The sequence below is a fragment of the Spea bombifrons genome, chromosome 6 (assembly GCF_027358695.1).
Source record: "Spea bombifrons isolate aSpeBom1 chromosome 6, aSpeBom1.2.pri, whole genome shotgun sequence".
Taxonomy (NCBI): Eukaryota; Metazoa; Chordata; class Amphibia; order Anura; family Pelobatidae; genus Spea; species Spea bombifrons.
The window spans coordinates 41998388-42070476 of record NC_071092.1 but is presented as its reverse complement, the minus strand read 5'-3'; the positions used below and the strand labels follow the sequence as shown (position 1 = coordinate 42070476).

The following is a 72089-nucleotide window of genomic DNA, read 5'->3' as shown; positions in this document are numbered from 1 at the left end:
ACTGTTTCATATACAAACACATTTTCATACAGCACTGTATTATATTTCCGCCCCATGGTTCTCTTAAAAGCGAATCCTGTGTCCAGCTATGAAAGTTGTAACCTTTGGCTCACGCCCATCCCACGTCTCAGGTTTCCAGCAAACGTGAAACATTCTGTGTACCTTTCTTATTACAGAAATATTGAACAATAGCCTTCATGGGGCAATATTTTGCGTAGCCAACTGCAGCAAGCCAAACTCTGTTGTAGTTTTGACAACCCATTTGGGGCTGTATATAAAGTGCGTGTTGTCCGTATCACAAACCGGCCTGCTGCGACTTGTCCTTTTATAAAATGCCCGCGGTCATCTTGAGAGAGAGAAAAAAGAATTTGGCTAACTGGTCTTAAAGGGCCAATGTAGCCGCTACCGCCGTAAGTGCCTCTATGTGATGTACAAGTCATACGGTACCAGACATTAGGGATAACAGGTATATTTAACCCCTTCATGACAAAGGCCGTACATGTACAGGCTCACAATGCATTGTTTCTAATGGGTGTAAGGACAACCCATTGTCCATAAGAGGTTAAGACATAATACTTGACAGATCCACTACCTTTCTAACTGAAGACATGTTCAAGTGTCAATACGAAACCTTAATGAGATGCACTTAAACACCTTCCACTTGGGGAATAGAAAGTATTTGTATTCTTCCTGCTTGTCCCCAGGTGTGTAATTTGGATCGGCTTCTATTTATTGTATTAAGCAATATAAATAATCATACTGATTGCAATCGTTACAAGTACTCTAGTATACAGGGAGATACAGAGATCTGTGCGGGGGTAGCGGTTATGTTTACTCCATTGTTAATATTAAACTTTGTTGCTTTGTCAATGACGGCATGGATGCGCTTGGATAATTACTCGTTAGAGCATTGTAGGGCATACAATGCCGTGGAGCTAGTTTGTCCCTATGTTTAAAGTATTTTACATTACCTTTCACGGGACAAAGATTTTTAATGTATCCAAGCAAAAGATCAGGTGGACCCAGTTAACCAAACATGTTCTACTACCATTATAATCGGCACAGCTTAAGTTTAAAAGCTCTACTGTTGAGAACCGGCTATGATAGTAACTCATTCTAAGCTTTACATTTCCCTTAATAGACAAGAAGTCAACGCCATAACGTTGCAGATCATAACTCCCAATATTCTAAACACGACCAAGAGGGACGACTTCTTTTAGGGGTTGATGTTAGAGACACGGGCTTCATCAGGCCTTTTTATGTATATCTGTGATCTATTGGTAAACAACTAAGAAAGGAATTTATAAAAGAATCATATTTCATATTCATAATATAACCTGTAAGCCGTTTGCCCACTGTTTATATATACACATTATTTTGACATTTACTGGGTGTGACAAAGAAAAGCTGTCCATCACATCAACATTTTGTCTACCATTGCTGTGTCTACGATCACAGCCTACCAAATCGGCACTGGTCAGTAGCAAGAAGTAATGAAAGCCTGCCTCTGATTCTACATCTTAGCAATAAACACAGGCAGTGGGAATTATGTAAATGCATCGTTAAAAAGTCTTTCACTTAAATGGAAAGAATCCCCTTCACCCCCAGCCAGGTACTGAAATGAACGGTGGATAACTAGCTGTTGACCAGGATCACCACATAGTGACAAAAGTAAATCTGACTTGAATCAGTTTTTTTTCCCATTGTATAAATATACTGAAAAATGACTATTTCATGGAATGCTCTGCAGTGTTGCTGCCCCCTAGTGGTAAGATGTAAGCTCTGCAGTAATTAACTTCATTGCAAGTGAAATTCAGTATGGTTTCTATCTATGCCATTCTAATGCATGATATGCATGGCTGCCCTGCATCAGGCCATTTAAGCCAGTTCTAGCTGATAATACACACACTTTGAAAAGGGAAGGGTACTTTTTTATATTAATCCAAACAGCATAAATTATATGATATATACTGTAATGAACAGACTTTCAATTCCTTTAATTCAAGGTGCATTGCGAGCCATTGCAATATAAAACAAATATATCCAGTGTTTAAAATTAAATAACACCCTAAACTGGCAACAAATCTAAAAATACAGTAGCCTTTATTCTTATGAATTACACAGTAGTATGTATCAAGTAACCCGCTGTATGTTACTATGCCCCGTCAGTGTTATATGTTACAATATGTGGCAGAATGTAAAATGGGAAAAAAAAAAGCAGTATCAATTTGAGCAGAAGCAAAACTGCCATAGGGAAATTACAATGTGGCTTTCCACAGTTATTCCACGTTTTTAATTGTTTAGAAAAAAATAGTGGTATATTAGAAATATCACATTTTAAATTTAAAGTGTAGAAATCACCTCTATTATTCTATAGAGCTAGGTGCTTATGTTCTATAGGTTAATAGTGGTATTTTTGTTTTGCTATTTTTTTAAATATATATATATATATATATATATATATATATATATATATATATATATATATATATATATATACACACACACACACACTCAGTTAGTAAACCTTAAAGAGAAAACATCCCTTGTGAAGCTTCATCCAGAAGAACATTGACTTCAATGGTAAATCTGATCACATATCGAGTTGAGGTCTAAAGGAGAACCTTTCAGTTTTTGCCAAGACTTAGTAGTGCTTCGTATTAATAGGCAAAGCATCACACCAAGTTATTCATGTCAGCAGCTCTCTATATGTTGAGGATGATGCACGATAGTGATGATTCAATGCATGCTGCACGTGGTGATATAGAAAGTGTGAGGGGTTATTTTGGACCTGATAACTATTTCAGATGGAATATCTCAGACAGACAAATTAACTTGAAAGCGCACCTGGTATCAATGGGATAATTCAAAAGCTTAAAGGGAAATATTGACATATACAACATGCGAGCTAAGTAACACACAGTAATAAGGCACTGCATGAGCGTGGCGACTGTCAATAGGTCAGCAGGCCAAACTCAGCGAAGAGACATCACTACAAATACTGGCAGACATGGGTCCTGTTCATTCAGTCCGGAGCAAGGGCTCAGAACTAGACACCCACTTAGCGATTTTCCAATAAGGGCCGGTTCGGCTCGGGCTCACACACTAAAATCTTAAAATGAGAAGAAGGAAGTACGTTTCTCTCTCAATAATAAATACAACGCATCTCCAGAAAAAAAAAAAACAAGTCTTCGCGGCAGTGAACATAGTAGGAAAAAAAAACATCTTTCGCTTTATGTCTGATGAAGACTTGATAGAACTAGCCTTGAACCGAAGCAAGGAATAACATTAGTGCTTGCCCTCTCAAATAGCGTCTTCCAGAATCTTCTGGAACCAACTAGTTTTTTTTTTCTGTAGACAGTTGAGTCTTCACTCAACAAGAAGTCTGAAATGTCAGTGGATCATCCCATCAACAAAATAAAGTTTTGAATGTACAAAAAAAAATGCTACAGGACGGTGCAGTCCCATGTCCAGCACGATCCAAGGGACGTTTTGGCCAGGCCCAACATGGCCCCGCTGGAAGATGCGCCTCTGCTTATTGGACGGCAGTTATTCGACGGTTCACATTCAAGTGTCAGGATTGGTCGACACCAGCAGCTGCTGCTTCCTCTTTGGGAGGAGGTTCCAGGTAAATAGGCGTCACAGACGGTGGTTTCTTAACCCTGTGTACAGATTTAGAAAGATCTGAGAACACAACTTCAAGAGATACGTCAGTTTTAAACTGTGGGACCATATAGCCACGTAATTATGTGTATGCTATCTCCCCCCCCCCCCCCCAAAAGATAGGATCGTTACCTAGAAGTGGTGTATCCTAGGTAACTATTCTATCTTTTGGAACCCAAAAGAATCGCATTCCTGTTCGCCTTATCCATGTAATGGCAATCACAAGTGGCATCTTTCGCTATACATAATACATACTTCCCCGTATTACATTTTAGTGAGTACAGCTTCAGTTTATTTTCTTTCTTCTGTTTCTATTTACCACAACGGATTTACAATTGAGCCCCACTTCTCCCTCTAGAGACAATTATATCGATTTGTATCTCACAATCACATACAACACTCCCACTTTTGAACAGATAAAATGCATTATATACTTACAGCGCAACACACACAGGAATGGATATGATATATTATATGATATATTATAAATGGCATACATATCAATGCAAAGAATAAAGGCTATATCAATCTCAAAGAATAATTATGTAACAAAATCTTATAGCAATTTTATTTGTATGTATCACAACACATAACATTCAATAGTTGCATGTTATGGTTTGTTTTTAATCTACTCTCCCACTTTTCTATCTCCCCACTAACTATAATATTAATGGATCGGACATATTATGGTTGCGTGACTTACGAATATGGCGAGAAAGGAAACCCAACCACCAAGAAATGGTTTTTCTTTCGAAAGAGACGCCAGAGTCCCTTGTGGTTCCCTCTGACATCTAGGTCCCATATATGCAGGCACTGCAACAAAGGAAAACACCGTAGGGTTACATCAGAAAATCAGCTTTTCTCACGGGGAATAAGATAGCAAGAGAATTCCTTAATCCTACAGAACAAACATTACAGACTGAGATTTGGGATGGAAATGTTCCTAGCCCTCGTTTCTTGCATCGGCAAATGCTTCATTCATAAATTCTTACCAAGCTGGCTTACAATATATATTGATCAAAATGATACTGTGCTGAGAGCCGTCACCTTTGGATAACAGATTTTCTCGGCAGAAGATGATTAGAATTACCTTTGCAAGCTGAGTCCATGTAGTAAAGTCGGCTTCTTGTTCCATCCTAATGTATATCACGTACGTCTTTCCCTCGGTGTCAGGAACAAAGGAATCTTCACAGGGGTTTTTGCTGTGATCTAACATCTCAGCCTCACTGAAAGAAGTAGCAATATGTATCAGACCAAGTACACCTTCCAGAGCAATCTAACATTTACAAAGGCAGGTAAATACCTGAGTATTCTGTGGACTTCAATCTCATAGGCATCCTTTTTCAAGCTAAAGAAGCACAAAATAGCAATATTAGCCAATTAACCACAAAACGTTAATCTTGAAAATGGTCTGCTAAAGGAGGACTCTCTCTTCAAACAGGCTTTTCCATTCAATAAACACAACACACAATGTAATAAGATCTATAACGAGACGTACCTGTCCACATTCGTTAGTTGCACATTAGGAACGGTGTTAAACTTGTGCTTTTTAAAATATGCTTCCTGTTCAGAACAAAAGAAGACGACAGATACGTAACTAACATACACAAGATTTTTTTTTCGTCTGTGACCTCGGAAACACGTTAGGTAGAAAAAGCAGCAGTTTGTGGTTACAGCAAATACAGCACAAGAACTGGTCATTTTTGGCTGAAACTACATTAGGACAGTTCACCCATGTGTTAGAGATAAGGCTATATTTATGCATCTAGCTTGTCCCCTTTGAGTATGCTATGAAGGCAGCTGCACCAACTTGTTCCTCACTTTCTTTTATGTTATTGCTGCGCTTTTGTGGATGCTTGTGACCTTCAGCAGTCTTTGTAAGGGTGGGTGAGGAGAAGGGAGAACATTCAAGGTCAAGAAGCAGCAACTTGTTGAGCTAATTTTGTCCCTGATCTCAGTTTCCTCATCCAAGATCTATGAAAGCACAATTAATCTCTCTAAAGGTATTGAACATTCTGTAAGGTGATAGGAAACAGACTTACATGGAAATAGCCATTCATGTTGAGACCTACAATGCCAAAATGATATGACCTTGAAACATCTGGGATAAGGCATTCCCGGCCCTTTCTCTGCTCAGGCATCCTCATCCACATGTCCCAGTCCCACAACTACCAGACACGGGAAGAAAAATGGGAAGTTAAGATACACGAGACATTACGTGCCATTGAGTAACGTAGATAAAAGGATAAGCACTTGCTTTTTCAGGCGTTGGCCACTTTGGTTCCAGTTCGTCCTTGTAAAGGTTTTTTCTTAAAACCCAGCCTAAACCTGGCATGGTTTCCACTCTATACAGAAGGGACGGATCTTCGGCAGTGTGCTCGTATCCCTTAAAACAGAAAAAAAAATTATAACTGATGGCTAGGATGCACAGGTGGGGGGAGTAACACTATTAATCACAGAATGGAGTTAAAGCCAATAACATCAAACAAGCAATGCAAGTTTTTACAGCCGATAATTTATAACGGTTTAGTAGATGCCCACCTGGTCATTCCACGCAGAGATGCAGTACAGACTCTCATCCTCTCCCAGCAAATCAATTGTTTGACTAAGGAAACTGCAATAGAGATGGGAAATGTAATGTTTAATGGACTCAAAGCTCATGGGAACAAAATGTATAGGTTTCTTCAAATTTACAGAATATTCCTTTTGCTTATGATTGATTTCATTGTTTAATTATGTGCATTTCTGTATGTTGGAACATGTTATTCTTGGCCTTTAATTTTAGGGGTATATGAATGGTGGTGCAGAGCTTCACGCAGATGTAATACATAAACAACCATTGAAGAGTGTGGTCTCATGAAAGCCACATGGGTTTACAGAGCTATGTCCAAATTATCTTTGTAGACCTAAATGCAAAATACTCATCAGCCACATCAGAATAAATATTTTATTCCCAGGAGAATTTAGTACTTTTAGCTTGGCTGTTTGCTCTACAAAAGAATGAATGATATTTAGCTAAGACAGATGAAACCACTAATATACAGAAACACATTTAGGCGTCTTACAGAGGAACACGGGTAAGGAGGTTAAACAAGAAAAAAAAAGGGGGTCTGTTATAATATACAGCGGATTACCTGAAAAAATCTACCGAGATATCCAGATCTTCTTCAAGGACAATAACAAACTTGGCGTCCTGCGGAGTGTAGATGGCATTAACTTAGTGGAACATATTAACCACGCAACACACACGTTAAGAAGCAATAGCAGGTGCGTGCAACAAGTAAATCCCCAGCTGTTTATTAGCTCATTTTTATACATTGCCAGACAGAATCCCAAAGGAACTAGTCAAGAACTGCGGGCTTGAAAGCTACCAACGTACTTTACCCATACTTCAGAAATTATCTCTCATTTTCATCTCTTTATTCAATGAGGATAGAAGTGGCTCTTCTCACTACTCAGCCTGAATAGCTGACACTTTACAGGTGACTCCCTGACAACTTACCAGAATCTGTTTCGACAAGCGTATTGTTTGCTTACAATGGCCATTGTTCAGGAATATGCAGTTACTCACCGGGTGAAGGTTAAACGTGGCCGTCAGGCTGGCTTTGTAATGCTGTACGGTGAGAGAGACACCAGAATGAGATCTTTAGACGAGTCGTTACGAGTTGCTATGGAATTGCACACTTACACAAAAGTAACCTATTAATGTGACATTTTCCCCCAATTAGAGTTAGCAGTTGTCCCTCCCAAAAAGTTTAACCATGAAACAACCATAACACGGATTTGCAGTGTCAGGTTTATCGGCTGTGTAGCTTTTGCATTGTTCGCACCAGTATGTTATTAGGTATGCTGTATGGGTTTTCCTTTCACATATTCCATATCTTTACCTGGGACACACGTGCATTTTTAATGCTTATAGGGGTGTGCTGGATGCCTTTCAAACCATATAACTCCACGACGTCCATTGGTTCCTAAAAAAAGGAAGCAGATACGTTACAGAGATGACTAAGTGCTCAGCCTATTGATTAAAAATGGCGATGTATGATATGCTTGCGAAAACGACATCACTTGTGCCTTGAGGTAAGGAATACAAGTTGTGTCATCCTAACAAATTATGAGACCTCAGTGCTGAGCCCCTGAATAAACAGCAATGACTGAATGCATTACGTAGAACAATAACCATCGGACTCAGAACAGCAGCTGTTCAGCTTAAGAGTTTTTGTGAATGTTGGATTACAGCAGCGGAAGTTAATTAAGCACTAAACAGTTACAGGATTTATCCGCCTTGCAAAGATTTGCTTAAAAGAATAGTAATTGTTTTGAGAGAACTTTTCCTCGCCCTTCTCCACAGGATCCATAGAGTGTTGCCCCGCGTGAACGGTACGTTCAACGCCATTTATTAGGTACCGGCTAGACAAAAATGGCATTACTGCTTCGTTAAGTCAAGCTTACCTCGTAATATCCATCTATAAAGACTGTTATCATCTGTGGGTTCACGCCCTGGGCAGAGAGAAGAGAACGCAGCATCCTATATATAAAAAAAATAAAATATTAAAATAAAATCATCACGTCACAAATCTATTGAAACTTTATGAATGTTTGTCCATTATAGTCAAGAAAAACAAATAGACATAGAACAAGGGTTTGTCTGTGCCGTGTATTTTAAGGACTTTTTACCTGTACAGGTAGTTTGGCCTGTTCCCAGCAATAACAGCCACGGGAACATTGGATACTTTGTTTTCTTTTAGCTAAGCGGAAGAAACATTAACAGAGTTAATTACTTAATTACATTTCTAGCTGAACGCCACAGTTACACAAACCACGACTACCGATATCATGGCTTTTATATACATAAATGTATTCTCAATTTCACTTACGTGTATTAATAGTATTGTAATCAGTGATGTTTACACACAAAAAAAGGAATAGATTAATATTAAAATGAACTTCAAGATAATAAAACAAATACCTATGTTTGTTGGCAGTGGGAAGCTGCAAGTTTTTTCCACAATCACAGAATGTGAATATGTGTGTGGGACCTGTGCAAGCAAACGGGGGCCGGTCTCCCTAATCCTCATCGGACCCCGTGGCCCGCTACCTGGGACTGGGTCCTTGAAAGACTAGTGGACCCATTGCAAGCATGAAGTGATTACATTTAAGGGTTATGGGGGCCCTGTATTTAGCTTTGCACTAGATCCCAAGATTTCAGTCCTGGTGGAAATTACCGGCTAACATTAATGAATTTCCAATAAATTATCATTAAAACTTTAGTCTACGACTCATCGATTGTGCGAGTGTGGGGGTAAGAACTGGCGTCCAATTGCTAGTTCACATTAAACAAAGAACCAAGAGGAGGAGCAGGACTCCCTAACTGCAACTGCACCTTCATACAGACATACAAAGCAGTATTTGACATAGTTGATTACCGGCGGTCCCGTGTCTCTGTTTCTGTGTATTGCTTATGTTCCATCCACAACATCTAGGCTCTATTAAGTTTTTTGTTTTTTTTAAGAAAACCATTCTATGCTGTATACATCAGTACTACTATAGACGACTTAGGTTCTCCTAAACCGTATTACAGCTTCATATTTTCAGCCAAGCAGATAAATGTTCTCAGGGAGAACATTTTAAGGGAAATTAAAGCATTTGTTAGGATATTGATACTCACAGGGACTGGGTTGAATTCAATCGGGGTTGGGTCCTTGCAGCTACAGACACTGCCATAGCCCTCCACCTTACTACAGAATCTCTTCCGCCTTCTGTTTAGCTCTGTATCGGGCCAGTGACATTCTGCTTCTGCAATAAACAGACGCTCCAATATTAGTAAGCATTGTTGGATCCACTTATCCATCGAAGAGTTCCCATTAGTTAAAATGCTTTAGACAGGCAAAGTCAACTGCAGTTATTAAATATATTATGATGGTTGTCCAATACCAACAACATCTTGAAGGGGATCATGCGAGTTTAATTCAGTAATCACCAGATGAATATGTAGCTTTTCAGTTCCAAAATAAAATAGTTTTGTAAATTGTCTTGCTCAAAAAAATGTAGTGTAAAAAAAATAAAATGTTAAAAATTGGGTAGTGGGCACTTCTGTAATGAGGTGTAATATAACACGAACATGATTTTGGAAAGACCAGGCGAAGCATTTTGGCTATGGACAAATGTGAACGAAGCGTCCTCTGCATGTGTGTGTATATATATAGGTATACACACATATATAATCTATCCACACAGTATGTATACATACATTTCCAAGCAATATATTTTCTGCCTTTGTGATATACATTTTAGGCTATACCTTCAGGAGGGACAAGCTGGATATCCGTTTTGAGCAGTACTGGATCACCCCAAGTAGATAAGGCAGGGGATTTAGAGTGTTTCTCACCATAAATCTGCCCTAGAATGAGACATCAGATATATAAGCATATACAGGCAGAGGTTTATAAATACCAGGAAAAATTGTATCCTTTAATTGAATTCGTTCTGCAATCATTCTAAACTGAGTATACATCTAAGCATGCTTTTACAACCATTCTGCTAAGCGGAAGCTGTCTTTTGTTGCAGACTATATAATACATACTGACCGAAAAACTTACGATTCCAAGCAAACAAAGTGAAAAAGACGATAGCAAGCCAGGCTTTTTTTTATATTTTATTTAATATATATACACACACACACACACACACACACACAAGAAATGCATTACAATCTTTAGAAAGTATCTCCCTTCCATTAGAGAAAGTTGTTTAGCCCTACAGTACTTTAGCAAATAAATAACTGACTCTCTGCTTTGGAGCTGAAGCGGCACTAATATTAAAATCTAAATGTAAAAAAGGTCAGATGGGACTCATTCTACTTGATGGAGTCCTATAAACATCTCCTTTGCGTTACTATATAAAAGAAATGACTCGGTAGCCATCATGACCCAGTGTACCATGCAAACAGCAGGAACGAGGACGGGAGAAGGGAGAGGGAAATTGCAGGTTTCACATTGTGCCGGCAATGTTATTATTCTGCCGCCGCTAATCTTCCCTCCTTAATGTAAGCATTTCCCGCGAGGGAGCTACAGATTGGGGAGTCATAGGCATTTGTTGTAGTAAGCGCTCTTCTACCGTCCTCCAACAGTCGCTTGCATCCAAAACATTCCACTTACTAAATATTTCATGCAGGCTTCAGCTTTATGCGTTTAGGCATTTTTAGTGGAATTACAACTAATGTTAATGTTAATTTTATTTAGATTTCAGCTTTTAAAAGCCAATGTAGTTTAGCTCTCTCCCATACACTATTTTTTTTATGGAAAAGTGCCAAAACCTAGGGGTTTAAAAGTAGGAAAAAACATTGTTCTTTTACATTTTGCAACAATTAAATCTGGTCTCAAAAAAAAAAACATCTACTGTATATTCACACCCTGAAACAGGGAAACAATACTACTAGACTGCATCTGGATACATCGGGTAACCATATGCTAACAGAGCAGATGTAAACGGTTCCCGTTATAAAAGCAATAATAGATTTAGCAAAAGAAATAATGTGCAATCTTATATCTCCAAGAACTTGGAAAATACCTCCTTTCTTTACCACAAAGGTCCACATGTCCCTCCAACCAAGAGATGGAGCTATTTGGCTACCCAGACTCTTCAGAAGGTTTTTAGCGGTGTCCTTCAGATGGAACGAACCTTCATCCTGGAAACATAGGACACAAACAACAGTATTTGTTAAATGGAGTCTTTTCTGAAGTTGACATTTTTCTATGTGGCCAAATAAACAGAATCAACTACAGACTCATTTTCCTCTTGGGTGAATACTTGGGGGGGAGGGGAAATGTACCTGTGATTGCCGTTTACTAGAGATGCCCCCATATTGATTCTTAAGACGGATACATTGGTTTGGCTTGTCTTGTGTCACACAAATGCATAGAGACGCAAGCTCTCACCCACAATCTTGTTTTATATTCAGCACCCGCTCATCACAACTCAAGAACATTTCTTGACATTGAGAGTCCAATTATAAGCAGCTATTTTTGGTAATGAGAAAATTCTACTCCCGTTTCTCTAGAAACATAAAATTCAGTCCTTTAAACCTTGGTTGCCCTATAACAATGTTTTTCTACGAAAACAACGCCATTATGCACAAAAATATCTATTCATGCGCCAGGCTGAAAATTAAGGAGACAGAATCCTTGAAAATTAAACTAATCTGTTAAATATAACACATCATGGGAGCGTACGGGTAAATATCTTGCTGTTCTAGTGAATGTAAAGAAACATTTTATTTAAATTACCATAATTACTATATAGCAGGCCATGGGGGTCTATGGAAGTAGCAGAGTTATAGCATAGCTTCCTATGAGATTAAACCAATAAAGCATCTCATATGAGGGCAGGTAGGCGGCAGAAACATGTGTGCTGAATACAAAATATTCATGTTTATATTTAAAGGTGCTGTTCCGCTTAGATAAGTGTGCAAAAGTGGTGTTTTCTCATCTGATGGAGAATTACATAAAACCAAACACTCAAACCCTAAAATGTTTTTTTTTTACTTTCCATGACAAAATGTCATAAGTGACCCTAGCAAAAATCATATTCGATTCATATATCATATGCGCTTACCTTCACGGTGAAGATCAAAACGCGTCCACGGGCCACCATGTTCAGAAAAAGCACCATTGCTTCATCTTCATGGGGGGAATAGGTGTCAAAGACTCTCTTTGCCATTACATGGCCCTGTGCAGGAATAAATGTAGCTTTTATTAACAAGCTACTCCAATTTTTATTAGAAACAGGTAAAAATTAAAATGATATGCTCCTGGGTTATGTTAAATGTTAAATTCAGGCTTGCTGTTCATACGCAAGGAGTTTTCCCAAACAGTGTCCATAAAGCAATTACAAAAAAAAAAATCCATGTTTCTTAATGTGAACATCTCTAAATAATTTTCTCAACGTGTTCCAATTCTATTTGTGTCTCTAACAGTACTTCTAAATAACAAACATTTCCGAGCCTCACTTTCAATGCAGCTCCTCTCCCTGTTCACAGTCTCCCAACTCAACTAACAGACATGGCACAGTTAACCCCCCAGAACTGTGTCACAAAATGTGCTGATGGTCTGCCTAGTCTTTTTGGGTAAGTACACAACTATAGAGGAAAAAAACAAGTAATGTACGTAATTACCATTTGCACAGATTTCTCCTGCTGGGGTTTACTGTACATGCACTATATCTAAAGGACGGTGACGAGTCTACCTCGGTATAAATTTATAAAGCGCAATGAATCAAATGAAATACCACTGTAATTATGTATGCTATGATGACATGCTTCACACCTAAAAGCTTGTAAGAGAAGGGCTTGGTTCCCTTTCTGTACCAATGTCTTAGCATGTAAGAATTTTTTTTTTGTGAATTTTAAATGGCCCTTTGTTGTATATTTAAATGTAGCAGCGCTTCAGAATCATAGTAAATGTTGTGCAATACCGTTGCTTGATTCAACACAATCACATGGATTCCTCTTCCTTGCTCTCTTGTTTCATCTTCAAGCACCTGCCATGCACAAAAGCAAAAAACGTCATGAACAAAAATCATTGGTTGCAGCCTGGATGGAAATGGTATATAGCATGAACATACTTTCAAGCTCGTACTATAGCAAAAGTATGTTTTATTACTATAGATTTTTTTTTGGATATGAAAAAGGTAAATTAATTATCGGATGGTTAATTGTTTGCTTGGTAGACACCCTTGGATGCACAGTGTCCTGAACCTGCACTAAAAATTGAAGTAATTTAGCCGATCCATTGGCAGCTGATTAGTTTTTTGTTCCCAGAAGAGTTTTTGTTGCAAACAATGCATTGTGCAGTTGTGCTTTACTGTTAACAGGATGGTCACTTTATTATTTGTTAAACTTTTTTGTAGATATCTTTATTGCCCTCAGTCTGACAGCCCGATATTTAATATCAATAGAAAAGGGGCGAGACTCACCGTTGTCCCATCCACAGCTATATACACCTTTGATCGACTAGAGTAGACTTCAACATCCAGGACTTTTTTACCACCAGCTGGTCGATGAGGGGATTCTACATTCTCCACAACATCTGTGAAAAGTAAGAAGTCTTAGGTAAAACATGTAGTGTTTCTAGGTGTTTACCATTTCTAGAAGCTCCTGAAAACTGAGAAATATAGATAACTAACTGTATGAGATAAATAAAAATTAAAACTTTGATGCTGGTAAACAAGACTCACCAAGTGTGCTCATTCATAGGGAGGCAGCTGTGTTGCATGATCAAAGAAGTTGCCTTTATCCTTGCAACATTTATATGGCACCCCCTAGAACACTATCACAAATGCCCTATAAAAGATTTGCTTTCTACTATAGATATTATTATTTATTGTTTTATATAGTGCCATCAAGTTCCGTTGTATAGTCCCTCTGAAGTGCCCAAAAAATAATTTTGCATTGCGAACAGCACAGATCTGCGTGTGATCAGGTCAGCAGAGATTTTGAAACACGTTGATAACAATGGGATCCGTTTCCACGGTTCCGAACCAAACGTGGATGAGTTATACAGCTCGCCTTATAGACTGATGTCTCTCATACTAATATCCCCACGGGGTATTTTCTTCATACTGAACGCATCCCCACTAAAGTCTGCCATACTACAGCAGATGACAGCAGATATGATTAATTCCAACATACCGTACTCTTGATCCATCTCTTCTTCATTGACTGCCCGCCTTGTGTCCAAGATCAGCTTGATGTTTACAATAACTGTTACGAGCAGAAACAGCACCCCCACGGTCTAAAAGGACAAAGGCGTTATAATCCAAATCTTTTCAAAATATTGTGGAACCATCGTAAAAAAAAAAAAGTAAAATTATACATTGTCAGATTAAACAAATTACACCTAATTGAAACCCTGGTTAATGGTCTGATTAAGTTTTTTTTCTCTTTCTTTAAAATAATTTTTTTTTTTATGAGGCTCAAAGTTATAATGTATTCATATTCACTTTCCTTTTGTGATAAGATTGTAAACTTGAGAGCCGGGATCTCTCCACCTAATTGTCGGTTTGTCTTAATCTGTCAATTCTCGTCCTGTCAGACCCCTTGAATATATGTATTGTATTAAGCGCTGCGTAAATTGTTGGTGCCATATAAATAAAAGATAATAAAAATAATGATAATACTCTTTGACTATGGATATGAGGCATTTGCTTCAACAATTAGTTCTAGAGCCAAAAGAATATAGCTCCACGGGGCCGTGTCTGTCTTATGACACTTCGGTACTTACTACAAATGACTACATTCGTGAGTTTTTTTAACCCCTTTACTGCACGCTGTGGCCCCAAATATCAGCTGTAAATATTAAAACATTTATAACACAAATCTCAAAATAAGCCCCGCAAGAAACCATAGGCTTTAATCGGAACCTGAATCCATCAATTAAAAAAAAAAAAAAAAAGCATTTTAAGAACAAGATATAAAAAAAATGGATTTTCAATATCATTTTCTAGAAATGAAGAGGAATGGATCTACAATTTCATGAATAGTTTATTGGAAAACAGCATTGAGCGTGTGCATCCAATTACAACATAAACCCATTTCGCTGAAAATTACAATTCAATCTCTTCGGATGGCCGCGTTCCCAAACTCCATCTCTTTGCGCAAAACCAAATTATAAAAGGAAATCTGATAACTATTTTTGTAATTGGTTCATTTATAGAACTCTGCTTTAACTACATTCAGCCTTGTGCTAACGAAGTAACCATAGTGCAGTGTTAAACTATGTAACACTAATACTTTTTCGATGGTACAACTGTGGCACAGAGAGAAAATACATACAGCCAAGTGAAAAAGCTAAACTTATATTCAGTAAAAAGATGTAAAAAATACGCATATTAACAATATATATAAAAAAAAACAACCGGCCAAACGTATTCAGCACAGTTCTTCCAATGATCTATCATAGTTACTATGACGACGCAACAATTATGGATGTATTTCCCTAGAATTCTTCAATGTAACATGTAATTATTGTACAAACAGCACACATTCCTGGTGAGAGGTTTCGTACATAATGGTATGACTTTATGATAAGCATAAAAGATGGTAAATTATTACTGTCACTGAAAATTGCATGTATTTGAGAACTTAAAACATAAAATCTATTTAATTTCTTCAGGGGTTTAACATCCCATGAACATACACATGGAAATATGTTATGTTGTAGCTACCTCTTTATAGACCTCTTTATTATTACTTCTCACATTCCTCCTTTTTCCAGGTAAAGCTGTGTTCCAAAGCACCACTCATATAATGCAAACTATATACAAAACTTAGGGATATTGATAAATTGAAAATTGGTTTTAATTGTCACTTATTAAACCAATCACAGCGCAGATGCAGCGCAGATGCAGCGCAGATGCAGCGCAGATGCAGCGCATTCTTCCACCCTGCTTTTAACATATGGCTTTTTGTAATGAAGAGTCATCATCCATTTAAGTAACACTGAAGATAAAGACATCGAACTATGAAAGAGGGCTTTATGACTAGTAGGATGTACTGTAAACATATCTTGCTCATCGTATAACATTCATTACAGACCTGGCACATTCGCCGCACTGCCCGTTGGTTACTGAGTTTGTACTTCCACGCCAGATACCAGCTCCGCTTCTTTTGTGGGAGTGGTGGCTTTGCGAGGCAGTTAGGGTCCCACTTTTCCATGGCCTCCATTCTAGGCTGGGCGCCTTGCTGGTTCGGCTGCATCACTCGGTTTCCTCTTGTCATGGGCATCGGCAGTGCCCTGGGTTCCTAAATGGCAGCATAAATCCTACAGGAAACAACATACGAACATCCGGTTAGTAACACTTCAGCTGGAAGCATCATGGAGATTTATCTGTCAGTGGATGAAACAAACAGTTAATTTTACTCCCATAACACTCATTGCAGACACCACTTATACCCCGGCATCATATTTAGCACTCTGCAAAACAAACGCCTACCAGGCACACTTCCAATCCCACAAAGTGCATTCTTAACCTCTCACTTTATCTCCAGAAATAAGTATCCCACACATGGCGCTGCTATATAAGTAGTTGCAGAATGTTCCATGAGAAGACGTTGGGGGGATCTGTGTAAAAGCTGGGGTAGAAAAACACAGCCCCCCCCCTTGCAGGAGAAACTCATTCTTTGCCTCATAATGGATGGGGGGCATCCATTAAACTCATGACCTGGAGCTACTCCTTGAGCCATGTTACAGAATATTTCCTGGGACAGGTACCTGCATATGATAACCTGTAGGCATAATGTAAAAGAATGCGAAACCCAAGTAAATCAGCTAGTTACTAGACATTCATTCTTACACCCTACATTAAAATGAACTGTATCACTAAACAACAGCTCTGGCTCTCTACTGCATAACACAGTATCTACCATAAATCTCCATCACACACATTATTTATACAGGGGTCGGCACTGCTCATGGTGGACGTTTACCGGGGTCTGTAGTGGACAATCTAATGATGTTTTATGGACCTTCACAAACCTTGCCATGGACACTGGTGTCCTCGTAAAGGCACTTTCCCTATATTATATATAATTATATATTATATATATTATATGGAAATTGACTGTGAAAATTTGCATTGATGATAAATAATGAGAAGCCAACGCACAAGTAGCAGTCACAGTAACTCCACTCAAGGACAATCCATTCATTGTCACCGTAAGAAGAGGAAGCCCACGCAGCCCATCCAGGCTGGAACAGGAGCTCCTGATTTACTTGATAAGCGAAAGGTTAAATAATTACAGCATCTCCTCTTCTACAGACAGCTAGCGGGAGCATAAAGATTCAGTCACTACTTCAGCAATGATAAGAAAATGAACTGTAAAAAGCTGCTTTAAGGCATCTTAGGGAATTTTACAGGGGGTGGTAATATAGCCGTATCTTTTGCGCAAAATGAACACATCTGGGAATAAGAAATACAATTAAGTGTCCCTATAGCACGAAAAAATAAGTTATAATTTCTGTTGAGGAATTTATTACAATACACGTGTAGATGATCATGCTTCATACGGCATCGGCTTCATAAAGTTATTAATTATAGCAGCGTTTAGAAGATCAGGTCCCATGAGGCCATGGCTATGGTGACAGTTCTATAAACAGTTCTGCATAAGCAGAGTATTCCATTGCCCAAATAGTGACCCCCAGGAGTAGATACCAGTCCCCCCTCCCCAGACCGAAGAAAGGCCACCTAGCAGGCTTAGCCACCGAGCTGGTCTTGGGCTTCCAACTCCTATCACCTTTGGCCAGCTTCATTTGCCTTAGAAAGCTAACAGTGGTGATAGCTGCAGACCAACGTTAACTGGCAGGGCCACTGGTTTGCCAGTAGTGTCATTATGGCATTGGGCCCAATTAGTGGGACGAGAGCACAGTGTAGTGCCCCCCTCTACGTGGTCAGGGGGCAAATGTTTATGAGGGACGGGGGCAGAGAGGAAAAGCAGCAGGCAGGTGCTACATGACATTATACCCCTCTATCTCCCCATTTATACGGCTAACCTCCAGCTTCCTCCCCAGCACTGTCTTCCTCCCCTCGATTTTACCCTCCAGTCCCCTGCCGCTCGCTGCCCGGAGGATATCTGGAACCAGTCCCTTCACTCCAGCCGGCGTTACCACTCAACATCGCTCTCAGAGACGGAAAGCGGCGCCGAGAACGCGCACGTAGGCGTAACCCTAACGCGAACCACCCCCATTACCCTTAGTGAACGCATGCGCAGAGTGTTGCGCGCGCTCTCACCCAAGCCTTGCGGTAATCAGAATCTCTACGGTTCCTTAGTGGAGCCAAAATTCTCGCGTGTCACGCTTTGCTCCCCCCCAGCGTCCCTCTTTTCCAGGCGCTCAGAATGTTTGCTGAGGATGAGTGTGTTACTGGGTTCTACTGCTGTAAAAGTCACAGTACTGTGTGTGCAAACAGAAGAACGCTTCAACTCCCTAACCACATCTGTTCCCAAATAACCATGTTCCAGTGTTTCAAATGGTATGGTGACCAGATGTTCCCAGGGCCTGGTTACAGTTTGTCACCCTGCTAAGTGTAAAAGTCAAGATTGTTGTAATATATAACTTTAGATTCGCCCATGTTGGTTTAAATGTATTATTTATTTATAGCTTCACTTATTTATAATTCATTTTGTAATTTGTGTATTTTGGTATGTCAGGTTAACACACATTTTCCCTGTTTTGCTGTAAATATAAAATAATTTAGAACCTTAAAACATTCACAGAAAAAAAACTAAAAATATTTAGTTGGTTAGCACTTGAAAAATATATGCCAGCTAATGTGGTTAATGTTTAGGGCCCCTATGCACAAAACATGCTCCTATTGGTTCCACACAGCCAATCAGTGGCAAGAATCATTAAAACCTGGAGGAGAAGGGAGCTCCAGCTGCGAGGCTGCAGCTTCTAACTCAGGTAAGAGTATTTTTTCTGTTTCATTCTTAAAAAAAAAAAAAAATGCTACCCCAAAAAGTGAAGGAGGTCCAGAGAGAGATCGGGTGGGATAGTGGGATAGTAGTTACTATACACTATTACACCCTAAAAAAAATAATCATAACGACTGGAGTATATATATTATTCCTTGTTACATTGTAGTCAGGCACTTTCTTCTGTCTGTGTCACCTATATTATAGAAGAAATGCTAAGCAAAACAAAAAACATAGGTATTTTTTTTCCATTTTTTTTGTCCATTTTTATATTTTGTATTTTAATTATCTTAAACACTGTGGTATAAATATACATTTCCTAAAAGTCTTAAAAGTACTAAAAGCGAAAAAGAGGAATCATGCCAACTCATGTGACAAAAATGGCAAGAAAAACCTCTTTTCTTTAAGGGTACAAAATACAGGTCATTAAAGGGTTAAGGCACATGCATAAATGTATAGAGTACCTTTTTCTATTTCTTTTCCATTCTTTGCAAGCGCATCACTGTCTCTGCTCCTTCGGTGGATATTGTGTGTCTGTATTGTATTTTAGGGGGAAAAAACAACATTATATTATTACCGGTATTATTAAGTTTTTTTTTTTAACAGGACTAGGGATAAAATACCGGCCAGATGGCAACTCTTGAAAAATTTTGAACTCTTTAAGGGTTTATTTTTTTGGGTTTGTTTAATTTATTGTTCATCATTATCGTAGATGTTATGGTTTTAAAGTAGGTTTTATTGCAAAAATGTGGCTGAATTAGCCAAAATATTAATTATTTTCCTTTTTTTTCTCCAGTGGCTTCTGCAGAGTTAGTCCGCTCTTCTGACCAGTTGGCCGTGAAATCTTTTGTGCTTTATTCTGAAAACTACGGTCTTTTCTCCGAAACTTAATACACATCTGCAGAAACGAACAAATAATAAGAGGCACCCCAAGGTGTACAGGTGGAGGTAATCTCTATAAAAAAAAGATTTTGGTCTTTTTACATGAAATTAAACACCCCGGAGGGATTAAGAACAACACCTTTAAAAATATTTGCTGGCACGTCTTTTGAAAACCAGATAAAATAGAATTTGATTGTGATTTCTGAGGAGGAAGAATGTGTTGTTTTTGCTGCATAAATGTGGGCCAAGTTCTTGAAGGTAATCTGTGAAATGTAAGTACGTTCCAGGAGTCCTACGGTCATCCTTGTGACTGATTCTCAAATAGTGAATGGAGTTGGAGTCGGTCCTGCTTCCATTAAAAACAATGCATTGGTCATGAAGGGGTTAAACGTGGTGCAAGTGTTTCTTTATCATGAGTACAGTGCATCTTTTATGTGTCTAATGTATAGTTTGTTTCACTGTACATGGTATATTTTCTATTATTTTATTACAGTTTATGAGTCAGTTTATGGCAGGGCCAATCTAGATCGCCATTGAATTCCCTAGAGTTTCTAGAGTATTCTCAGTATCTATCAAAAGGAGGCATACAAAAAGATCCTATCGAACAAGGGGCGCACGGACACGGACGTTGTTGTGATACACTTGTGAGGAGTGTTGTTTTGGGAGCTGCGGAACCTGTGGGGAGTATATTTATATATTATTATTGTTTTTCACTTCAGACACGTGAGGGTGTTTTTTATTTTCATTTTTATTTTATTTTATTATTTTTTCTTGTACCATTATACAAAAAGATCCTTAATGATTGTGGATTAACTCCTTGTCGCATAGTTATCATAGAGTCGCCAAAACTCTTTGTGGGCTCTTTGTGGGCTTTTGGAAGATGCGCTGGCCGAGGGTGTGTGGCGCTTGAGTCTCCACGTTGCCGTCAAGCACCAAAAGGAAGGGGAAAAGGTTTTGGAAATAATGACCCTTTATTAATTAGATTTCTCTAATACAGAGCAAATGCATACGTAAGCCCCAGAGGCTAAAGCATCCAGCATGTAGGTGGTTAAATATATGTTTGTAATGGTTTTTATGGGAGTACCCTGTGGTTTGGTAACAGTGCTGTTTTTATTAGTGGCTATTATATTATCAATTGCTAATTGCTTGGTATGATTTCTAACCACATATTAGCTATGTTTCCTATGCTCTCTCCATATATTAACCTGCACACTTTTTCATATTTGCTGCCCCTATTATAAAAGTATTTGTCTCTTGGTAATAAATATTTAGTCCAAATAGATTTTATTTTATCTCATTGCAACCTTGTTGCCAACATTCAGCTTAAGAGGGCTTTATAGTGGAAAGCAAAAAAAAAATAAAAATCCATCCTGGGTGTGATTACAGTTATTTACCACCAGAGGGCACTGCAGTCATTTGCCGCATCGCAGAATTAGAGCTCTCTTTATATACCGGTATATTGGCCTTTTTTCCATATAAGTTTCTTTTATTAACATTCCAAGTGGCAAAGAGTTGTGCAATGGGATTACTAAAGTTAAAAGGACAGTAAGTTTCCATAACAAATAAGCCTTATATTAAAAATTTTAAAAATCCATATCTTAACCATCCTTTTAACCATGTATGTGCTACTAATATTGCACCAAAAAGAAAAAGTGCATTTAGTGAAAAAAATAAAAACAAAAAAACAAAAATAAAAAGGCTGGTATTATTAAAAAATATATATATTCACCTGCCAGCCAACAGTTTGAGGGTTAAGTGTTTCCCTCTTTCGCAGGTACCAAAACGCTTGGACCTATTGATGTGATTTGTAAATTTTCCATTCAGGGTGATGAAAAAACCTTCTGTTGGACAAACGGAAGTTGAGTTCATGTGATAATGAACCTCTTTGCCTTTAAAATGCTGTAATGTAAAAAGAACAATTGCAAATCATACCTAAAAGACTAAGAATCCTGGCTGCTTTTCAGAAAAACAGAATGATTAGATTGAATAATGTAAATGTCTAAAGTCGGTAGTTACGATGTAGATGTAAAGCCAAAAGGACTATTGTACTTGTTGTGCGATTGTGTTAAGTAACTGATGGTATCCAAAATTAAAAATCATAGAAGTATTTGACTCAAACACCCAAACAAGTTAAACCTTTAAAGCGCAACTATTCTAATAGATTTTTACGGCGTCCTGTCCGAGGCACTCCAATGGATGTTGCACTATGACTGAGGATTGTGGGATTTGTAGTCTGGATTCTTGATACCTAGCATTAATCTAGAACCTCACAAACTAAATTTTATTTCTCCAAAAATGGTAGCGGTGACAGAATGATGCCGCGGTTGCCAAGGAAACTCAAGCATAACAAACAGTGATAAAAAAAGATGCATAATAGATATTATAGACTCAACTCAACAGCACCATCCACCCCCAATCTTGTTGCTAGGAGAATTTTTCCTTGGAAGATTTATCTTTAGAAGTAGCTTCTCACAGTGTTAGTGTCCTTCTGGCACAATTCATATTAACCCCTTCAAACCAATGAAAAGTGCATATGAAATGGATATAGCGGCAGTATTCTGTATCTTCAGATCGATTCCGTGACATGTGTAGACATTAGTTGGATTTAACACGGGTGAAAATCACATGGGGAGCCATTCGATACCCTGTCTAAACTCGGGTTACCAGGTTAAAATAAGACTAAGAGTGCAAAAAACAAAAAAAAAAACAAAAAAAAAAAGCTGGCTACATAAAGACCAATTTAAAACAACATAACCTATGTTATTCAATGGGAGGTGCTACATTTTAGCACATCTTACATTGATACTTTTTACTCCAGTTTTGTAGGTGGAGAAGGCAGATGTAGACAGGTCTAAACTAATTGTATCCAGTGAAAAAAGGTAAAACTAACAAAAAAATTAACCCTTTCAATATGTGCCAACATTGCAGTGGAATGCAGAGTAGTATTTGGCATCATTCCTCATTGTCATTAACCTGCTACAATTTATCAATGAAAAGTAAAAGATTGTTTCGCCAATGAAGATTGAGAGAGTTCTGGCATGAGACCCTGACAAGTGAACATTGCTTATTGGTAAAAGTTCTCTATTGTAACATAATAAAATGGTTTGAAAACTAACCCTTTCCATACTGGCACTTATTTAATGTGTTGTGCTTTAATGCCCTTTTTTATCAAGGGGATCTGGACTCATTTTTTTGGCTAATTTTAACCAGATCCAAATAATTGAACAATTAGGTTTAGTTTAATTTGGTTGCCCAGAGATTTGCTTGGACCTGCTTATAAAAGCAGTAATTTCAAAAGGAAACTACCATATTTTTATTACTAGAATCAGATTTAAAATATGTTTTTAAAAGTATAGTGTTGTTTTCTTAAAAAAAAAAAAAAAAAGTTCTAGTTTTTGCATAATATAATGTTTTATGATGTCTGCATATTAGTCATTTGTATGCTTTGTATCTTGGCATAATCTGCCCCCCTTATCGTTCTGCTTTGTGGTTGAAAAATAGAATGACTTGGTCTAAATCACCCAGCCTGACACTGACCATTGAAAGACTATGAAAAAAAAAAAGGCTATATTATATTGTACAGACAGGAACATTTTCTTTGTCAGTCTGTATGTTAGACAGCTCATCAAGCTCGTTGTTCTGTGTGTGTGTGTGTGTGTGTGTGTGTGTGTGTGTGTGTGTGTGTGTGTGTGTGTGTGTGTGTGTGTGTATATATATTGTAACATTGCATTATCCGCTATCCATCACAGACTTTACTTGTGTGATTTGGCAAGCTACGGTATTTGTAGCCAGTGGGTGACAGATTCTGTGGTTTGCCATCAACAGATGGTTTCCCTGTCTTTTAGTTGAATACACTGACATGCAGATACAGACTATTTCCATTGTATTTATATTAGTGATAGTTAACCAACCTCTAAGGTTTCAGGAAACAATTTTATATTGGAAAACATCATAAAACCCCTGAAAATGTAGCGAACACTAACTAACTAACTAAAACACCATTTATATTTTTACTTTCAATGCATTTCAATGGCCTTGTTTGTCAATGAGACCCAGACAGTAGTTTGTGTCACTGAGTCTGGCACCAGTAATGGACAACAGGCCCAGACTGAACGATGGGTCCCACCTGCCTTTAGAATATATATCCTCCACCGGCCTTAAAGCATCGGCACCATGGCTGACTTTACGTCTCCAGTCCAGTACTGATGAACAATGGTGGGTATAGTCTATAGGGAGAAACAAGTATTTTGCATATATAGCGTTTTTTAGATAGATTCTATAGAAGGTTTGTAAGCTTTTTGTCTGTCACACAAAGTTAGACGGCATGGGTGGGTTGATCGCAGTTACATATAGTCTCTGTTTTATATAAAAGAAACTTGTGTTCTATAAATCAGAAGGCTGTATTCCACACAGAGAAAGATGACCTACTTATATCAGTGCCTGCTGTGGGTATTTGCCAGTTTAGGGAACTGGGCCCCAGAGAGAAAGCTCTTCATTTGCAATGCAAATCACGGGCAGACCGATCTATGCAATTTCTCCCTCGCATCAGTGAACCTAAAAGGTCATAGCTGCCCTCCAGACAGGGCAACTCCTGCATCCCCAGGGATCTCATTGTCTTGTTGTCTTTCGTAATGCATTGCACACAGAAAGCCTTAACGTACATCAGCTTTACATCATATTGCCAAACTGGATGCAATACAGCCCTACTAATAAAATGCTAATGCATCCAGCAGCTGTACAGATAGCATTATTATATAGGCATAATATTGCGAGAACGGAGATATAGCCACTGCGGATATATATATTATATATGTGTATGTATGTGTATATATATATATATATATATATGTATATATATTAGGGCTGCAACTAACGATTATTTTAATAATCGATTAATCGGCCGATTATTTTTTCGATTAATCGGATAAAAAAAATTATTTAATAATTTAATGAAATGCCCTGCACCCACCCACACTCTGCCCCATCAGTTTCCCACCCGGCAATCTCTCTCTCTCTCTCTCTCTCTCTCTCTCTCTCTCTCTCTCTCTCTCTCTCTCTCTCTCTCTCTCTCTCTCTCTCTCTCTCTCTCTCTCTCTCTCTCTCTCTCTCTCTCTCTCTCTCTCCCGTTATCGATTATTATCGATTTTATCGATTCGTTGTTTCAGGTCTAATATATATGTATATATATATATGTATATATATATGTATATATATATGTATATATATATATATGTATATATATATATATGTATATATATGTATATACGTATATATATGTATATATATGTATATATATGTATATATATGTATATATATATATATATATATATATATATATATATATATATATATATATATATATATATATATATATATATATATAGCAATCCTGGGGCAAAGTAGTGAAATCACCATAGCAACTAGCAGAGTGTTCCCTCTGGCTACTCTGCTCTTACTGGTTTGTATCGGAATTGCTCTGTATAGATCACCACCATGGGATGAACCGCATTGATGTTTCTGACAAAGCAAATACTTGTCAGTGTACTCATTCAGAAACATGCCCGTGCAGCTGTAACGTCTGGCAACGCATGTAATACCCATATAAAAAAAATTAAATATATTGAAACAGACCCATGTCAGAGCTGGGACGCAAACCCCCCAACTGGTCAAAGGCATGGCTAGAAGGCAGAGCTTTACCAAGTCTTTTCATTTGAGTTTATGACCCATTGATAACTGCTTAATGAAAACAATTTTATTTCTAAGTGACTTTTTGTATACATTATAATATAACATAATGTATGTTATTGTGACTAGTATACACCCAGCAAATATTGCAAGCCACTAGAAAGGAACACGTGGGAGGGATGGGTATGTCTGTAAATAATCCTGTCCTAAATTCAGAACATGCAAAGCTTCCAAAGCACTTTACAAATTCTAGGCAGAGACATGCAAATAAGAGATGTCATCTTTCCATTCCTAACCTGCCGTCACGTGGGCTTCTATGTTTCTATGCGCCCGTCGCCTGCTTCTTATACGTTGCACAAGGTAGAATTACATCCATCTAGCTATCCTTGCCTTGCTGGTTCGCATTACCACAAGTGAAGCACCCTTCTGACCCGCACTTCTACAAATGCCCTTAGTAGCAATCCAGATCACGCGTAAGCGCACCACAACCCTTTCAACATACAATGTAATTCTGTCAGAGGCAGGCTCGTGGTTACAATATTTCAAGGGCCACTTAAGTGTCCTAGGTAGCCTTCTCAATGAAGAACGCATATTAAAGTCCTTAATAAGAACATTAATATTAGTTCATTAAAACAGCCACAGTGCAATGTTCCCTCTGTGGTCCCATCTTTGCACCACTGACCGTGTGCTTTAAGAATTTCTATTTAAATGGATTTTTCTTCCCCACTCTGACCTTTATGGGATGGGATAATAATCACAGATATCTGCCGACTCAATGGAGTCTCTTCCACCCCCGGCTTTATTTTTATTTTTCAAGTATGTAGTCTAGCAAAAAAACTGAGGAGCCAAGTATATATTACAGACAACTAGGAACCAATATGCTCACATGCTTCTAGGGCTAGAAATTGTTTCCATTGGTGAAAATGTCAGGCTTGCTTTTTCTATTTTCAGGAATCCTATCCTGGAAAAGCGTTCCACCTACTCTACTGAATTTAACTCTTCAATAACTAAATACAGCATTAAAAGCATTGTTCCTAGAAATAATTATTTAATCCAGTAAAATGTTGCCTTCGTCACACTTTTGCTGGGAACGCTTAATTACGTCGCGACTGTGAAGTAGGCATTGATAGGTTATTGCCATAGAATTTTTTTTTAATGTTTAATAACAATTTCTTGATTGTATAATCATGTTATATACACTTTAAAACACACTGTGTTATATCAGTGAAAGAAAGCAAATTAGTTTTGAGATACCATAGCTAATAAATGCTGTTAAAAACGGTGCATTTTGATGACATCATATTTTTGGGCGGCATCAGAGCTGCAAACTACTTGTCTGTTGTGATCTGTCTCTGCAGAGTATCCTCATGTATATATTTGTCTCTATCACTGACGTGTGTGTTTGCCTCCCTGCCTTTGTGTTTGAGTTTGATTTGACAGATTACATTTGGGAATAAAGGTCTGAAGGTCGCAAAAGATTACACGACTCTCCATCTTATTCTGTAAATATACCATCCCCTTGTACAGGTCATCCTACTTACATAGAAACATAGAATTTGATGGCAGATCAGACCCATTTGGACGCTACTCTGCCCGTTCTTCCTGATGTAAAGACTCAGACCTTAATCAGTCGTTGGTCTTGTCTTAGATTGAGACACCATATGCCTATCCTTACTCTATTACCCTCTACCACTTCTGCTGGGAGGCTGTTTCATTAATGTACCACCGTTTCAGTAAAGTAAAACTGCCTTACTTTACATCTAAGCCTCTGACCCTCTATTTTTGGATTCTGACCCCCCTTTCTAACATTTCTCCTTCTTTCAAATCAGCTTCCCTCCTGTACTTTGTTAAATCCTTTTAAGCACGTCAATGTTACTATCACATCTCCCTGCTTTTTTTCTAAGCTATCCCTTGGTCTTTTCTGACATTTTTATTCTTAAATGTTTAATGTTAGTTTTATGGATACGGGAAATTCTTTTTTTCTATACATTATTATTTATTGTTTTATATATCTTCGTCGTATTGCGTAGCGCTCTACAATGGGTAGACGTGTGAGGAGCTTATAAACTTACAATCTAGAGATTATTATAATTATTATTGCCTGCATCTCATATTATATGTCTTTAACTTTCTATTTCTGTGTGCTTCCTTTTCTTACCTTCTCTGTAGGCAGACAACTTTTGTTTTATTCATTAATTGTGTTGTGATTAGTCTGTAGACGTTCCATATGGCTTGATGCCAGATCAGGTACTGGAAGCTCCATTAAAAATGTAAGTTGGGTTGAGAAACCAGACTTTCTCGGTTCATTTAGTGCAGTACACGAAAGCCGGAAATAATACAGGGATCTCTCCACATACAATCATTAAACCCTACCCTCTTTTCATAGAGATAATAGTAACTTATTGCAGCGACATCACAGCCTTTTTATCAAAATCATCTGGATTTATAGGTAATCATTAACTTACCATTTTGTTACAAAGCAAGCAAAATGAGGAGTTTTCTCAGCAATTCTATTGACCTCAAGGGCTTGGTTTCTAGTGTCTGCAATCAAGTCATACAAATAGTACAATCTTGTAGAAACAATACTGATCAGCCAAGCATATCTTGCATTTGAGGGTTCCTTGCACTGACAGCGTTTAGGCTCAGGAGCCGGCTTTGGGTAATCTTTTATATTGTGGTGTATACATGGCAGCGATCCCATCATGGGAACTGGAACCTGTCAATGTGCTAAGCCAACAGCACATAGGTGTTCGCTTCTCTAGTCATCAATGCAATAAAGCCTAAGCAGTTATATGTATGTTAGAAATGCATACTCAATGCTTCATTGTAAACCCTTTTTAGGTCTTACTTTCATTAACCATTATATTTAACATGAGTACTCACCTACCTATGGTCTTCTCGCCCTCCGCCACCCCTGCTTTTATAACGTGTTGTCCTCCTGGATCTTGAAACAGCGAGGGCATCGCACAATAAAATTGTGTAAATACAGAGGCCACAAATGGCGTCCGATGTCCCACAGGGAAGCCTTACATTGCACGCAATAAGCGTTTTGTGCAAAGGGCCATCTGACATCGTCGGAAGAGAGTACACCCCAGTGTCCAAAGTCCAGCTGAAAGAGGCAACACAAAAGTGGGAAAGCCACCCTTTAATGGTATGGTATAACTTGTCTAGAGGGCAAATAACAATAAAGGAGCAGATCAGCAACATTCATTCCTTCTCCAGTGTCAGAAGTTAATTCACTCGGAAGCTAAAGTTTACCGACTACTCACTGCTTGGACAGAATTCCTTAAAACTAAGTGTGAGAGGGCACTCGGTGACCCCAGACATGAACACGACTTCTAATGGCTGCAGGTATGTGATCCCACTCTGTATATAGGAGGCGGATTCATCGGGGTGTACAGAAACACTTTCTTTTGGTTTTCATTGAACCTCTAGGAGGTTATTATGTTACAAAATAAAATGCAAAATCTAAAAGGTGGTCTTATCATCATGACAACCAGTGGATTTCTCCAATCAGAAGACCCCTGAAAATGTGGACTTAAACTGCAAACAAAAAACCCTATAATTCTAATAATTGCCCTTTCGTGTTACTTTTTCTGCTAATCTCTGCAAAAAGACACCTTTTTAAGTTATTAAAACACAGGCTTAATATTTGTATGTCCAAAGATAGCTACCTTTATTAAATCCATGTTTTGCATAGTCAACCCTTAGTCTATTTAATCTTTTTTTCCCCAGCCATACACACTGTCCCCATTCTCTGCAGCTTTATTTGATTACATTTACATATTCTCCACATTATTCTTCAACGGAGCAGATTTCCCATCCCTAATGGAAGTTAAAAAAATCCAAGTCAAGGCCACAAGCTCATATAATTAAAAGTTTAATCACCCCAAGGGAAATGCAGCACCAGCTGGGAGAGAGATCAAAGTCGGGGGCTTGCGCGTTTATGCCGTGGAATACGGTAGCCTGCTGTAGGCTCTAGCTATTTGTCCTTCCGCAGTGTTTTCATTCATGCAGGTGGAAGGCGACAGCTGAGCCAGGCAGGGGGTGGTGGAGGGGACCATGAGGACACGGTAACACCCCCTGAGTTTGGGTTATTCACAGATCCAGTGGGCAGAGGGACCACGCCGCAGCCTGATCACCACCCTGGGGGATTTAAACTTGAAATCTGCAACCTGGCACAGCAGAGAACCAAGAAAACCATATGATCTACAGTAGCCTCTGTCACATGGCTCAGGGCTAATTAAGTGTAAATAACCCCAAATCAGCAGTAAACTGACAAGTGGGGGAGCTGCAGAAGGTGACAGTCTGCAGTGAAATGCCCTGGAGGAGCTGCCAGTGAGATGGAAGCTACATGGGATCTGCCTTCTGGTGGGTTGATGAGTTGATACTCTATACTCAGTCACTCTGAGCTGCCCCTGCTATGGATCAGTCTGCAGCTGGGAGGCTGGAAGGAAGCTTCATGGAGGCCACTCCAGATCTGAGAGACCTGGAGTCCAAGGTGGGAAGAAAGACTCCAGAGGGGTTACTCAGATGGATGAGAGAGGATCCTGTGCTGCACCATGGAGAAGCTGGGCAAGTCATCATGGACAGCAAAGACCAGGGTCTTGGAGACAAGATCAAGGCTTTAAAAGTGGAATTGGTTAGTGTGTATTCTTTATCTGTGTGTGTGCTGTGTGATATACTTCCAGGGCCACTATACATACTGTACATGCATTCATACATACTGTACATGCATTCATACATACTGCACATACATACATACTGTACATACATACTATACATACATAAGGAAACTGATCTAAGGGAAGCTTATTTTCTTTCCCTACATAATTTATGAAATCCATCGATGTTGTTGAATGTGCTATAACATTTATATATTTTCTTACTTTGCCTCTTGGTTACTGTGATTTATAGAATTTCAAGACAGTAGCCATTCTATAGCAAAGTGCTGCAGTCACCAGAAACATTTCCCTAGTTGCTATGGCGATTGCTCCAAATTTAGCTATGTTCCCAGAATTGCTGCGGGCTCCGGTTTAGTGGTTTCAGGTGCATTTGTTTTGCTTATTGTTTGAAAATATTTCAGGTCTCTGTAACAGTTAATGTAACGCTGCATATTTGGCCTCAAGACCTCATAATTCTGAAACAGACCCTGAAACCAGTTAGAGTTTTGCTTAAGGTTTGGGAACAGGTTTGTTCCTGAAGAGGAACTGGGTTAATCTGCCATTCCAGGGCCGAGAAGGGCCAGGGAGAAGTGTGTGTGTTTAGGGGGTGGGAGTTTGCATCCTGCAATTTTAATCATTGTGTGCGGCTTTTAACCCTTTTGGTAACAAATGGCTGTACAATTCATTATTCACCCATCAAACACAAACCCTCTGATGCTGGAAATGTTACCATGTTACCGGCATATATAGGGGGATCCAAATCACCGAAACGCAGTACCTTGGTGTCTCTTGGCTTAGCCTCGGGTACTTTTGCTATACACAGTCCTAAAACTGAAAAAATTCTTTGTTATGCGTGATTTGTGTTGTGTTTTTTTTGTGTTGCCGTCTGCGCTGAATGACAATGTCTTGATGTTGTTGTAAAGCATTTTTATTTTGTTCCTGGTGACCATGGTATCCAAAGTAAATTAGCATTTCTAAATGTCTCGCACAAACCGTAATGCACTTCTCATTTCAATATGTTTGCAAATGGGAACAGTGCTGCAAAAATCTTCCCACGCTGTGACACCCCACACAGCGCTACATCTCTCCGGGGAGGGGGGCACTGGAAGTGATGTAATAATTAGCACTGGACACTCATGACTGTTCATTTTTAAGGGAGTAAAAAAAAAAATTCTGGCGTTCCTTGGAAAATAGAATTTGACGGCACATAAAGAACCATTGGGCCCCATCTAGTCTGCCCGTTTCTTAATCAGCCGTTGGTCTCGTCTTAGATTCAGACCCCATATGCCTATCCCATGCATGTTTAAATTCCTTCTCTGTATTCGCCTCTATCACTTCTGATGGGAGGCTGTTCCACTTATCTACTACGCTCTCAGTAAAGCAAAATATGAATATTAGGAGCTGTTAGCACTTAGTTGCCCTGGTTTGAACCCTCTGCACCCAGTGGTGTATTCTTTGCTGATTTAGAGGCCTGGTGATTTTTTTCATTCCCGCGCTCTTTGCTTTTTTTTATTTTATAGCAAATATAAATGAATACATTTCCCGTCTGATTGCTTCCCCTGCATGATACATTCTTATAAGCAGTCTAAGGAGAATCATGCCTGTGTTTTTCCTCTTCCGGGGTACTTTGAAGCAAACTGAGTAATAATGTTTTAATGCCAACCATTTTTTTTCTCCATCTGGACCTGCTGCCCTAAACCAAAGCCTAGTGGGCTTAGGCCAGAATATGTTTCTGGCCAAATGAAATGCTTGTCCCTTTCTAATGGGATAGCACCGGCTTGGACCATGGGCCTATGTTGTTAGAGCTCTGTCTTGGCAGCAATCAAGTATGTGGAATCAGATCAGTTGTTCTTCCAGAAATTCTGCTGTGGGTTATTTGGCATGGAGATAGATCTCACTAGAAAGTAGAAGCAGGGTTTATGTGTAGATAGCAGTATTTACTAAATATTGCATGCAGCGTTGTTACGTGACCCCCTTGTAGAAGCGAGACTGTTCAGAGAAAGCAGCGAGTGAGAAGGAGGGAGCATGTATGTATTTACTGTATGTATGTATGTGTCAGAGTGTACATATAAGGGTTGGTGTGTGAGCATGAATGTTTAAGTATGAATAGGCTTTCATTAAGAATCTGGTGAAAAAAGTCATAAAATAGTGAAAAACCATGTTGTATGTATAGGGACCTATACCGGATTTTTTTTAATTACTAATAGGTATAAATGAGAGGTATAGTAAGTGCAGTAGTAATACAGACATTATAATCAAGGTAAAATAGGTATGAAAGGAAAGGGGCTCCCTGCCCCAGAGAGCTTACAATCTAAGTTGATTTAACACACTAGTTCGACATTATAGCTTAATCTTAAAACAAGCCTAGATTCCTAGAACAGTATAGTTCCATCATCCGGGCTGTATTCACGTGTGATAGTTAAACGCTGACCTTTGTTTGCTACCAAGAAACAGGAACTGTTTTTTTGACCTTGTATCTCAGTCTTTTTGCTGCTGTCTAAAGGCGGTATGGTTCAGAGTATCTGCCCATTAAATACTTATTTTGTTTCTTAATGCTGATATGATCCTTCGTGTTCCTGGTTCCTTCATGTTGCTTCTGTGGATTGTATCTTAAAAAAACAGTTAGGGAGATCTTTAAATTCCAGTCTACTGGTTTCCAGTTGTAATCATTATTATTTTTACTGGGGATTTAAAGAGAGAGTATTAATAGATAGTGATGCTAGTCCATAGTCTTTACTGACCATGTTGGAGAAGGTTGCGCAAGGCTTTTTGTATTGAAGGGTTACGCCTCGGTTTGTTTTAGCCTTACTATTAACATTAGCTTTGCGTTTTAACCACAATCTGTTTGCATCAGGCCGAGGGAGGAGCGTGCGTTCCACCGGAGCATGTCCACAGCTATCAGATTATTCTTCTCCTTTGTAATCATGGAAGTATACGGCCGGAAAGGTCAATGCACTCAGCCGGTCCTACCTGAGGCTTGTAGGTGAATAAGCCTGCCTGATGTATTTGCAGCAAGTCAATTTAACATTACTGGCTGTGTAGAAGCCTTAAACCATACGTCCTGAGTATTTAATGCCCATTTTTTAGGGGCTTAACCCTAAAATAACAATAAAATGTGAATATAAACCAAAGAAAACATGTTTATAAATTGTCAATAAGTTTTTGGAAACAAATGTATCAATTATGTACTTCTTCAAATTGCCTTACTAAGTACATCAATTATTACTCGTTTATATAAATTTACTCAAAAAGCTATCAGTCACATAAAAAGTGTTTGTAAAGGCCTGTCCCTAGCCATGCCTTTGGCCACACCCCTAAAATAAAAATGTCCTTATTTGGCCATTTGAAATGTTGGAAGGTATGTTAAAGAATACCGAATATGTTAATTTAGGAATTTACTTTGCAACTTTATATACTATATTTATGTCATTTATCTAACCAGACCATTTAGCAGCAGCACACGGGGGGGGGCACGATCACCCCAGAGGGCAATCTGCCTCCTGGCTTTGCGTCACGGGGACTGCCCTAGCCTGTACCTGCTGCCCTATGTCTACTAGAATATGTCACCTGTTCACTAATGCAGAGCAAATATTATGGGCTCCAAAAAGAGAGAACCTCATGGAGGTAAGAGAGGCTTTGTGTCCCTAAGGTGGACTGTCTCTTCCAAGGAGGTCTGTCTGCTTATCTGTCTATTGATCTACCTATTGTGCCGGGTTGCACCTTGGCCCACATGATTGTATTTGTCATCCCTGAGTAGCGCTATTCTTCTTTAACCTTCAGCAGGAGCGGAGGTCAGGGGCCGGGTGGGATGGATTCATACCCTCGAAGAATCATTCTAGATAGGACCTTACTGACACCCAGGTGCATCCATTAATTGGCTGTAGTCCTAGGTGGGCAACAAACGTCATTAATATATTAACCCTATAGTGAAAAAACATGTTTCAATAGTTATTGCTACAACTTACTTTTTTATATGAAATAGTTTTTAGTATATTTTACACTATATTTACTCTGTGAACCTTGCTAAATTGTGTGGAGCTTTAGAAATTAATGACAGTGTTATTATATATATATATATATATATATATATATATATATATATATATAATCTATATAAATAAATATATTTTTTTAGAACTTTTAGAGAGAGAGAGGGGTACATACTATAATAAAGTTTTCTTGCCAGTTTAGTTCTAACGTAAATGTGTGTGTAATATCCCAAGATCAGACAGGCAGACACATATACTATACTCAAGCGTGGTTGTATATAATGGTGCAGAGTATTGTACACAGATCTGAGAAAGGGCGTCCCGATGACGCCCCATTGATCCAGCTCCAAGATGGGCAATTTCTCAGCAGAGCTTTCAGAGGATGCACTCTTCACTTTCCCAGGCAATTTATATCATTCCAACGCTGTGAGAATGAGCTTCTGGGTCACAGGACATGCATTTCACATGTAATCCTCCATGTGTTATGTTTTTTTTTTATCTTTTTTTTTTTTATATTCAATAATACAATGTTTTTTTTTTCCTTAATTTTTTTTTAAAGGTCTTCCTATCAGCGTAGCGTTCTTGGACTATTTCAGTAGTCTATAGATGCACTGGATTCTTAAAAAAATATTTTTATGTGTTTAATATTTTGTTACCTTTTTTTTATTTTCCAAACCTTTTTCTTGCCACGTACAGCCTGTGATTGAATATTTAATTCAGATTGATTTTTAAGCATATCCCAGGAAATAAATCCTTTAAAACCTATTTATGGCATGGAACCAGCTTCAAAAATGGTATTTATTCTCACAGTAATACACTGTTATTCCGTTGGGTTAATTTAAAGACACAGTTTCTGATGTTCCCTTTCTTACATAACATGCGTTCCAGATTCTGTATATTACTGGACCTCGGATCCTATACCCTCAGACGCTGAATCTATAGATTCATGCGACTGCCCATCTCGGGTGTATTTGGATTTTGTTTTGCTCTGTGCAGTTCAAGAAACTAGCTTTTCTGTAGCCCATCCTGTAATCCCAGTGAAATGAGGTTGTGGGAACCAAATCTCCTTACTTAAAAATAAATTGTTTCTCTGATGGAGAGGGGGTGGGGTGGAAAAACTGTTATTTTGAACCATTTCTAAAAACTAAAGGTTCTAAAACTGAAGGTTTGGTATCCCTTAAGAGCAACTGAAACAGAATTCCTCACTGCCAATGTCAAAAGGCTAATACAGCTCCCCAAAAGCCTGTGAAAATAGGCCTGAGCAGAGGAGGTAGAGAGATTTTAGTACTTAATGACATCACATGATTTATTTATTTTTTGGTCAAAACACCAAAGTTTGGTATCCATGCCCTTTTTTAAACTTTGTTTGTGAGCCAAACTGTAAAACATGGTTGGTATAGTTATTAAGTGGTCTGTGTTTTTCACTTTGTAGGCCTGCTTGAGAGCCATCGATGTGAAGATACTTCATCAGTTGCTGGCTGTTAACGAAGGGATCGAAGCCGTGAAATGGATCCTCGAGGAGAAGGGAAACCTAACCAGCCGTTGCAGTAGCTTGACCAGCAGCCAGTATAGTTTAGCGGAAAGCCAGGAAACTTCCCGTCGCGGAAGTTGGAATAGCCTTCAGGACCCCACAGACAAGCTGGACAGCATCTCCATCGGTAGTTATCTGGACACTCTTGCCGACGATCTGGATGAATACAGTCTGAGCACCAGTGAGCCAATTGTCTCTTCCACCCCTCATCGCCACGGACTTCCTTTAAACACCCCTGACCAAGGTGTTGGAGAAGGGTTATCGGGTGCTCTTCACTCGAGAGCAGAACGAGAGAAAGCCAAACTCGACAGGGAGGGCATCCAAGCCGATAATATGTCTACAACGGGCAATGGGCAATTTTTAGGAGATAAATCTAGAATGCCTAAGCAGATGGGGCTTTTGCAAGCTGCTCATGTGACCCAAACCTCAAACAGATCCTTGGCCAAACACGGTGTAACCGTCGAGCACCAAATGGAAGCAAAGCGTTCTGCAGAGACAAGTCCTAAAATGAAATTGAGTCAGAACGGGAAGGTGGATTTGGAAAAGTTAAACAGCAAACTCCACTTGGAATACGATGCTCACTGGCAGTGGGTTCAGTCTCAGGACGATGTGACATTCTTGTAATTTGACCACCATTCTGTGTAATGTGGAATTTTTGTGTTTCTATTCTTGAACTGAAATGCTTGGTTTATTACCCAGGAATTTGTAGTGATTAAGTTTGTCTAGAAAGCTCTAAAATGAAACTTTGACAGCTACGGCCGTTTAAATCCTAGTGTGGTGTTGCCTTGAAAGCCGTCAGATTCTGATGTCAGAAGTACACTCTTTTTTTGTATAAAGATTCCTCCTCAAAAAAAGGAGGTTTTTGGGGAGGTTATCTGATAAATATTGATATTCTATGAATGTTGATGTTTTAAACGGACAGGCCACTACAGAAAGGATTATGTGAATCGGCGCAAAAGAGACATTTTCTATATGTTGTGATTACAAAAAAAAATTGGTGGTTTTAAGATTTTTCTTTTAAATTTGATTTTTTAAAGTATAGATGCTGATTATTAATTTGTTCCCCCCCCACACACCTTTTAGAACCAGATTGAGAATTAAACTCGACCCTGGCACCAGCCGCCTGTAAAACTGAGTACTTACGGCTGCATGTTGTAAACTTTTATAGCAGGCGGCCGTATGTATCTGGGATAGGATCTGCCATGAGTGGCAATAATAGGTACATGGGAGGCGCTGTTGGGTACTAACGCACCATGGATTCGCCTAAGTTGCCCAACGGCCAGTCTGGGGCTGCCCCATTCTCGCTTACATATAATCAGTCAATTTTGTATGGACTCCAAAGCATTTTACTGCATATAAATTTCTACATGCATGATTTTGTGACTTCTGTCTTATTTTCCTCGTCCCATGGCTGACACTCTACTCAAATCAGGAAGTGCTTCCCATACATGCGATTGGATTCTGCTCGGATGAGTAGAAGTCCCATTCATTTCCTTAGAAGAGCCATAGCACACGTGTGTTAAAATACTTAAGTATGCTTCCTGCTTTCAGTAAAGGCAGCCAGGGAAGGAGGAACATGAGACAGGAGTCTTTGTTTCCAACATGTCAAGAAATTAGAATCCTTCTTTATTTACAATTTCTTTATTTACAACCGTTTATTGTCATGTGAAAGCAGGCACCAGTAGGCACTTAAAAAAACGTTCTAAAAGTTTTTTTGGGTTTGTGTTTATATATAATAAACCATTTAGAGAAAACAATACAGGAACATGTTTACCAAAATGTACTTACGTGGGCTCAATTAACAATGTGTCTAAGCGGAACAGCACCTTCAATAATAAAGCCTTTTGGAGGGTGGGGGAAAAAAAGCTCAATTTAAGTGCCAGGTGTATAGATAGACATATATATTCAAGCTGTATGATTGTGTAAGGAAAGTATAGATATTCACATTATAACCAGCATGTAAAGTTTCCTGTTAGGGAATGATATGACGCTTGGAGGTTAATTTACCTTGAGACAGAGATTTATTCATAAATCATGAATTCTTGCTACAGTGTTTAATAGATAATTGTTGGCAACGCAACAAATGAATTGTTGGTCAGGTTGTTTAATTTTGGTTATATTGGGGACGTGGTTCTGCATGATCTTGTTGAGAAAGCTGAGCTTCTTCTGAGTGCCCCAGTCTTTAAATATTAGATTTTTTTTATAGAAACATGTTACATATTTTATATCAAATAGCTTAAATTACAATTCTACAATCACAAAGTTATTATGGCAGGTAGAAGTATTCAAGGTGCAAATTATAGTAACCCGGAGTCCTATTGCATTGTGGCTACGTTGGATCAGTCGATATGTCCGATAGATCCCTATCCAAGCGTTTCTCTTTAGAAAGGACAGTCCCTCTTTCCTCCCCTTATGTCCCTTTGTTTTCTATTATCTCAAATTGTTTGGGTGCATCCCGGTGTTCTACAGTCCCAAACGGTGTAATGAAATGTATAGAAAAAAAATGCAGAAAATGTATTAAATTTTGTAAATAAAATACATTCTATTGTATGTTCTAAATGGCTTGCTCGGCTCCATAAAGAACGATCACAAAGTCATGTAATCGAAATTTTGAGAGGTACACAAATACTATCCTGGGACCGCCATATCTCCCATATTAACGTATATAATATGCCTTGGGAAATATTACACGCGTAATGTAATGACATCTCCCCAGCCATGTTTATTTGATTTGCTAGTGAATGATGCCGTTCCAGGTTGGCACGGGATCTTCACGCGGAAGCTCAGCAGATAATGGCGTTTCTTTTAGCACCAGATACGGTGTGATACAGAATTAGCTATTTTTAATGTAGTATTAAGAAACAAGCCCTGTTTTACGTTTATATGCTCATCTTATCTTATCTTTGTCTATTTTGTGACCCCCTATCTCTTTGTTCGGAATGATTCATTATCTCTGCCGAGGGCCAAAGTCCTTTTCCAGGAGATTATCGCTGTAGCGTTCAATGTGTTCCTGCGTGAGTTACTGTGGAAGCCTTGTGATCGGCGCCGCTTCTGTGGAAGTGGGTGACGTGTAGCGGTCTTGCAGAAGCTCACACATGGGAACACAAATCTTTCCACGGGGCAAATGTTACTTTGCACCCATTTTTGAAGGCGGGCCTCTAATTATTACTAATAAAATTATTTTCCAATGGGTTAATGTTTTTTATTTTTCCCCTGTAATGTAGTAAAACATAGATTTCTTATTGCAAATATTCTAAAAGCCACTGTATGGTTTGTTGCAAATAATTACTTGGCTGGTTTACCAATACCCTCCCAAGGGGCCTTGAGAATCTAGATGTCTCGGATGTTTTGGCGTTCTCAGTCACCAAAGCCCCGTAACTCGTCCGTGTGCTTCCTAAAATCCACATCTATCTCCTTTGTTTTAAGATTGAGGAGCCACACTACTTTATTCATTTCTTTGTTACTATGTTGTGCATTTCATTGTGTTGGCTGTATTGTACTTCTGTATGTGGAACCAAAGCTTCATCGGTGGCTTAGACCGGGGTTGTCCAGCTGGAGGTACACGGAATAGAAGATAATGTAAGCTTTATTGACTTTGCCTCCTTATTTAAACAGTGTTTACATAGAATTCAAAATTAGCATCATATGTGAACGTATAATTCCATGTTATACCGGTAGATAAATGTTTCTCTTGATCTTTTCATTTCCAGTTCCTCCAGCACCGTGTTTAGATCAGTATGTAGCCTACAGAGACCATTTAATGATCTACCCAGCCTTTGGGAAAAAATGTTGGGCAATCTTGATGTAGGCTCATGAACAATACATATGAAACGGTGTATCTTTTCAGATTACTGCTTGTGCCATTGTCCTAACCATTGTTGTTACCTCTCCTGTTAGCAATAATATTTGCTGTCTCTATGCAGTTTCACAATAAAATTCTCCTATCCCCTGGCGCGGCATGCTGTTTCCATCAGTCCGCCACTAAAGCTGCTTGATTAAATCTGTTTGCACAAGTATAATTGCGGAAAATGTACAATGCTCCATCTGACGGCTTACCAAATGTTCCATAAATGGGTGAATTCAATATATATATATTTTTTTATTTAAAACTATAATCGCTAAGCTTGTCTGTTTTTCAACATGTCGCCGGTCTTTCGTTTATAGTGTCATGTTATCACCAAGACCTGTAAAGTTTGAATGGAAGTTAATTAGACCTGGGTACGTTCCCTGATCACTGGCTTAGTGGATCCTGGGGTCTTTCATATTTGGGTCTTGATGAGAGTATCTTTAAACACTGGGAGAAGGCCCTTATAATGACTATTATTTTAACAAATAGGTCATTTTTCTTAGTGTTAAGTGGAAGAGGGATTATAAATCTAATACATATTATGGTGAAATCTTAAGGTCATGTGAAAAGAGCTCCCGTCCATATTAATTACTTCCAATTATACATTGCATTTTGATTGATAACTCTGTTTCGGGTGTAACATTCAATTTGACAGCAAGTGTTTCCCAACTGGTTCTACATGATTACATCATAGGTGGGGTTTTAGAAAAACTTCAGGTTCGCATATAAAGTATCATTTTTAATACAGAATAATTGCATAATGGAAAGAAGCAACACAAATTTAGTTGGATTTCAAATTTTTAAAGCAGGCCATTTTAGGATGTCTAGGTTCAAGTTAATTACTGTAAAAAAATGCCCCTTTTCTGCCTCATTTTTTTGATTGATATTGTTTTATCAATGATTTATGAATGATTGGTGAATATAAATATTATATACACATGTAGGGGTATTTGCATACCTGGGAGCTGTCTTAATGAGCTGACCCTGAGACTCTAGAAGGTTATGTCGGCTCAGCTCAGCCTCCATAGACTTCATTAAAAGGTGATTTGTACCTTGAAGATACGGCGCATCAGAATATGATCGTTTCATTTTAACGGAGATGCTCACCTCAGAGCCAATGTTTGTGTACCTGGAAAAACCTGCAGAATCCTCCCAAATGCAATTGCCTCATTTTCAGTCGTCCCCCCCGCAGTTATTTGCCAAGCAGTGGTGACGTGTCATATACTATGGATGAGCTTGTGCGCTGCATCTCTGGAACTGCAGCTTCTACTAAAGGCAAGTAGTTATTTTTATGTTTTTTATTAACGTGAATTCTTTGTTTCAAAGGCTGCCTGGGACACCGGAGTGTCCCTTTTAAAAACAACTGATTTTCTTGATATTTTATATATATCGAGGTAGCTCATCAATGTGCTACCTGTATATAATATAATATATTTATATCATTGCCCGTCTCTTATGCATATTTTCCATCATACGCTTGGGCGTCTCGTCTGTGTTTTTATACAAAGTTTGTATATTCTAAATCTCTAAATAGTGAAATAATTGATACAAAGAAGTATAACCCCCCCCCAAAAAAAAACACAAAGCCATAAGCGCCTAAGCAGCTTTGTTGCGAGCTACCAAATTGTTCTAAAGGTTTAATACACCGTATAGACGGTTTTATGTGCTATTTACCGCCCATTAAAGTATCCACAAAACCAGTAGCCTGTCCTTAAAAATTAGTAAATTAAAATTAAACATGGGGGGGGGAGTATGAGCGTATCACTCGTTTAACAAGCACAATGAGGGTTCTGTGTGTAGTTAATTGAATGAGCTGGGCTTTGAATGCCCTCATTGACCAGGATGAAGTAGGAGGGAATGTTATCCTGACATAGGACGACTGGTCAAGCTCCTGAAAATGCCCAGCAGAATTCTTGGCGTTGTTCCGTTGGTTCTTTTTGATGCTAATATCCGAATATTTCTTAGCTGCGCAGATACCGGTATGGCGGATAATTAATCAGCCGCATGAAAAGTAGGTTATGCTTCATAGCTGATCTGCCCACATGAACATTTAAACTATTCCACCCTTCGCGACCAGGAAGGGAAGTCCACTTAATATGTTCCAGTAACGTAATTAACGTCAGAAAATAAGTGGGTATAAATCTGTAGCGGATCAGCGTTCCAGGAATTGTTTGCATGTTCGTTTGGAAGCAAACCATTCGTTTAATGCTATGAATGTGGAAATGATCCAGCCTAACCCTGATCATTAACCTGCTTTATCAGCCAATCAGAAGTAGTTTTCTGAACTTACACACATACATGTCATATGCGTCCACGCCTGTGTTCCACGGGGACTTGCTATTGACACTCTCATGACTGTGTTGTGCTGTGTTGTGAAACTATATTTTTTTGGCTGCTGGCTTATTACGTTCATTATTTCAATGTTAAAATGTAAACATTTAAATTACTTTTTTTTAGTATTCCAAAATATCTAATATATATATTATATTATATATATTACATAATATATATATTCCAAAATTTCTATAACTACATAGAAATTCATTAATTTAGCCCATTAGATTCTGTTACATTCTCAGAATTAATATTTTTGGACCTGGATAATGGCATACTTGTTATGTAAATCAAATCCCCCAATACACAGCAGTAGTAGACAAGTCCAGTACTATGTACACGTCAAAGACATCCATTAATTAGCAATGACTGAATAACACATTTATTGTAACAGAAGCAAATTGTTTGCTTACTGTATAAAATCACATTTATTCATGGCAGATTCCCCCCCCCCCTTTCCTTCTGGTTGTGCGAGTGTAAATGAAGACTGCAAGGACTGTCTGGATGAAGGAGGCCGGCTGAGGAATCTTGGCCAGCTTCCTTGATAGCTGCAGATGGGGAAAAAAGATTAAATGGCGAATTTGCAAAAGTATGATGTCACTTGGATGGCATCATACACTAAGGTAACGTGAAATAAGCTTTACTTCAGAGCTGTGATGTCACATCTGCATATCGCTCCTCTGGGTCACTAAGGGAAAACTCCAGGTCAATGGGACCTCCTACCCGCATGTTGCATGGGGGGCTCCCAGTAGCCAGAGCCGGAAGTCCCTAGGTGTGCACATCTGGCTTGAAATATGTGGTTGTATGAGGTCATATCATTTCCCACCCATGTCTCAAGCCCTGGCCCAGAGTCTACATACAGCTTCTATATACAACCACCTCTGCACCTCTCGTGGTTGTGCTATTGTATCTGAGGCTACAAAGATCACTGTATGGAGCACTTCAGGCTTCTTACCTCCTCAACTCTTAAGTCCAGAGGATCATGATTATTCCTTCACACGGATACTCACTTGATTTTAGCCAAAAGGCTGAGAAGCTCTTGTGCCCCACCTTTTTTTAATTCAATTAATTTATTACGACATCACAACAATGATATCATAAAAACCATCTTGAGTTGACCCTTAAAGAATGGTTCTAAACCCTGGAATGCCTTATGGAAAATTGCATGAATTATTTTCTCACCATGCGTTTCACTAGGTAGACAGCAGGTCATTCTGCCCAATTCACTAAACTACTATCCACCTCCCTGAAGGCCAGTAAACTGTCTGGCCAACAAAATCCTCGCTGAGACCCAAAAGCCTTACAGGTCCTTCTGGATTTCGAGTTCTGGAAAACTAGTTAATGGAAGGAGCTTCTTTAAGGTGAATGTGGCTTTGATTGTGTCTGAAGGAGTGCCAATAAAAGTCAAATTAAAGGCCTCCTGGATCCAATTAATACTGAACTTTATACCTGCTGAATGTATTTCTGTATGGTTGCAGAACTAACGGGGTGTAAGAAAGACATTAAACAAGAGAGGAGCCAGGAATTCAATTCTTAAATAATTCCTTCTTTCTACTACAGAGAATGTATAATAACAGAACTTGATGTCACAGCCCTTAAACCATGGTTTATTTTCCAAAATTACCTGTTCTTATAAGCATGAATCAAGGAATCAAACTCTCACCCAATACCAATACACTACTTTTTGTTACATTTTGTGTGTTCCTTAACCATACACAGAAAAGTACGGTATACTTTATGGACGGAGGATCTGCAATCTCTTGAGTAGTTTTGAGTTTCTTCTCACTTGCAACAGCAATGAAAGCAACAATGAAGAGTTGAATCATTGTTTGCCGGCTTGACTTTTTCGTGTTGGAAAGCGGTGATCTGTGCTCCACGTGGTAAGGCCACAGTATAAACCAGGCAGCCCCTTTTTTCCCTCCTAAGCCAAAGGAGGGCTGGATTTAGTGGGTCCCCCCAAGGAAGGACCCACTAAAGTCTTCAAGGGAGAACCAGGCGATTTTTATTTCACATAATATACATGGAAACAGATTTTGAGGACAGATAGCCATACGACTCTTCTAGTTTGCCTTATGTTCCTGATAGTTCCTTAGTCTTGTCTTAGATTGAAGACACAACGTGTCAGCTTCTTTTTAATCGCATTATACTGCCAAGAGCTGCAGTGATTCATAAATATTAATACTTCTGTGTAGGAGAATCTCACGACTTAAATATTCACATATAATTATAATTACAAATCATGGTGAATCGACTTCTTTTTGCCTGGTATTTAAATATTCAAAAAACACCTTGAACATGTTTGTCAGAACATCTACTATAGGAAAAGCAGGTTTCAGGCAGTAACACAAGGGAGCGCAGGCAGACACCCTAAAAAAAGTGAAAAATTCCAGCTGTAAACTGTATTTTTTTCTAATGATTTTATCTCTGCTTAACAAAACCGGACCTACAGGATGGAAGACGCACGATGATGTCATAAAGCTGAAGGCACCTTTGTTTTCTTCCTAGGTACTTCCTTGAAGTGACTAACATTTTATCAATATATAAATAGCATGTACTGAGTCGTATTCTATATTAAACCTGTTCAGTCCTAAAGGAGACGAGGACTCTGTCCTTGTGAACTTATAGTCTATTAGGAGGTTAAGGGGGAATGAAACAAAAGGTGGGATCGGTGGTCCCTTGGTTGTTTGCGATTTAGTATTTCCTTCTGTCTGGGGAACCAAAGACCAATGAAGAATATTTAGTATGATTTGCTGAATCTTTAAAACCAAATCAATACTACATACTGTATAGAGACGCGTTTGTGCCAAGATCCTCAGAAGGACTGTAATGCAGAGTATTGATCTGACCTCTGAAATTACTTTTCATCTCCCGTTTGTGTGATCAATAACCACAGAGCTGCCAGCAGCCTCGGGAAGAAACGTTTTTTCTTATTCTCGCTAGATAAGGATATAAAACAAAATGTTACAAGTGTTGCTGTGATGCAGTGGTAGCGGTCAACAGTAAGGAGATATAAACAGGTCAATAGGCATATGGCGATCATGAATACATGAGAATGGACCAATGAAGGTTTGAGTCATTACAGCAGAAATAATGGGCAGGCCAGTTGGACCAAATGGTTTGGGGTGATTACCTCCCATTATCCTTTGCGTCATCCAGGGCCGGCCTTTGGGGTGTGCGACCTGTGCGACCGCACAGGGCGCCACACTCCAGGGGGCGCCGCCGCGGGGTCCGCCGCCGCCGCCGCAGCGCGGTCCGACGCCCCTGCCACCGCGGGGTCCGCTGCCGCCAGTATGGGGGCACCCGGCACCCCTCCAGAGACGGACAGTAATGTCCGCCGCTGGAGGAGCAGGCTCGCAAGGGAGCGGTATCGGAGGTCTTTAACAGACCTCCGATACCGCTCCCTTGTGATCCCCGCGGCAACAGCTGCTGTGCGCCGGGGTTTGCTGTCAGATCCCGACGCACAGCACTGAAGCCGCGCCCACCGGTCTCCGTGCCCTCTGACCCGGAAGAAGAGAAGACAGAAGAACTAAGAAGAAGAGCGAAGAGGAGGCAAAGAAACTGAAAGAGGAAAGGTAGGAAAGCATAGAGTGACAGTGAGAGTGGATTGGTGTATATGTGTGGATTAGTATATATGTGTGGTTTGGTATATATATGTGTGGTTTGGTATATATGTGTGGTTTGGTATATGTGTGCATTAGTATATATGTGTGGTTTGGTGTATATGTGTGTGGATTGGTATATATGTGAGGATTGGTATATATGTGAGGATTGGTGTATATGTGTGGATTGGTGTATATGTGTGGATTGGTATGCGTGTGGATTGGTATATATGTGTGGATTGGTGTATACGTGTGTGGATTGGTATGCGTGTGGATTGGTATGCGTGTGGATTGGTATGCGTGTGGATTGGTATGCGTGTGGATTGGTGTATATGTGTGGATTGGTATATATGTGTGGATTGGTGTATACGTGTGGATTGGTGTATACGTGTGTGGATTGGTATGCGTGTGGATTGGTATGCGTGTGGATTGGTGTATATGTGTGGATTGGTATATATGTGTGGATTGGTGTATATGTGTGTGGATTGGTGTATATGTGTGGAGTGGATTGGTGTATGTGTGTGGATTGGTGTATGTGTGTGGATTGGTATATATGTGTGGATTGGTGTATATGTGTGGATTGGTGTATATGTGTGGATTGGTATGTGTGTGTGGATTGGTGTATATATGTGGATTGGTGTATATATGTGGATTGGTGTATATGTGTGGATTGGTGTATATATGTGGATTGGTGTATATGTGTGGATTGGTGTATGTGTGTGGATTGGTGTATGTGTGTGGATTGGTGTATATATGTGGATTGGTGTATATGTGTGGATTGGTGTATATATGTGGATTGGTGTATATGTGTGGAGTGGATTGGTGTATATGTGTGGATTGGTGTATATGTGTGTGGATTGGTGTATATGTGTGGAGTGGATTGGTGTATGTGTGTGGATTGGTGTATGTGTGTGGATTGGTATATATGTGTGGATTGGTGTATATGTGTGGATTGGTGTATATGTGTGGATTGGTATGCGTGTGGATTGGTAAGGGTGTGAGGGTGATGGGTGTTATGCTGTACCATTTCCAATGTATTTTTCATTATATAATTATGCTCTAAAGTACATCATAACTCCCATCACTCTATACTGTTCCATACAGTGGCAGAGCTGGGAGGCAGAGGCCTTGCACCCTCACCGCAGGACTTCTGAAAGGTAAGTGAACTTCAAAGAGGGAGAGGGTAGATAGTTAGGAGGGGGTAGATAGGGAGAATGGAGTGAGACGGGGTACATAGGGCAATCATACTCCTATCATGCCAAGTAGTCTACGAGTACATCCTGGAATCTGCGGGCATGATAAGAATGTGATTGCTGTTAATCATATATATATATATATATATATATATATATATATATATATATATATATATATATATAAATATTGTTATTTAATTGTTTTGTTATGTGTTATGGTGTGGGGGGGGGGTCATATTCGGTTTCGGCCAGGTAAATGCTGCACTTTTGGTTTCAGTCCAGAATTCGTTTCGGTGCATCCCTACTACTAAGCCAGACAATGAAGTGGTAGGCCTACACCACATCAATGTTTGGCGTAGTATATAGTGATTGGGGTTTTGTTACAAGTTTTGATTCCTTTCTTTTTTTGGGATGGGGGGGCGCCAGACGAGTAGTCCGCACAGGGCGCCAGAACACCTAAGGCCGGCTCTGGCGTCATCGATAATGCTTGACAATAGAAAACAGCGCTTACTTATTATAGATGCGTTCGAAATTCCATCCTAACGATAACTTCATCCTTGACATCTTCATTCCTGGGTGACATCTCACAGATTTTCTATGCATTATGCAGGAGCGACACATTTCCTCCAAAGGTAGGTAGATATCAAACAGGTGAGCATGTTCTATAATATAATTAATTAATATGGTCACTGATTTATGTCCCAAACCTGTGAGGCTCCACAATCTAAATCTAGATGACTTATAAATAAGTCATAGTCTTCTTCAGAGCATTGAAGACGCTTGAATTTGAATGCCATCACTCCAATGTCTGGCTTTACCCTTTTCTGTCACCTGGGTTCATTGCGGGAAAAAAAATCCAATTACCAGAGTTCCGGAAAAGACTAAGACAAGGTCATAACGTAAACATTGATAAATAGCCTCATCAAGCAGGATGTAACTTTGAAATGATCTTCACGGAAGAGTAAATCCAGATAGGATGTCTATATGTCACCTGAAATATACTGGATAGAGAAGACACTAGCTGGCCAAGACCTTCAGGGAACTTGAGTTTATCTTAAGTGTTTTTTTAATCTTTTTTTATAGAAATATAGAAGTCCCACTACACATGAAATGTTTTTTTTATGAGGTGGGGGGCTGTGGTGCCACCATGTATGAGATAAGGTTCCTGAAGTCACTTTGCCTACTGTGCATCTCATACATGGTTGGCCTTCTAATGGTTAATGAGCAACTTTTTAAATGTACTTATTTGCTTTTTAACATGATCAAAATAAACGCAATAGCCGATGGCTAGTCCGGGCCTGGTACCCCCTGGCTAGCTTTGCTCCCTGGGCGAGGAGAGGTTAAATGAAACACGCTGTAGGTTTGGATTAGGAGAACCTCCTGTTTTTATTCCTTTTTTATAAGCAGCTTACCGGAGGAGGAAAGCCAAGTTTTCTGCGTTTTGAAGTTGCGATAAGGAGGTTATTAAGTGCGAGGAACGCAGAGAGAAGGGGCGAGGATTGTGTGTCTGAAATGGAATAGCGATGATGGGGAGCCTGGTAGCTGCCCAAAATCTCCTTTTTTCCATGGATGACTTTATCCCCTTCTATATCAGTCAAAGGTCCATAGTAAACCCTTGCAGACACACTTAAAGGTGTAGTGTCGTCATAACTAATTTCATTTATCTTAGGTTTAGATTCTGTAATGAGTTAAAGTGAATAGTTTATTTTTAAAGTAATTTTACCTAAAGAAACCTGAAATCTGGGCTTAAATTGGGAACCCCTGCCGCAGTTAATTACTGGTTAATTAAATATGATAGCATTCCATTTATGATCTATGTGGCCTTGGTAGAAGACACTCCTAAGGTAGATAATAACACGCAGGGAACTGTTGGTAACTGATTTGGCAGACATTGTTGGCAGTAATTAGAAGATGAACCAACATCTTTTATTTAGCAGAAGCAAAACATCGCACTGGAAAATGAATTCCTTTTTTATGCTGAAATTACCTGGAATTTGTTACGGTTTAAGTTCAAACTTTAAATGTATGTTGGGGCAGTGGTGGTGGCAGAAAGGGATGCGGCATGGGATCTCTGCCCATCCAAGGGGCATTTTATTTGTTTCTAACCCCCTTCATCCAAATGGACAGGGGATGGGGCTTTGTGGCTCCTATAGGGGATTTATTTTAATTATTATTTTAACCCCTTGGTTTCTTTAACCAAAACCTACTCCAACATGCATGAGGTGGGAGAAGATGGTGGGCAATATTTTTTTTTATTATTTATTATTTCTTTTTTATTTAATTATTGATTGTAGCGGTGGTTGCAAGTTTCAGGTGAGGACATGAAAACTCGAATTTTAATGCCCATAACTCTCAAAGTTTTCAAGTCGCATGCCCTCGCAAACAACTCCAGCTGGAGTTGAGTTTGACCATTTCACTCATCTGATCACTCACCTTCTTAGTGAATAGACTCAAAGGTCTTGCTCAGGGTAAAATCTGCAAATTCATGTATATTTATCTCTTATGTCATAAGGAAACAGAAAATATGGCACTGATAAAATTATTTACATCATTGCTATCTTTACTTTAGTAACTTTACTGCTATATGTATCTCATCATACTTAACCTATGCAGGTGCTACTAGCCACGTGAAGGAGACAGAGGCCACTGGCTACAGGGTTTTCTGCACCAAGAAAAGAGAGAGAGTGATTTTTTGGCCTCAAAAATCTGTTAAAGAGTGACTTATCCCTTATCTTCTGGCTAGATTATTTTTAAGAACAATGTTCCATACATTGTTATAATAACCCCTTAATGACAAAGCCCGTACATGTACGGGCTCAAAATGCATTGTTTTCAATGGGTTTAGGGACCGCCCATTGTCCTTAAGGGGATAATATCATTAACCGAATTAGCAACAATGAAGCAAGATTTTAATCAGGCTCAATCCTAACCCGACCAGCGTGGAGTGTGAGTGAAGTAGCTCTCCAGCTAAATTCTGTTTTGACATCGTTCTCACAAGGGACGTGGAAGCCACCAGGTCCGCTTGGGACATCAGGCCCCAATCTCACGGCACCCCCTGCTGTGCTCACCCTTCGTGGAAGCTGTAGTCCATGTCACTCTGTTTATGAAGGCTAAATTGTCTGTAGAATTCTCATGAGTCCAAAATGCCTTCTAGCTGTGGATTGGCATTTGGCAGGGAGTGAATTAATGCTGGCGAGAGCACTCGATCGGCATAATTGAATATCTGGCACACACTCAGAGTTGTTCATTGTTAACCACTTCAGCCATGGAGCAATACTATGACCACAGTGACCCTACCAGGTCACAATTCCTATCGTCTACCGATCGGTAACAGGCATAGGGGGTAGGGGTGGCATAATCTACCAGAGAAGTACATTTTTGAAAATGCTTTAGAATATACATTTTTATATATATCTATATATATATAGATATATATTTCTCACACTGGTATAGACGTCATAGAATAAGCAATGGGTATGTTTTTTATTATTTCAATACTAAATGGGTTATAAAGAGAGCCTTGAGAGACACTTAACATTCTTTGTCTGTATTATAATTGTCTAAAATTGCTCAGGAACAGGAATGTTATCAGATTAGCTTCCAGAAAGCTGGTCAGAAACTCTATAACACAGCTTTTCTTTTTTTTTTACAGCTTGAAAACTAGATTGGCCAGATTTTACTTTATTATAAATTTTCATCCATATGATTTTAATGCGACTCTGCAATACACAATACATGCATATTAATTCAGGCTGATAAAAGGCACGTGCCCATCAAGTTCTAGCCACCTAGATATTCCTTTTATTACGACATTCTTCGCAATATTGAAGTGGCTAAACCCCTAACACAGGCTCTAAATAAAAATTACTGGTTAATTTAAATTATAGCGTTTGTTTGTAGAAGACTGTACTAAGGTAGCTAAACCCACTCAGGGAAATGTTGGTACTGATTTGGCAAACATGGTTGGCAGTAATGAGTAGACAATCCACCAGCTTTACTTTGCAGAAACAAAACAAAAAATCCTTTTTTATATTCAAAGCTGAAATGACCTGAAATTTAAGGTTTAAGTTGACCACTTTCAATACATAAGTTCTATAGCTCTATGCTTCTAGGAGATGACCTTTTCTATGTGGAGCACCATAACCATGAGTTATGTATATAGTAGAGTTGTACTTGTTAAACTAGTAGTACTAAAGAGTGAGTGTTTGCAAGTCGGCTTGCAAATTGAATAAAGCCAACTCATATTAACAATCACAAAATGACAATCAGTTCCCATGCAGGAGAGGTCAGTGTATGTAAGTGTTTTAAAAAATAGTCTACTCGCAAATTAATTAACTTGAGTGTTACATGCGAGTTTAAATGCAAGTTGGGGCGGTGGTGGCCGTAGAAGGGGACACCGCATGGGATCTCTGCCCATCCAAGGTCAACCAAAAGTAGAAAGGCACCTTATAATTTGCAACTCCCATATTTGTCCTCTGAACTGCATGCTAGCAAAAGGCCTCTTTGGACATGAATACCAATAATAGGGTTTTTCACCATAAGATGAGTTGTAGGTGAGACAACGTGGGACACATTTTTCCTTCCCAGGTTAATGAAGCATCTTGGCGCACATCCAAAGCCTTTCTTGTAGGGCAAACTCTTTAGGGTTTTCCATTTATAATGCATCTCATGATCAATTCAATAATTAGTACATTAAACCCAATTTGGTTAGTCTCTATTCTATACTCTGAGTCTGCAGTTTATAAAATGGACACTAGAGGGCAATCACGACCCATCCTCATTTTAAATACCCTTTGACTGCTGGGGATTTTTATTCTTAATAACAGCTTGAATTGCATTTGGCTCTGTTTGCTTGAATTTATGTTGAGTTTCCTTTATAATTGTCTGTTCAATTAGAACTGCGTGCAGTCGCAAACATCTCTTTTGATATAGTGCAAACGGGAAGCATTGATGCCTCAGCATGTATATTTGATCACTGTAATTGGGCTTGTTTGCCCTCTCCCTCAATGCAAATTGGCTTGAAAACTCCTCACAATGAATAAACATTTACTTAAGCCTGCTTTTTGGGGGTTACATTTCCACAAAGCTAAATGGCGCAGGTTTTAATTATATTCCAGCACCTATAAGGATTACTGGATCAGTTATATCAATTATACCACCTGGTAATGTCCTTAAATTTATGTTAAACTCCGCTGGATTTCATTTCCATGTGGCCCAGTGGTGCAGCCACTATATAATCAGCTGCCGCTAATGTATGTGTAGCGCCTCCAACACTGCTAAAAGTTACCGTCTACTATAACATTAAGAAGGGGGTCCAAGTCTGGATTCTTCTTCTTCTAAGATAAAACTGGTATTTCTGTACACAGCATTTTCATTATTTATTATTACGCATTGGCAGCATTGTACAGTATAGTACAATGGGTCTTTACAATGGGTCTAATCATTTACAATCTGTGTCTGTATGGACGCATTAGCTATCCCTGGACAAGCTGCTCCCAAGCTCCAGGTACACTATATGGACAAAAGTATTGGGACACACTTCTTAATTATTGAATGCAGGTGTTTCAATCAGACCCATTAAAACAGGTGTTTAAAAATCAAGCACCTAGCCATGCAGTCTGCATTTACAAACATTTGTGAAGAAAATGGGTCGTTCTGAGGATCTCACTGAATCCAGGCGTGGTACTGTGATAGGACGCGTAAAAGTCGCCAGCGCTCTGCAGATTCCATAGCTGAAGAGTTCCAAAATGTGCAGCGGGAGCTTCGTGGAGTGGGTTTTCATAGCCGAGCTGCTGCATGCAAGCCTCACGTCACCAAGTACAATACCAAGCGTTGAGTGGTGTAAAGCACACCGCCACTGGACTCTGGAGCAGTGGACACGTGTTCTGTGGAGTGATGAATCTTGCTTCTCTTTTGGGCGAGTCTGGGTTTGGCGGATTCCAAAAGAACGTTACCTGCTGAACGGCATTGTGCCAACTGTATAGTTTGGTGGAGGAGGGATAATGGTCTGGGGTTGTTTTTCAGGATTTGGGCCCCTTACTTCTATAGAAGGGAAATCTTAAGGCTTCAGAATACCAAGACATTTTGGGCAATGCTATGCTTCCAACTTTGTGGGAATGTTTTGGTGAAGGTCCTCACAGACGCTCTACTGGATGAATGGGAAGAAATTCCCACAGAAACTCTCCAAAATCTTGTGGAAAGTCTTCCCAGATGAGCGGAAGCTGTTATAACTGCAAAGGGGGACCAACTACATATCAATGTCTATGTATTTAGATTGTGATGTCATCAAAGTCCATTTTGGTGTAATGGTCAGATGCCCAATAATTTTGTCCATATAGTGTATGTGTGTTGGATATCAGAGTTTGCCAAAAAAACACTTGGGTAAGTCCTCTTTTTGATCTTCCTCCTCACATATCTGTTTGTACTTTCAACATTCAGCCATGGGGTCAATCACCTTAAGGGGCTCCATACTACAATGTAAAATGTGATCATTAAAATTGGATTTCCTGGAAACCACTCGCAAATGTCATTTCATTTTTTTCCCCTTCTTTTAGATTTACAATCTAGAATAAACAGGGGGATAAATATGGGTTCAAATGTATGTACAATATAGTATTTCAATTATTTCAGTGTGCTGCTTGCAATGAGATCTGACTCCAGTGACTCCGTTTATTGGGTCTCAGGAAAGCTCTCCTCGTACAAGGATTTCCTTCCTCTGTCCCTGCCAGTTATATTTTGGCTCGCATCACTGGAGGAGAATTGATTTTGCAGGGAAGCCTTTGGCAATGTGTGATTCAAGATCTGGCAGGAGGCCCGGGGAGGCGCACACCTCTGCGGTGAGCTCAGCTGGAACGGGGACGCAGCCGGCCACTGATCTGTATTAACATGTGAAGGGATGCTCCACATCAGTGGAGTGGAGGAGGTTGTAAGGTTGTAGGGGTATCTCTTCTCCTGTGTTTTCTTTGAACCCTCTTGGTCTGCAGAATACCCGTCACGGATCTCCATTTAGGACCCCAATCCCCACTATCTTTCTTTCCTCCCGCGAAGTCCCTCTTTTCTAGGAGCTCAGAATGTTTTCCATGGATGAGTGTATCACAGTGTGCTACAGCCATAAAAGTTTCCTTCTTTGATATTTTACCAGGATATCAACGGAATAAAGCTCTAAGTCCTGGGTCCCCATGCTGGGCTGGTGGCCATGTCTTTCCAGATTCTGTCGGGGATTGGGCACGGGTTAAAGAAGCTCATTAATGCACTTAGTGGATGAAGTTCAGTGTGAATAGGGGAGAGAGTTGACGTGCCGCGCATCCTCTCGCTGATATATGGGAGCAAAGTTGATCTATAGTATTTAGGTATACATACGCTAGAGATTTGTAGATGGTGGATATGACCCACAGTCCAATTGGTGCCAAAAGAAAAAGGTAACTGACACTGTCTGCAGGTTTTGTGCCTTTTTTAAGAGAAATAGTAATTTCAACTTTTGTGATTCAGCTGCTGAAGTTCCAGATGTCATCACTTGTGGCTAGTCATCCGCCCTTTTGCTCTTATTCACCTTCTTACTCTGCTATCTCTGTTCTCTCTCTTTCTTTTTCTCTCTTCTCAGCTTTCTTTTTTCACTCATTTTTCCTCTCCTTCTTTTTTCTTTTTTCACCCCTATCTTTCTTCTCTTTACCCATTGCTGTTTTTGTCCTATTTTTCTCTCCTTCTCTTTTCTCCATTCACTTTTTCTGTGGTTTCCCTTTTTATTCTCTCTTTTTCCTTTTCCTCCTTCTATATTATTGCTATTATTACAGTTCATACAACTAATTCATATCTGTGAGCAAGGAGATTGAACAAGTCAGTTTTTTATGATCAGTGTTGATAATTAAGCCGTGTTGATAACACATAAGTACAGTCTTGTTAAGGCCTGAATTTTAGAACTATATGAGTTAAAATTTTGGGAATTGTAGTCTACCAAATGATGGACTAAAATTCTAGCTCTGCGTAGTAGCTTCAGGTTGGGTTTGAAGGAAGCAGTCTGCTGTGCAATCTCTGCCCAGCTGTTAGGTGATGACATGATGCTTCTTACTCATCACGGCTGGCAGCTGCTCTACATTAAACATTGACTTGATTCCACTTTAGATTTCTTCTTCTAGGAGATGGTTAACCTTACTTCCCATATTGTTTTCTGCGATGATTTCTTTAAAGGCCTCTAATGCTGTGAGTGAAGACTGTCACAATTCCCACAATCTCAAACCTATAGACAACATATTAATATTTTTTGTATTTATGCTTAAGTATTAATTTAAACCGGGGTATTGGAAGATGTCCTGAGCTGTATCGTGAACCCTTCCACTGATCTTCACAAAGGGCATACTGATGCGTTCTGCTTTCATAATTTTTAGGTATATGGCAATACCATAAAGTGGAACATACTACACTATATTGGTTTTATTTGTTATGTTTTTCATATATTTTTGTGAGCGCTCCTGGATACTTACCTGATTCTTCTGAACCATCATACAAGGATATGTCACATTAGTCTGCTGTGGAATCAGGGAGCCTTGGAATCTAAAAAAAAAATAAAAAAAGACAGATCTTATCCGCAAGGTGCAATTGTTAACCACATAGATTCAGTAAGGTAGGAGAACCTTATCTGAGCCATATCTTTGGCTCAGTAAGAATGCAAATCAGCAAAAGACCGGCTTAGCTTAGCACATTAACAGAAATGTGCCTTGCATCTCGGGTTTAGACTGCCCGAATGAGTAGAAATTTGAAACGCTTGCTAGCAGGAACTTACCCAATGAGTAAGAGATGGAATTGTCCAAACATAGAGCTTTCTGTTAGACATCTTTTCCTGCCCATTCATTGCCCGGTGCCCACATTCATTCTCACCCATGCTCTCGCTCACTCTCACACTCTCTAAATGTTTTCCTACCTTCTCTGCCGACCGCTTCCGTATCGTCTCGATCCTTCAACTCATTTTGCCCTAACGTGAACTGAGAACAATATGCCGGTTCCTCCGGTGACGTCTTCTCCCTGATCCTCCATCCATGTCTATGTTCTGTGTCATGTTGCAGTATGCCTTGTACATGGTATGTCTTGGAATAAGTTCAATCAAGCTGAATGTTATGCTTCTGTTTGTTTTGGTTTTTTCTTGCCATATGATTTTTGTGTGTGTTGAGGTTAGTGGATATGCCACAAATGTTTCTTCTGCATTGGGACAAACAAGCAATATTATAAAACACTCCTTGGTGGGGATCACCATAGCTTAAGTTGCCTTGTCTTGTCTGTTCTTGGGTTAGACTAATTTGTATTGCTGTGGTCGTCATGTCGCTTATGTATTCTGCATAATACAAGATGAAATAATTCACAATTCTAGCAGATTACCCATAATAGATGCATCCCGAAAAATAACAATGCTTGAAAGGGAGTAGTTATCACTTCAGACCATGCATGCCCAGAATAAAGAGATATGACAGAGCTTTACATTTGTCTACGGCTTAAAACAAATCAAACAGCAGGTTATGATAAGACTCTCGGCTTTATGCATAGATATATTGCCGGGGGATCAGGTCCGTATTAGTGCTTGTGGGGAGACGGCTTAACCTATCCCAGACTTATTGAAAATGGCATGTTGTTTCCTCTCTACCCCTGGCCAGCTAATTTAAGACAAAAAAGCTCCTTATGTGGATTTGAGACTTCAAAAAAAGGTTACATCCCTTGAATATGTCTTATTGCTGGCGTGTCTGAAATTAAAGTCTCTGTTTGTAGCCATTAGAATTTGTTAACCATTTGCGATGAGCAATAGCTGTTGCCCAAGACACAGGAACGTTCCTTAAAGCATGCTTGTAGAATTCCTTATTAACTCCATGTTCCTCTTAAAGGGATAGTTTGTATCTGGAAATCCTAATAAAATAAGTGGAGCAAAGTAAACTCCTGCAAATGAGGTACACATATTAGAGATCCCCCAACTGTGTATTCGCTCAAATGTAGGGAAAATATGGGGGGCTGATATTCATGTATGTTACACCAGGGGACCTTCTATATCTTGTGCCTCCAGGCATGCATGTTCCATCATTATAAAATTAATAAAAATAATAATATTTTTTATTATACTTATTCTTTTATTAGTATTATTATCTATTTAGTAAATGCAGTAGAAGTTTTGAAAACATTGGAATCTATTCACTAAGAAGTTTAGAGGACCAAATACACCTGAAGTCACATGTCCTTGCCTATCAAAACTCACAAAACAACTTGCACTAAAATGTGAATTGTTTGTGAGAACACGAGAGTTTATTAGTCCAATGAGAACTTGCATGTCCTCACATGAAACTTGTTTTAAAAAAATGAGCAGGTCCTCAGGATTCCCTATTAAGCAGGGGGGGGGGTTGATTGCAGGCAAGGGGTGATGAAATTATCCAAGGGGTATAGTCCTTAAATATACCACCTTCGCCCCTATTCCCTCCTCTGAGGGATAGGGGGGGTTAAAATCACAAAATTACCTTTGGGAGGGGGCATTTTATTAATTTATTTACTTTAGCTTCCCCATAACACAGGTTAGGGGTGGAAGTAGGAGAAGAGGCACAGGCTGGTAAATAGGGGGCTATGTGACCACCTTTTTTTTTTATTATATTTTTTTAATGTCAACACACCACATTGCAGACAGCAATACAATCCATATATGTTGCCAAACTAAATATCTGAAAGTTGCAGTTTTTTATTGTAACAATGAAGTAGGTACAGCAGGATTTTTGTGCAGATCCTGCCAAGTTTGATGTTTCCTGGTATTCTCATGTTCATTTAGCAAGGACACACCAAATAAATTAGCATTTTGTAGATTAATTGACTAATTTATTGACCATCTGCCTTTACACGCCTGTCACTTTGTCCTGTCAAGCACAGCTTCTGAAGGACATGATGGGCAGAGGAGAAGAATGTCTCTACATATTAATTCATGAAAGGCTTCCGATCGAAAGTTAAACTTGCTTGTGCCTTTGTCTTGACGTTTTGCAAAGCAAAATATAAGTTTCAGTTCTTTGTACATGAAGAAAATATCGAAAAGAAAACTTAGCTAAACAGAAGTTTGAGACCAACTTCTGGGAGCTTGGTTGGGAGATTCCCTTGAAAGAAGACTCTCTTGGTGCTGGAAACCAGGCAATTCAACATACATGGAACATTGTGGTTAAATAAGTTTACTGTAGCACGGCAGAAGCCTTTTTATTGTTTTTGTCCAAGGGTGTGAATAAAGTGTTTTTCTTTGATGTTACTATATTGACTATTGCACATATTTCCACTTCCCCCAGATGTGACCTGCTTGTTTGCCTATTTGACTCTCAAGATTGCACATGAAGTGAGTCCTACCGCACCTGGAGGAGCGCTGCACTAGCATTTGGGACGGCTGGAGCGTGGCCAGGAATAGTGTGAGTCCTGAGCATGGATGTGCATGTGTACGTGTGTGTGATACGCAGTGTGTGTGAGGGAGTATGTGTTAACATGAGTGTGTGTGTGTTAGCTTGAGGGTGTGCAAATGTGAGTATGTGTAAATGTGTGCCAGTGAGTACCGGAGGGGCAAAGTGGCCAATGGGCCACAAGGTGGAAGCCCCCTGGGTGCAGCTAGACTTGAAACCAGTGCAATCATACAGCCTACTCTTGGTTTCTACTATGGTTTCTATTTCATGAGAGATCTTAGCCATAGTTGCTGTGACTCATGTAATATGTCATATATTGTTGCCCTCCACCACTAAAGCCACAAGCTGTCTTTCTGTGCTTTAGCGGTCCTTGAGGTGAGTCCTAGATCAAAGCACCAGTCCTAGATCAAACCCAAGGTTTTTAAACTCATAAAGAGGGGGTTTGAAGGAGACCGAAAGGATGTGTGACCCATTCCTTCCATCCCTGGGCAGAAGACCCCAAAAAGGCGAACCACTGAAGTGTTTAAGGGGAGGTTTGAGTATACCTGGGCACTTTATGGCTCTGGCTACCAGGAGCCCCTGCTTAAGGGATGTGGGCAGGAACTGCTTCAACGCTAAGCCAGGTAATCAAATCGCCTCCCCACCCACATACCCGATCTTAGCCAAAATGTCAAGGAGCAGTTGAGTAAATGTGTTAATCTTGGATAGTAGCCTCTTTCACCATTCAGTGCATTTAAAATGACATTAATCTTGTATAAAGTCAAATATACAATAGGCAATTGTATATTAAAAAACATTTTTTAATTGCTTGTACCGTACATACATTTTTAGAGAAAAGTTAACAATTTTTGAATAGAACAATAATTTCCAGAATACCATAAACAGAAAGTAAAACAACATATAATTCTTTCTATGTTTAAACAGGGGTCACAAGCCCTTTTCAATATTAAAGATCGGGATAAAAACAAGAACAGGATTTTGTATACAAAGAGGAGAAGGTTATGTATCATTCCTTTTTTACTGTGCCACGATCATGAAAATAACCGGGACTACGTAATAAAACATATTTAAGTAAAGATTTCAGGTCAAGGTATTGACAAGATTGTTTATTAACTCTTTAAACCCAGGTGTGGGTAATATATCAAGCACTATATTACCAATCCCTGGGCAAATAGTTAAAATTCTGATTTAATGAAAACATAACGGCTAACAAACTTTAAATACTTCTAACACAAGGGAACCGCTAACAGGTAATCAGAAACTTCTATAGGTGCCATGTACACAGTTGTATCCACTGCCAGTCACCACAAGGCAGATAAGGGATATTCCTATATTTTTGGTTGCATTGGAGGATGATACAGTGTGACTTAACGACAATGCCATCCGCAACCAGCCACACTTCTCCTACTTACTTTGGCCAACCTTGAAAGCCCTTAAATTTATTTCCATCTTAGGCAAGTGGGCCCTCCATAGCCTTTGTATCTCATAAATTCTTGTTTGAGGCATGGAAGATAATTCTGCTATATGTCATGGATATTGGCCAACTAGTTGTTGATTGTAGTTGTAGCATCTGCCAAAACAGGACACTGCAAGGGACTATTCACAAAGCCACAAACTCAACCCCGACCTTGGGATTCTTCGATAACATCCCAATAACCTTGGCTTCCATCTTAACTAAGATTCATCTGGATGTTTATGGTGTCCAAGACAAAGATCCGAATGAGCTCCTCAACCTCTCATCAAGAATCCACGATGTATGTGGCCTGGATGGTGCATCAAGCTGTTCTTTCTCATGAAAGGTCCAATCCTTCTAAGATGAACTAAAATCCAAACCTGGGCAGAGTGGCTTGCCAGTTCCGCCGCGGAAGTCTGTGGATATCATTTTGACCGACCTCACATACCACTGAGTGTGCTCACCGGTCAACACTGCCATTTGTTTTTTTAATGAAAAAGCATAACAGAAGCTGCCGTATAAGAAGGTAACGTTCTGGACACCAGCTTATGAGAGATAGGTGTTGCAGTCCAACAGAAGCTGAAGTGATGTTGGTTGACAAAGTGGCAATCACAGTTTTAATACATTAATATTAGTAAATGGCTCTTACTGTTCCGTTTAACCAGATGTGAGACCAGTATCTAAATATTAATATACTTCATTTAACAAAATAGTGAAGCATCAACTCATTCCAATTATTCCAAACGCCTACAGAGAGTTTTAGCAATATACAAAAACACAAAACTATTGTGTTCTTCTGACAATTCATGACCCGTGGCTATGGTTCAATGCTTTATATGTGTGTAGGTCCTCCAGAATGCACTTTCATGACTTCACTGCTTTACCCCAAAGGAGTGAGATCAGGAATGGAATTATACCGGCCACATACAAGCCTTTGTTACACCACAAACATATAAACCTAACAAAATAATGGTTTTCTTAATTTCTATGTTAAAAAAAAAACTGGTCCAATGTGTATCTCTTGCCAATTGCTCAGTAATTAACTCATTCTGTACCAAGAAATGCATGCAAGCAAAGGTATTAGAGTAGTGCAAAATTATTCTGACTGGTATTTAAAGACGGAAGCACTTTTCTTTTTATGACTTGGACGGCAAACAAGAAATCTCAAAACTTGGTACAGTTAGAAAAGTATGTCAGGGTTTTTATAATAACTACTCGGGAAACCTAAGAACATTATTATTATATAAATGTATATGAAGCATGAGCTTTTTTGAAATAAAATATGTTTTTTGGTGTCCTCACTCCTCAAACACCTCTGTGTGCTCATTAATATGTCCAATAAAGATTCACGTCCCAAAATATTTAGAAATGTCCACCAAGTGGCTTTCCGTCATCCACTCAATGGGGATCTGCTTCATGTTTGTGGAGGCAAGTATGATATCTCCTCCATAGAAATACGGACATCCCCGATGTGGCTGGGCAGCTGTTCTCGATGTAAGGATGGCAGTGAGAGATCTGGGTCTGTGGTTGCGTCATTCACAAGGTGACTGATACAGTTGATGTCGCTTTTGTTACTGTTGGCATCTTGATTAGAACCAAAGATCCAATCTGTAATCACAAAATGTTTCAATTACAAGCGAGGCCACGTACCTTAAAGCAAGAACGATAGTGGAAAAATGTCACAATCTATTAAATCTGTAATTTATCAATCTACCTACCTACAAAATAGATACACATTTAGAATGATGTTTATGTTATTATTATTATTATTATTATTATTATTATTATATTAATAAGCAGGACTGGTGATCAGCGGACAATCAGGTAAAGTGAAGAGTCCGGTTTCTGAGTCATATTCTGTTTTTCTGATAACAATACGTGTATAATCAATCTACTACGTTAACACACTCCCCATCTTAAGTTTAAATAGCCCCTAGAAAGCAAGTATCATGAAAACATCCCACTTCACGGTACATGACACTTAATATAATTAACCAACAGAGCTTTCATTAAGACCTGTCAAAAAATGCCAAACCATTTATGACTAAAGGGCAAAGACCTCTGCCAGGTGGATGCTCTTCTTCTCCAGATGATCTGCAGGTAGAGCTATTCAATCAGCAATAAGGGATAATTGCTTTTTCCACTTGACCTGACGATGTGCAGGGTGCGTGAACGTGGCAGATTGAGGAATACCCCGCGTTGCTTTCCCCTGGACGTACGAACGGTTTTCAGGACACTTCATGGCTCTTGCTAGTTGACTTGTGCAAAGGTGAAAGTAGGTCAATGGGCAAAAACAATGTAGGGCTTTCAAAGAGCATGGAGAGAAACGGAACGTCATTATCGGTGAGGAATCGGAGTAAAGTATTGAAGCCAACAGCATGAAGCAAGCATTGCCGATCTCCTCGCTGCATTAACCCTGCCAGTCTGCAATGGTCAAAAAGGTAAAACGAAATGAAATGTGATCAGACGTCGTACCCACTAAACTTAAAGTTTAGCCGTCACATAGGATGTACGGTGTAACTGTATCCAGCATTGCAGGTAATCAGCCACTTGCATCAATATTATTTATATTTAATGTTCCCATTTTTAGTTATAAGGATTTTATTTTCTACCTCTGGCACCCCTAAGAGGCATAGAAAGGGCATTCATGACCCTAATCCTATTGTCCACCCATATTGGAAGTTGTAACACACATTCTAGACTCTTCTTGCTTTGTCGTAGTAGAATGCGAATGCGTCATGAGCGCTTGAGGTTGCTCTCCGCCATGAGGTATCTTAGGGATTGGCAGCAATATGATAAAATGGCAAGATCATATTTATACTTAAGAAAAAAAACCCAATATGTTTTATGCATATGTAAGAATTAGGTTCAAGGATAATCTAAAAAGGGAGCATTCCCCTAAAAAATATGTTGGAGACACTGGGAGTTTTATAATAAACTTCTTGAAAAAGGAATGCACTGGTTAAAAATAGAATGTCCAGAAGTTTATTGTATGATGGATGTTGTTTACTGGAGTGTGAAACTTAGCAGTAGGACACCTAGACCCTGTCTAACGTCAGTCTAATACGTTTAGGAACTGTTCCCTCTCAGACTAAGACTAAATTATTGTAAAACAGTCTTCAAAGTCAACGACCACCTATTTTGTTAGTCTTGAGAAGGTGCTATCCAGGTACAGGTCTCTAGAAGCTGTCCAAGTGGCTGAAGGATGATCTCATAGTACGTTGTGTGGCCCTCAGCCTGATTATATTAAGCCACCAATTCAATATAGCCTTCCCCGCCACTAGTTTAGGCTCCTTCGCAGTCCAGTTACCTCACTATTAAAATGTTGAAAAGCACTGCGTCAGAAAATAGGCCATGGGTTTGTCATTGTTGATAAAGGTTACATTTATACATTTTCCATATAGATTTATATCTCGATTTCCCGACAACACTGAGGTTCTTAGGATGCAAAATAAGGGCGTCCGGCTATTTCTCGCAGACCGTCTCTCGCTGATAAAATGGTAAAATGCAAAACTAATCAGGAATTCATATTCAGTGTGAAGGACAAGCCGGGTATCAGCCGCAGCAAATGACAAACAGGGCGTAGGAACGAGGAGGACGCGCGGCATCAGGTGACTGTGGGTTCATCATATATTAAATAAACAGGTATTTATCATAGCACGGTATGCAATAGCCCAAGGTAAATATGGGTTAAATTCACTTATATATTGCTATTACACTTTCAATTTACATTCAGGAACAGGAAGATATATATATATATATATATATAAATATATAACGAGTGATCAGATTGCTTTTAATTGTTTCCAAATCACTACAAAATTGTGATAATTAACATAGGGGAATGTCTTCAGCTAGGACAACGGAAATCAATGAAAGATTGTCAATAGTTGTGTCTGTATGGAGTTCAGCTACCTGACTCATTAAGTTCCGTCCACGTGAGAAGGGAAACGAGTTCAAAGTCAAACTGAGTTTATGTGTAATAATCCTCTCTCAAGCCTTAAAGTAGAACTGTTAATTTCCAGGTCAACCCCAATGCAGTTTGGTTATGGATGGCCCCCATGGACATATATGCATGCCAGGAGGTTGTGTAGATCTTTTATAAATCTTTGCAGGCTTATCCACGGCCTTCTATGGAACTACTCTCTCTAGTCCCATTCACCTCCTGCCCTACTCACCCTTTTAACCAATAGCAGAAGGTTCACCTGTCAACTCACCTGTGCAACCTCCTGTTCCGCCAATGGGGACTCCATTAGCATTAGCCACGCCTCCTGGGGTATGTTTGTCATGCACATAGGCCTCCACCATGCAACAATCACTGGGAGACATGCCTACTACAGACTGGGGCCGGTTGGCACAGAGCAGGTGGTGATAAATCCTCATGGTCCCACTAGCTATGGGATTACTTGAGAACCCCCCTGCTATATGAACTTTAAGGAATGCCTCCACGTCCCCTAAATTCATTACGTGTCAAATATATCCTTTAATATTTATTTCTCAATATATGTTTAAGTAAATGTGAAAATCGCCTAAAATTGCCAAACACGTCACTAGCAATCCAACTAAGAAATTACATATAATCGTGTTTAATTTTTCCTTAAAGTATAATTAATGTGATTGGTTAGTCAATTGGTCTTTTGCTTATACTGACATTGACTCTTGCCCTTTGTACATAACATGAGTTAGCAAGACACCCTTTAATAATGGAAGGACTGTTGTTTTAATTTTAAGGACAAACGGGGTAGAGAAGTCACCAGAAGAAAATCCAATTATAAGGAGAACATATAATGCAGATACTATCTTACTAGTGATTACTGCTATATGAACATTGGAAGTCCTATCACCCCCTCTATCTTTGCAGCCTACCCTATAACCCAGGGGTTTCCCTATCTGTCAGCTTTCCTGTCAGTGGAACATTTTTCTGAAACATCTGCATCGGCTCCATTTCTTGCTCCTCTCCATATCGTCTGCAATACCATATTAAAGTGCGGAAAATCAAGTGTTTCCATGGGAACACCACATGATTAACCAAGCATGAATTTCACTTAAATCAGAAAAATAGCTCTAATGCCTCAATACTGAAATCTCCGGCGAAGAGCCCCCATGCGAAGCTGGTAGCCCATTACAAGATCCAACATTTTGTGCTCTTGGTTTCCCAGTGAACAGTGAAGTGGAAACGTCTCATCTCACAGTTTATCTGTAGACCCTGCGTGTTCATAAAACATCTCTGACAAAGGTGTATGGAACATCACATTGAGTGAGCAGATCAAAAGTGCTGTTGGCAACAGGGGGGCTTAAACTATATTTTCTGGAAAGGTTTAATAGCTGGAGGGACCAGCCCAATGGCTACCGCTACATTCAGCATGAACCACATTCTATTGTGGCAGTTCTAGATGTTAGAAAATATGTACATGGCAAAATAAAGGTTCAAAAATCAAAATACTATATTATAATAGTTTTTGACACATGTCAGGTTCCAAATATTTTTTAAGGGTAATATAATATAGAAAACACCAATACAATGCGAATCCCAAAATATCTAGTACTGCCGTTGCACAAACTAAATAAAAGTGGAATTTTTTTACAAATATTTTTTCAGTAGATGTGTTTTAGGGGGAGAATATTAGAAAACTAATTAATAAAACCTGGAGTATATTCACAAGAGAAACATCTAATTCAGGAGGACAGGATTTTCTAATTTTAATGCAGTATTCCAAATTGTGAATGTGGAGGTATCATAGTAACATATCAAAAATAGGCAGAGGTCCATCGAGTTCAATCTTGCCGTTGATCCAGAAGATGACCAAAGCCCTACGTTGAAGCAATTTCAACCAGGGGCACCATTCTTTCCTGACTACAAAATAGCATCAGATTTCTCACTGGATCAACAAGCTATGATTGATCCAAATCCAAAATCCCTGTATTTGCTTAAGAAAATCACCTAGCCTATATTTGAAGACATCGGTTGAATTTGATAGCACGACATTTGTGGCTAGTGATTTCTTCATCTTAACTGTTCTTACTGTAAACATACACTCGTTCTAGTATTAAAAGTTAATAATAATGAAAATATAATAATTTAGGGGAAACTACTTAATGTTCCTTAGTTTAACATGAAGGAGAATAGAATGAATTATTTGTCTAATGGAAATGAAATTATTATAGCCACTGTTGTTAATGGTTAAATTGCCTATTGCTTTTCAGAGCCAAGGGCACCTATGTGTCATACTTACCATTATGTCTCACAGAGGTTCAAAAAAATTGTATTAATAATAATTATTATTAATATTATTGTTATTATTTTATTATTTATTTATTTTAAAGGCTGAAGTGTGAGATTCCTGGGCAAAACTCAAGAAATATCAGATATGATAGTCACTAAAATCTAGCCTCGGCCAACACTCCGCACCTCTAACTCGAAGGGTTCCTTTGGGGATTATCGACCCTCATTGATTAACTGATAATATTTTTAATACTGATCTCAGAAAGGAGATCTGAGCATCCAACACAGTTACGTTGGGTTTTACTATTTACCCAAAGCTATCTGCAAGCAAAGACCTGCTTACCTGCCTCATCCCAGTTAGTTTGGGACTTTACTCAAGTGTTGGGGAAAGAGGATCAAAGTCTCTTCCCTGAAATCATTTTTTAACAAGTCAATTTTGCCTTATTTATGATATTCACTGGGAACACTTAATTATCATGTGATGCAAAAGCGGGCACTGATAGGCTGCTCCCATAGAAAAAAAAAAAAAACAATATATACTTTCTGTGACATTTTCATGCACCAATAAATGTTTTGCTTTGCATTTAATCTTTGCCAGAATGGAACAGCATCTTTAGACGGGCTAATCTGAGACCTTTCTGAAGCATAACCTTTCTTAGCTCATGATGACCTCATTATTTGGTAAGTAAGTAGTTCTAATAGAAACCTTAACCTTACCAGGTCTTAAAGGTCCCCTTAATTTATCCACATATACTTAAATGAAGAGAAATGCTACATGTGGCCCTCAATTATTTTCAACTCAGTTAATAAAATGTATTTGGGGAGAGGTCATTCAAAGTGTCTCTAGTAATGTCCTAACGCAGCCCTGTAAAATGTGTATACTGCTTCACATAACAAGCACAAAAAAACGTAAAGTGTATATTCCTAATCTTTACATCAGATTTCAGATTATATACAGCTTTTATATATATATATTTTAACCACAGAGCACAAGTCACTGTGAATGCAGAATAGATCTGGCAGTTCAGAAAAGACTGAGATCAGATGATTGTAGCCAGAAACACTACATTTATACTTGGTCCACTTACCTATAAAGTCATGGATAAGATCTTTTATAAGGTGGCCAACAATTGCATAAGCCACTGCTACCATTACCAAGCCAGCCATCAACAGGTAGAGCACAGCTTTGGGTAAAGGAACCGGTTCCTTTGGCGGTGGTTTGTAGTCCTTATAAAGGTGGTCCTCCTCTGATTCGGAGTAAGAGTACTGAAATAGGTGATCCAGTCCAGTGGTGAAGTTGGTGGCATTCATGGGTTCTGTGTGAGGGAGATATGATGTCTGCTCAGGTTCTTGTAACACACTGACCACTGAGCTGGTTGTGGATTCCACAGTATTAATACCTTGGTGGACCAAACGGAGGGTCTTGTTGACTCTGGGTAAGATCTGAGACAAAAATGAACCCCAGTCTTTGATGGTGCTAATGTTACATATGATCATATTGTAGTCACAGGAGGGGGAGACCAAAAAACAAATCTCTGTTCTTCCTACTGTGCCAGAATCCCACACCCTGGATTGGGTGATAGTTTATTTTGGACTTGATCCTGAAGAAGTGTCCAAATAACGATGACAGGAAACCCCACAATCCCCTGCCTGTGTTCTGTTCAAAGAAGCATCACACAATCCACATTTCCACGGTTTGGGCAATAGCCAATGAGACCACCTTTGGGGGAAAAAAAGGAGAATGTCTCATGGGGCCACCATGCATTCTTCAGAATTCTGCTCCATGGACATAATTTGTGTTCCATCCAAACTTCAACACATTCTTCACTTGATGCAAATATAAAGTCTCTACATATTTTTGTCCCTCCCCAGTGTACTTACAAGATCAACCCAAAGGATGAATAACAATCAACTTCTTTTGCAATGGAGAAGAGGAGCAGAACAGTTTAGAACTGGGTGCAGTATTCCATATCAGCAAGTGGTCCAACAGCTGAGACCCACACTGTGGATACAGGCTGAGTGTGTCTTGTGGCTGTGGGATGTCACATGGCTGTCTCTCTCTTCTTATCCTCGGGTGTTTGTTCCTTTCCAGCAGACAAGGTTTCAGCACCAGGCACCGAACACATCGACGGCTTCCCTATGAGGAGCTGTCCAGGGTGCTGCTGACTCGTCTTCCAGCTTATTCCAAGACACTGAGAGATGCTGTGTGTGTCCTTCGCATTGCACACCTCTGCAAGAAACCATCTGAAGGGCTATTAATAAGCAGCCACTTATCCTGTCCTCTGTGCCCCCCCTCTTTTTCTATAGTCAAATGGATTTCACATTCATTTCCATTTCAAAAATGTCAAATTTACATACAGGACAAAAATCATTAACTGTATTTGGAGCTGCACCAGTGCACAATAGAAATTGGGAAGCTCTGAGCATTGTATTAGCATTATAATAAAGTTAGATGCCAAAGGGAAAATGCAGGTTCAATATTGATTATTTGATGCAGTGATCTGGTGCTGGTGATGAAGTTTTTATTGTTCATGATGTCATAATGAGAAAAATAACAGTATCTGTCATACTAGATACAAAAAAAAATTCTAAGCAAAAACAGAATTGAACAGATAAACAAACACACACACACACAGAGATATATATATATTTATATCCAAATCCAAGCTCACAGGTGAGAGCTCAGTAACAGGTGAGTGGTACAGGTGGTCTTTTAATAGCAGTTGCAGTGATATTGAATGCATTTGAATACAGTTTGAGTTATACAGGTAACCATGGTGGACCAGAACACAAGGAAGACCTTAAGGGTAAAGAAATAATACCCTTAATACCCATAATAAAATTACATTTTAATTTGTATACATTTATTATTATTATTAAAAACAAAACATAGCTATGAGTGTATGTTCATCCAAAAATAATAATAATAATAAAAAAACTATATATATATATTGATAAGAAACACAGGGAAGCAACCTTCACAAGGCAACAGTCTCAGAAAATGCTATTTTACATCTTAAGAATTAAGAATATATAGGATACAGAAATCCGGAACAAGCACCTTCACCCTGCTATAATGTTCAGTGTTTACTCATGAACTTTAAAAGGCACAGTATATTCACTATAAACGGGTATAATAAAATATAGATTATTTTGCCACTATTACATTATTATTATAGGCGATGACCTTAGAGACACATTGTGTAATTGGAGTGGATTTGGTTAAAGACTAAAACTCTTCACAATATTCCACTCAGCCATTTGTCGCATTGCATTAATTTGTGTTGTTTGTGCAGGGATTTTTTGGTGAGATGGACAGAGGTCCAGGTAAAAACTGACATATGTACGCAGGATTATATGTCCTTGTCTGTCTGAAGATATAAAGCAGCTCTGCGGCTAGGAGGGGAAGATAATTGAATAAGCAGACCTTTGTGGGTAACTGAATGAGGCATTTTTGGTCCATCATGAAAGATCATCTAAAAGCCCACTGTGTTCTGGTATTTGTCTATTTTGAGAACTATGTTACACCTAACAAAAAAACTTATTTTTCTTTAAACATTTTAACAATATGCCCTAAAATATTTACCCTGTTCTCCTGCTGGTTGTTACCTATGGTGTCCATCCTTCAGTTTTGTATACCAGTCTTCCCCCCCACATTCTCAATAATGGGACTAATGGGAAATCTACTCCCCCCTCGCATGCCATATAAATATTTGGAACTATCGAAGAGTCATATCTACCAAATCTACTGCCTAATGACTGCCTAATAAATTTAATTTTGAGAACTATAATCATTTTCATATGACCTACTGATGTTAACGGTCACAAGAGGGCTGGTATGGAAGGTAATTTTCTTAAGGGCTGCTCTTTTATTTTTTTACTTGCAATTCCACAAATAACCACCAGGGTGTCTGGAGTAACAAGGCTAATAGGCAACATTTTCCCACTGACTTTGTCCTTTTTGTGCTCCTTTTAAGGGTTTTAAATGCAGTCACATTTGGTACATGTATTTTGGATAGGACTGGATGGTGTACAGAGAGCATGCTGTGTGAGACAAGTGTTTTGGGCTACTCTATTACATTACTTGGCTGGACTTAAGTAGCCAGCTCTCCTGTTAATGGTCGTCTGTAAGAGTCTGATAGCCACCTTCTTAACAGAATTTGTAGCTAAGATAGCTGGGTATGGCAGATTTTATAAACTAATTTAAATATCAAAATAATATCCCTACCAAATTGCAGTTTCATTTACTCAATTAGTGACTCACCTACAACTCTGTATGACGCCAAAACAACCAAATGTCATTTAAAATTAGTTAAATTGAACATCAGTACATTTTGAACAAAAAACAACTGCAAAATATGTAATTAAAATACCAATCCAGCCGTCGGAAGATTATCCATGCTCAAAACATAAGAATGATTCATTGTTTTTTTCCTAAACATAAATATTTGATTTTTTTCTTTTTTTTTTTTAATTCCAGGGTTATTTTTCCTAATTTGCATTTTATTCAAACATAGAAATAATTTCTGACATGTCTACTTGTGGGAATCTAAATGTACCCTGCTGCATCTGTTGCGTTTTGGATGAGATGAACTCGCAGGTACTTCTTACAAATTTTGGGTTTTTTTCTTTTGGAGAAGGTTGTTTGATGTTTTGACCATTTTATTGCCTGCTGTCATACATGGAGTAGCCACGGGTTATTATGCCATTAGTTACTACTTCATTTTGTCATGTACTTCGAGAACAAAATATACCAAATTCCTTAATTTCCTTAAACATATTTGTTTAAGGTTCAGCATCCTCAGGAAGAAGTGCTAATGCATGCTGTCATATAACGTTTCTTAAAAAATGCCATTTTAAAATGTAAACCCACTGTTTTGTGCTTTAGGGGTTTCATTTACATGTGACCGTATCCACGAGTGTCATTGTGTCTGTAGCAGCGATCATATGGACCGGCGATGAAGCGATCAACTCCACAATTGCTGCAATCGAGGTGACATGAGACCAGTTTTTACCCACGACGTACCAGATATATCATTGGTCCTCTAGGGACAACTTTTTGTTAAGTACCTGGAGGATCATTGGTCGCAAAGGGGTAAAGCGGTCTTGCTCGGCTCACACAAGATCTGGACTTGAGCCACAAACACAAAGACGTTAACAAACGCATGTGTTCTAAAGAATTCCCACCAGAACCTGAGCGCATATTCTTCATATACAATAAACATTTTATAAGCATATGCTGTGTAGGACCTTCACTGTCTGATGTACCTATTTGTAAAACCGATTATCTGTTGGGACATCCCACTAATTCAACCCGATTAATTATGGTTAAGAAATCATACAATCGATTTGGAATCTAATGTGATACTCAGGCTTAGTTTAGGATTTACTTTATGGAACTTTTAACCGCTACGATAGCTAAACCTTCTAAGTCAAACACTATCAGCCTTAAAAATAATTGAGCATAGTAACATTAAAAAAATAAAGGTGTTTTGCTATTAATAGGGTCTTGTCTTAGATTTTAATGCCTATCCCATGCATGTCTAAATTCAGTCATTGTAGTAGCCTCTGCCACTTCAGATGGAAGGCTGTTCCATGTATCTACCACCATGTGACCAACAACACGGATAATGCTCTCAGCTTCTACTTATTGCTGTTGTATATGAGATAAGATAGCGTGAGCTCAACTTAAACATGCTTTCTTCATAATGGTAGACTAGGCATGCGTCTTTGTAGCTCTGTACACAATGAATGGAAGAACTGTCTTTTTTGTTGTTTTAGATCCATTGAGTGAATTACAGTATTCAGACGCAATATTTTATTTACTTTCTATCACATGAATATATGGTTTAAGTCAGATTGAAAATACAGTATATTTATCATGATTCAGCTAATAATGGGACTCATAATAAGAATCATTCTCTTTTGGTGCCGATGACATGGTTTTGCGTGGAATATTTGACGTTTTCGCTCTGAGTGTCCCCTGCCTCTTACTCGCTGGTGCTTGGCTTCCCTTTAAAGCTTGCGGTGACTGCTGTCAGCTTGGGAGCCAAATGCATTTTATTTCTTTTGTTTATGCGCTGAGCTGTGATTCACTGTCTATGAGTCACGGTAAAAAATAAAAAAGGCTACTGAGCTTACCTCCATAGCAGCTTTACAGCCATTGG

General features: G+C 39.0%; 3 protein-coding genes across 3 annotated transcripts; 1 reads left to right on the top strand and 2 right to left on the bottom strand.

The window, feature by feature from the left end:
* Positions 1 to 2753: 2753 nt before the first annotated feature.
* On the bottom strand, positions 2754 to 18347 carry POMGNT1 (protein O-linked mannose N-acetylglucosaminyltransferase 1 (beta 1,2-)). Its single transcript, XM_053470007.1, has 22 exons — positions 18210 to 18347; positions 16256 to 16481; positions 14351 to 14453; positions 13636 to 13748; positions 13135 to 13200; positions 12277 to 12390; positions 11233 to 11350; positions 9965 to 10063; positions 9332 to 9459; positions 8341 to 8411; positions 8116 to 8191; positions 7551 to 7634; positions 7235 to 7276; positions 6798 to 6856; positions 6205 to 6277; positions 5921 to 6049; positions 5706 to 5831; positions 5162 to 5226; positions 4967 to 5011; positions 4754 to 4889; positions 4367 to 4476; positions 2754 to 3662 (listed from the first exon to the last, which is right to left on the bottom strand). Exons 2-22 carry the CDS (start codon positions 16442 to 16444, stop codon positions 3575 to 3577), a joined length of 2034 nt encoding a protein of 677 aa, XP_053325982.1. The 5' UTR covers positions 16445 to 16481; positions 18210 to 18347; the 3' UTR covers positions 2754 to 3574.
* An 11465-nt stretch (positions 18348 to 29812) lies between these two features.
* Positions 29813 to 36879, top strand: LURAP1 (leucine rich adaptor protein 1). Its single transcript, XM_053470002.1, has 2 exons — positions 29813 to 30338; positions 35782 to 36879. The coding sequence occupies exons 1-2, from the start codon at positions 30120 to 30122 to the stop codon at positions 36502 to 36504; spliced, it is 942 nt and encodes a 313-aa protein (XP_053325977.1). The 5' UTR covers positions 29813 to 30119; the 3' UTR covers positions 36505 to 36879.
* Positions 36880 to 60742: 23863 nt separating this feature from the next.
* On the bottom strand, positions 60743 to 67538 carry LOC128500747 (uncharacterized). Its single transcript, XM_053470004.1, has 2 exons — positions 67011 to 67538; positions 60743 to 61307 (listed from the first exon to the last, which is right to left on the bottom strand). The coding sequence occupies exons 1-2, from the start codon at positions 67417 to 67419 to the stop codon at positions 61114 to 61116; spliced, it is 603 nt and encodes a 200-aa protein (XP_053325979.1). The 5' UTR covers positions 67420 to 67538; the 3' UTR covers positions 60743 to 61113.
* Between the last annotated feature and the right edge of the window lie 4551 nt (positions 67539 to 72089).

Bases quoted from the DNA above. Each gene is read 5' to 3' on its own strand.
- POMGNT1 (XM_053470007.1), bottom strand. From the start codon at position 16,444: ATGCCCATGACAAGAGGAAACCGAGTGATGCAGCCGAACCAGCAAGGC. The intron at 12,391-13,134 runs GTATTGCACAAC...ATTCCTGCACAG, and splicing joins TTGTGTTGAATCAAGCAACG to GGCCATGTAATGGCAAAGAG. The intron at 3,663-4,366 runs GTAAGTCACGCA...ATCTGTACACAG, and splicing joins TTTCCTTTCTCGCCATATTC to GGTTAAGAAACCACCGTCTG.
- LURAP1 (XM_053470002.1), top strand. From the start codon at position 30,120: ATGGATCAGTCTGCAGCTGGGAGGCTGGAAGGAAGCTTCATGGAGGCC. The intron at 30,339-35,781 runs GTTAGTGTGTAT...TTCACTTTGTAG, and splicing joins AGGCTTTAAAAGTGGAATTG to GCCTGCTTGAGAGCCATCGA.
- LOC128500747 (XM_053470004.1), bottom strand. From the start codon at position 67,419: ATGATCATATGTAACATTAGCACCATCAAAGACTGGGGTTCATTTTTG. The intron at 61,308-67,010 runs GTAAGTGGACCA...TTGTGATTACAG, and splicing joins TCTTATCCATGACTTTATAG to ATTGGATCTTTGGTTCTAAT.